This window comes from Chiloscyllium plagiosum, unplaced genomic scaffold, assembly GCF_037043375.1.
Source record: "Chiloscyllium plagiosum isolate Xiang-an unplaced genomic scaffold, Cpla_swu_hap1 HiC_scaffold_39, whole genome shotgun sequence".
NCBI lineage: Eukaryota > Metazoa > Chordata > Chondrichthyes > Orectolobiformes > Hemiscylliidae > Chiloscyllium > Chiloscyllium plagiosum.
In genome coordinates, this window is record NW_028270177.1 from 101,516,350 (window position 1) to 101,588,438 (window position 72,089).

Here is a 72,089-nt window from a genome sequence, read left to right on the forward strand (position 1 = left end):
AATTGGGAGATGATGGACGTGAAAGCCACTCCTGCTCAGAAAGTTCTAGAATCAAAACAGTTCAATGAAACTGTCACTTCCTGGTCACTGACAGAATAGTCCTCTCCCTCGTGCGAGGTTACAGGTTATGCTGAAACAGGTGATACAAAGATGTGACCACCTCATTTTTGAATCAATTTGACTTCACACTTTGCACCGGGCCTAGGTCCAGGTCGAGGAAAGAAAAAGTTTGCGATCAAAATATGTGTAACGAGAAGATATGCCAGAAGAGAATTACAACTGGAAAGGTGTGGATGATGGTTTATTCAGAAACAGCATTGTCGCAGAAGTGAAGACTGACGATATTGTGAAGGTGGTCCTGGACAGGTTTTGCGGTAGACAGAATATTGAGATATAAATCAGTTTAGGAGAAAATGGGGAAATCGTGTTTATGAACACTTTTGATTCTCCTCGGATATTTGTCAGTGAAGGATGTGAAATTCATGGAATAGAAATGGAGTTTGTAATTGAAAGCGAAGACAATAATTTGGATCTTTGCCAAGTAGACATAACAGAGAAAACGATTACATTCACAACGGGTTAGAGAATTATGAAATGTGCAGAGATAGGCTCACCAGGAACACCAACAATAGCGAGGATAGGATAGTAACCTGCCTGAATAATCATCAGTACACAGAGCCATTTGAGATATTGTTACTACACTGACGTCTCCTCCACCACAACAACTTCCAATACAAAAATGGTCTGGGCACAACTGCCCTTAACATATAGAAGAAATACGGATTTCTCTGGATTTTACTCTCACAGCTCTTACCAGTTAATTGTTTATTATTTATACAATGCAATTCTATAATCTGTTTGTAAAGATGCAAACATCTTATTGCACATTTTGCATGCCTTTTCATTTTAGATCTTTTTGTAGCCTTCGCGCAAAAGAAAATGTTCTGTTTAAAATTGACCTGTTTATTGGGATTCAAGGGTCAGACACAGTACGTATTTTTCATGAGTTAAGAAACAGAAAGGGATAGAAGACAGTGGCTGTGGAGAATGATGAGGAGAAAAGTGACATTCCCACCAGTCCCCAATGTCTTCTTGACAGACAGAATAAAATTAAATGCAGAGAAAGAAACATAATGCATTCGGGAGAAGGAATGGCAAGTGACAATGTAAACAAAACAGAATCATTTGAAATGGAATGGCTGAACAGTGATTGGTGTGTGTGTGTGTGTGTGTGTGTGTGCAGATATATAAGATTGCTCATATGTGTGCACCATATTCAGAATGAGCAAGAGACACAGTTAACAAAAATGATGCATGCGATGTATAAAATTTATAAAATATTAGTATGTTATTTAATCTTCAGCTGAGATGTTATGTTCCCCTTCTCTCAACGTACCCTCTGCTTCCTGCCCCTTTCTGGCATTCGCTGATCTGATCTCTCATTCTTATCGGGAAGTATGTTTTACATTCCTGCTTCTGGTGTTCCAAATTATTTCAGTTAATCCATTTCCTACCAGGAAACATATACATTGGCCAGGCTGGGTTCTGTCAACAGTTGGTACCTGTCATATTGATGGAGATAAAAGTTCTGGCATCAGACCCAGCATTTCAACATATTAATCTGTTGCTCATACACTGTGCAAAGGACAACGGCACACAGGAATTGTCAAACCAAATACAGAAGTGCATCTACTTCTATCAATCATGTAGACTTCTCTATTTGTTTTTACATCTGCACGTCTATATTCTCTCTCTCTCTCGCTCTCTGTCTTCCCTATCCTCCAATCGTTCTTCGTGTCCCATGTCTCAAACCTCCCTCCTTCAGTTTACATCTATTGCTCACTTTTGGATGAGATGGCTTATAATTGATAATGTAACTGAAAAGATATGAAGGTGACATGTCCAGAGTTAATTGGAAGGGGAGGTGAGCACGCAAAGATGGTTAAGCAGCAATGGCAGTAGTTTCTGGAGATAATTCAGCAGAACATCAGAAATTCATCCCAAGTAAGAAGAAAGATATTCAGTGGAAGACCAGGCAGCCATGAGTGATAACGAACTCAGGAACAGCATAAAAAAAAGGAAATGTGCACAATGTGGTGAAGATTATTGGGAATCTAGATGATTATGAAGCCTATAAATTCCAGCACGGATAATTAATACCAACAAATTGGAGGAGAGGGTGAAATCTGATATTACGCTTGTTAATCATGTAAAAGATAGTTGCAAGAGATTTATAGATATATAACAAGGAAGACAGGGAGTAAAGAACAAACAAAGGAATGTTGAAAAATGAAGCTTGAATAGTTATGGGAATCAATGGAATGGCAGGAATTTAAAATTTTGCAACGGTATTCACAGCGGAAGACACCAGCAAAATGCCAGAACTTCAAGACAGTCAGGGGTTAGACGTGAGTATCGTGACCACCAGTAAAGGGAAGGTGCTGTGGGAGGCGAAGTTGGATCAATCAGCGAGCACAGTTGGACAACACACCGTAGTTCTAAAGAGATACTGAAGGTGATTATGGAGGCATTGCTGGTGATCTTTCTGGAAACGTTGAAGTGAGGGAGACTGTTCAATGTAAGGAGAGAGGGACACAGAAGGCAGATAATTATAAATGGCCAGTCAAGTTGAAACTGTTGCATAGAAGGTCTTAATGGATCCTTAGGTTTATGAATAGATGTGTGGAGTATAAGAACAAGGAAATTGTGAAGTATATTGGACGTGGTGTGATTAAGCTACAGCATAACAATAGTTACATTTACAATGCTATTGCGAACAGCAGACTTGAAAGTACGGTTCAAACAAAGGAAATCAGTTCGAAGCAGACAGAAGCATTAGTGACAAAGAGAGCGTTTCCTAGACCTTGTAGTTAGAGTGTTGAGATAAGCTTGTCAGTAAAGAGACTAAAAAAATGTATAAAAAGCACAATAAAATCTGTTGCTGCGGAGCTCTCAACGTGCAACTAGATAGCCAATACATATGAAGCTGAAAACGCACAGCAAGTCAGACAGCATCCTAGGAACCTGAAAGTCAACGTTTCAGGCTGAAAGACTTCATCAGGATTGGGGCGGGGGAAGGGGAACCGGGAAGTATATAGAGGGAGGGGAGTGGGGCTGGGAGAAGGGTAGGTGTGATGGCGATAGGGAATGAAAGTCGGGAGATATTGTGATTGGCCAGTGGGAAGGGTGCAGCAGATATGCGAATGGAAAGATGGACAGCTTAGGTCAGGTCAGGGAAGGGGAGCATGGGATAAGGCTCTGGTTGGAAAGATCTTGAAGCCAGTGAAGTCAATATTGAGACCATTGAGCTGTAATCTCCCCAGCTGAAAGATCAGGTTGTGTTCCCTAGTTTCTGTTTGGCCTCACTCTGACAGTGGAGAAGGCCAAGGATGGACCTTTCGCTGGATGAGCTGAAATGGCGTGTATGTGCGGGAGTACTTGAAATGGATGGCAACTGGAATGTTGGGTTGATTAAAGCGTGCAGAGAGCAGATGCTTCATGAATATGTTCCTAAGTCTCACTTTGGTCTCCCTGATAGAGAGGAGACCACATCGGGACTTGGAGACGTGCTTGGTGGGGCAGGATCAGGCTCTGTATGGAGCACCAGCGGTCTGAATGCAACAACCAACCCGACTTTTCAGTTACCATCCATTTTAATTCCCCATTCAACTCGTCCGCGGATATGCCCATCCTTAGCCTGTCCACTGTCAGAGGAACACCACCTGAGATTTTACCTTTGGAGCTGATAGCTCAATGGCCTCAATATTGAAAGGAGCAACATCAAATTCCCTCCCCCCGCAGCCTTATCCCATGTCCCTTCTCCCTGACCAAACCCACACAGTCCATCTTCTCACTCACATATCTGCTCCACCCATCCCACTGACCAATCACAGTAACCTCATACATGCATGTATACACCACCATCATGCCTACCATTCACTCTTCCATATCCCCTCACTCCATTTCTGGGCTGCCCTCCACCTCACCAGCCTGACCAAAGGTCCAAGATAATAATATTGCCTTGTTGCTCCTCTGATTCTGTCTGGTCTGCTGTGTTTATCCAGCTCCAAGTTTATTAACTCTGGCCTCCCGCACCTGTAGTACTTACTCTCTCCAAGTTGTGGAACTATGTAGTCTACATATAAGAAGAAATATGTTTGGGCATTTGAAAAGATCACTGACTCATTCCTCATTTCTTAACAACCTAACACACACCTTCCAGATGAAGCAGCATTTCACTTGTACTCTTTCAATCCAGTCTCCTGTCATTGCAGCTCACAATGCAGTCTCCTTTACACTGAGGAGACCAAACAGAGACTGCATTGAGGAACACTCCCACTCTGTCTATAGGAAGAGCCCTGACTCTCATTGCTTCCCATTTCAGTAACCTACCTTGCTGTCATGCTAACATTACAATAACCAACCTTGCTCTCATGCTAACATTTCGATCCTGGGCTGCTGCAATGTTCCAATGAAGCACAACCCAAGCTCGAGTAACACCTCACTTTACACTTTGGTACGTTACAGTCTGTAGGAATTAATATTCAATTTCAAAACTTCACAGCCTGATGCCATTATGACTGTTCTCAAATCCTCATGCATTCCTTCTCCTGGTCTCCCAATGAACCATTCCTGAAGAAGGACTTATGCCCGAAACATCGATTCTCCTGTTCCCTGGATGCTGCCTGACCTGCTGCGCTTTTCCGGCAACACATTTTCAACTCAATTAAGGAACCCAAGTCCCCCCTTTTCAATCTAATTTATACTCATTTTACATTTGATTCTCGTTTACCACAACCAAAAGTGCGTTTGTCAGTGGCATTGCGCCTCCACATCGTCTGTGTCCCGTCACCCCTCCTCTACCTCTGGCAAGTGATTAAAAAAAAGTTTCCAATCCTTTTCTATTCTGAAGAAGTGTCACACTGGACTTGGAACGCTAACTTTGTTTCTCTGTCTCCGTACATGCTGCAGATCTGCTGTGTTTCTCCAGAAATGAACAAAACACATTTTCAGTAAAACAAATAACTGTGGATACCGGAAATCTGAAACCAGAACAAAAAAAAGGAATCTGTGAGCATGGAAGAACGATCATTGGAACCAATGATTAACTCTACTTTCACTCCACAGGTGCTGTCAGACCTGCTTAACCTCGGCAGGAATTTCTGTTTTTCAACACGTTTCAAAGATGTGTCTCAACATTGCTCAATCCCCCTGTCCAACCTGGAGCACCACATACCGGGGAGTGAAAGAAAACACAGGATGCACAAATTCATTGGTTCTGAAACTACGTAAGGCTGGCATCATTGACACTACAGAGCTCTTACTCTTCGTCAGGGAGAGAAACAGAGTGATACGTATTCACTTATAACACAGAAAGGGAAGGGAAAAGAAACAGCTGAATATATTAAAGCGTTTTGAGGAATGAGACAAACTGTAAGTATGACACCATGGAGAGACCCGCAGTGCAATTAAGATATAAAATTGGACGTGTACCACGTCAGAAACCAGAGTAGGTCACTGTGTACATGGCTGATAGGTGAATGAGTCTCGGTGTGAACTGGGGAACAGGCAGCAGAACTGTATTGGAGATATTGCAGCTCAAACCGTGTATTCCATGTGGTGCTGTAGACCGCAGCAACAACAGAAGCAGAATTATATTGAACTATAATCTGTAACCTTTTGATTCGGCTAATCCCTCAGTCTAACATTATCATCAAGCTGATCTACAGTTCAGTGAGGAATGTGGGGAAACATGCCAGGGTCAGGACCATGTGTGCCTAAAACTGATGAGAACCCGTTAAAGCCACCAAACTTGACTGGTTACATTCCAAACAGCAGAACTAGCAGCTGATAGAGAGGGCGCAATGATCCCAAGACGAACAGATCAGATCGAAGTTCAGCAGTCCTGCCACACACAGTCATAATTGGATGAATCAACTCACTGCAGGACAGGGCCATACACATGTCCACATCCTAAATAATGAAACAGCCCTGCACATCAGTGCAATAGACAAGGATTCGTATCTACACCATACTCATCCAGAAGTGTTGAGTTTATAATTCAACTCATCTCGCCAGGGTGCTCACAGAATCATAGATTTGATTCGATCTATGTGACATGACGAAACATCCAACACGATGTAGATACGATACAGGCAATGTACAACAAGACTTGGCACTGGGGAAACTGTTTCATTTCATTTCCAATTCTGACATCTATTTCGCAATGTGGAAAATTACTATGACAAGTCCCTTAAGGGAAAATAATTACAGTATGACCAATATCACCCATTCAATTCCATCAGGACAGTCAAATTGTTGGGAGTTCTTTTTGACAGAGCTGTCAAGCAGCACAAAAATTACCTGTTCAGTGTGGTTTCCAATAGGTCCCCGTGTGGAGATGGTGCTGTTGTGGAAATGTCACTGGATTACTAATCCAGACCGGGCTAATTCTCTGGCAACCAGTGGAAGTTAAAAATAATTAATGAAATGTCGAGATTTAAAATTTGGTGTCAGTAACAGTGACCTTGAAGCCTATATCGATTGTTAACATCATTTGCTTCCCCAATGTACTTTCAGGAAGTGAATCTCCAGTGCTTTCCTGGTCTGGCCTCAAAGTGACTCCAGACGCACAGTCTCTGAAACAACCAAGCAAGTCACTCAATTGTATCAAACTGCTCCGAGATCTTAAAGGATAACCCGAATAGAAGAGCCGGCAGCAGCCTCGTTATCAGAAAAGGGAATGGGAAACAGTCTTGTCGACCCTGCAGAGACCTCCTTCCTAACATATGAGAGCATGTGACAACATTTACAGAGCTTTCCCACAGACTGCACAGAAACATGGGCAAAGGAGTAGGTCATTCAACACAGCGAGCCTCCCACATTCTCATCATGGCTGAGAATCTCCTCATTACATTTCTCCTACAGCAAACTGAGATATATTGCAATTGATTCTGTCAATCAAATGTTTGAGATGTTTGCGAATAGCTGGGCCCCAAGAACATATTCCTGAGATACTCCACGAGCCTTCGTCTCCAATAAAATACTTCTTTTATTCCAGTGTTTCCGGTCTAAGTGCTCCTTTGCTGGAGCTTGTACACTCGACCTGCTTTCTTTTTCTTATTTTCTCCCCTACTTTTGTCTCTGTAACTTTCTGGCCTCAAGCTGGACCCAGGATTTGGACCTCAAGCTGAGTCCAGTGTGGAGGAGCGTGAGACCTTACTTCCTTCTCCAAAGCAAGCACATGACCTGGAATTGGCAGCTGCTACATCAGCAGAGGCAACGTCGATGAGATAGGGCTAAGCAGCAAAAGATGATGTCTGAGGATTAGAGACGTGTTGCTGCTTGGGTCCTGCACTGGTAGAGATGAAGCGGATAGTGGAAGGCCATCATGGTAAAAATGATGAGGTAGGTTTAGCAGTAAGAGACATGCCTCTGACATTGGAATGGTTTGGCACAGGGGGCAATGAGCCGGTGATGGTGGAGTATCTCCCAATGGCAAAGATGGTGCCTGAGGATCAGCATCTTAAATGTTGCTGGAGTCTGGTGTAGATGGTGATGTAGATGTCAACGAGGGATTGGGTTGCAGGGGTGGTCGATGGTGGGGAGCTGGCTCATAATCCATCAACTCTCTTCAAGCTGTATCCTTTGTTTATTCCATTTTCTTCAATTATTCAAAATGACACCACTTTGTGGCAACACATGGAAGCTTTTCGCTGTATGTTATTGTAGTTATCCTGTAAAATACACCTGGTCATAAAATCAAAATCAAAAAACTTTTACTCACTCTTTCTTGCCAGCTGTCCCATTCTGAAACTCTGTCCAAATATTTGCCACAATCCCATAAGATTTGATTTTGCACACTGGGCTTGAGACTTCAGCAAATATCTTTCTGAAAATTTCCCTCGTAATCTTATCCTTCTGAATCACCTCTCCCTCAGCCTTCTCTGCTCCAAAGTAAACAACCCAATCTTACCCAGCCTCTCTCCATAGCTGATATGCTCCATCCCAGGGAACATCCTGGTGAATCTCCTCTGTATCCCCTCCAATACAATTACATCCTTCCTGGAATAAGGTTTCCAGAACGACACACACTATTCCATCTTGGCCTAACCATAGACTTTATAACTCTGACAATGTAAATGTTGATGAATGAAGGCTGTGCCTACGGTTCCCGCTGCCTTCTTAACTAACCTATTAACCTCAGTCAAAAAGTGTGTTGCTGGAAAAGCACAGCAGATCAGCCAACATCCGAGAAGCGGGAAAGTTGATGTTTCGAGAATAAGCTCTTCATCAGGAATGTGACCCATCATAACTGATGAAAAGCTTATATTCGAAACGTCGACTCTCTTGCTCCTTGGATGCTGCCTGACCGACTGCCTTTCCAGAACTACACTTCGTGATTCTGATCTGATCTCACTTATTGCGTAAATTGTTAACCTGTGCAGTCACATTCAGGGATCTGTGGAGAAACACCCTCTGAGCTTCCTAGTGAGCTGCCATTCATTGTATACCCCTATTTTTGGTTCCTTCTTCCAAAGTACATCACCTCATATTTATCAGGGTTACTTTCCATCTGACCATCTGACTATTCCATCTGTATCTTCCTGTAACATAAGGCCTTCCTCCTCACTGCCAAACACACGGCCAATCTTGTGTCAAACACAAACTTAATTATTACACTCACCCATCCCCCTACACATTCACATCGAGATCATTTATGAATGCCACAAATAATAAGGGACACAGCACTGATCCCTGTGGGACACTGGTCTCCAGTCACACAAACCGCCTTTTGTCTCCACCCGCTGTCTCCTGCCAATAAGACAATGTTTGTTGTCACTCACTAAGTTACCTTGATATCATGACTCTTTCTTTTTAAAGTCAGTGTCATATATGGGGCTTTGTCAAAGGCCTTACTGAAAAACCATATAAACAACATGCTCGAAAATATACAATAACATTCATTTGTTATGACTTCTCTCTGATGATGTCATGCAGGCTATCCTTAATTAAAACTTGCCTCCCTAAATAGAGATCAATTTTCTCCTTTCCTATTTTCTCCAGTACTTACCCTAACACTGATCTAATACTGACTGGTTTACAGTTCTCCGTTCTATTTCCACCATCCTTCCCGTAATGTGGGACCGCATTATTTGTTCTCCAATCATCTGGCAATTCCAACTTCCCTGTGGCCATATTCGACTTAAAACCTTGAGTCAGGGCCTTTTGCCCATTGTCTCTAACAGCAGCCTGTGATACAACTCATCCAGATCTGGCAATCAGTCCAATTTTGTACCAGCCAAAGCCTCCAATCCCTGCTCACATCTTATATCAATCTGTTCAACAGCTTCCCAATCCATCTTCTTGAATTCTGTCCCTGTATCCTCTTTCTCCCAAGTAAAACAGATAAGGAGCTTTCAAGTAACAATCGATCAATGTTGTCCAGCTTCACACACAGAGTGCTCCCTTGGTCTGTAATGGGCCCTAGTTATTTCCTGGTTATTCTGTTCTGATTAATGTACGTGGAGAACATCTTGGGATTCTCCCTAACCTTGTCTGGCAGCACATCTCCATGCCCCTGTGTCAGTCCGTCTCTCTGTACGAACTCTCTAAGCTTCACTGCGTTCTCCTTTCATTTTGGCAATCACTGGAGAACACAAACTGAGTTTCTCCATCAGTTAATCTTGCCTCTAATAAGATAGGCATGAAAGTAACTTTAGATTCTCTTCAATTTCATAGTTCTCTGCAAGAAATTATCTTGTGTGGATATTCACCATTCCGCACGTGTCCTTGCCTTCACTTTCCCATCAAGTATCGAGAGAAGCGTTTGACCATCCTTATGTTTCTTGGCCGTTTGCATTATATTTTAAATTTCATTATCAGTTCATTGGTCCTCAAATATCTCTGAATCCATGGCTTCCAAGAATACCTGGAATTTTTCTGAGCTGCTTCCTTTGATCTAATGCAATCTTTAACTTCTTTTGTGAACTATCGTTCAGTCACCTTACCCCTTTGCTGTTTGAACTGTGTTGGACATGTGTATGTTGTACATTTTAAGGTGTTTATTTAATCAACAACCATTGCCTGTCTTCCAGTAAATCTTTTTCATGTACATCTCCAATTCACTGAAGCTAATTTGTGCCTCATAATTTCGTGATTTGCATGACTCAGGTATATAACCACAATTTTAAAAAAAAACTGTTTTGTATTCAGACGTCATATAAAATTCAAAAAATTATAATTACTATTCCTGAAACCTCCTTTTCAGCAGGGTTTTCAATTAGCTCTTCCGATCACATGACATCAATGTCAAAACAGCCTGACCTCTACCTCAGTGCTCAACATACTGTTAAAGGAAACCATCTGAAATCGATTTACCCTGCATTATTATTCACGTGGGTTAACGCGGTTTAGATGTAGTTTGAAATTGTTCATTATTGCTGTGGTACACAAAAACCTGGGTATTTAATTTCCTGTTTTATACCATACCCAACATTTGTATTGCAAATTTCACTTTGATATATAACTCCCAGCAATCTTTGCTTCTCCTTGCTGTTTCTAAGCTTCACCTTACCAGATTCTGTGGAATCTGAGTGATGTGGCCTCTGGGGAGATTAATGGTAGATTCACGTGATATATTTGGTGAAGCCTACTTGGACGTTGAGATAATCTCGTCATGCTATTCATTCTTCTCAAGTGTTGTTATGACATTTTCACCAGATCTCTCGTTATGCTGGAGGAATAGACAAGGACAATGATCTTTCAACAATGCTATGCATTCCCCCAGACAGCTAAGACTGCTCTAAACTGGGTGAGAACTTTACATCAGGCTGGTAAAGTGTTGCTGATGTTGTACACGATCATTATCAGATCACATCTGTAGTCGTGCGCACAGACTTCGTCTCCTCATTGAAGAAAGGAGATTGTTATATTGGAAGCAGCTCAGAGATGGTTTCCTCAACTAATTCCTGCAAACAAGGGGTTAACTTATAAGGAAAGGATGATCAGTTTGATCTAATACGCATTAGAGTTTACAAAATGAAATGTGATCTTTTTTTTACATAGAACACCGGATAGAGTCAGCAACAGAAGCCAATTACACAGCCAATTCCATTTCTCTTGCCTGTTACACAGGAACAGCAGAAGGATATTCAGGCCTTCGAACCTGTCACACCAGAACAGGACGAGGTTATTCAGCCGCTAGAGCCTTTACAGTTACAGGAGGAGGTCAATCAGTTCCTCGAGTTTATAATGCTGCACTCAGTGTAGGCCATGAGGCACCAGTATCCTGTTATGCAGCAACAGGATCAGTCCATTCATCCTCCTCAAGTCTCTTACACAGGAACTGGAAGAGATGGTAGACTAGAATAACAAGAGGACATTCAGCACGAGAATTAAAGAAGGTGATAAAATTAATTGGGACTTGTTATGGAAAGGTGGAGGTAATTCACCCATGTGTCTGTTGTATGGGAACAGGACGAGACAAATCACTCGTTCGAACCCATTTCAGGGATGCAGGAGGTGATTGTTCAGTATCTCGAGCCTGTTGTGAAGGAATATGAAGAGCTCTTGAGCCCCTCAAAATGTTATACAGCAACAGGAAGATTCCACAATCCTTCAGGCTTCAGACGTATTAGCAGGAGGAGGAGAAGCAGATCGTGAATCTGTAAATCAGGACATTCCGCCCATCGAGACTGTAATGTAGGAACACCATGGGGAGATTCAGCCCATTGAGCGTATAAACCAGGAACTGAGTGAATCCATTCAGACACTCGTGCCTCTTACGCAACGCTTGGAGCAGGTCTTTTAAAGCTTTGTGCCTGTTACACAGGAACATGGGAAAGGGAACGGAGAGATAACAAAATGGTTAGGAATTAGAATAACCATCTTCACTTGTCAATAAAAGGTTGTGAACATACAGTTGGGAATTACGGGAAATTGTGAGAATCCATTATTAATTAATTAACAACAGGGGATTTGCAAAGTCGAACCAGAATATAACGGAATCAACATGATATTTTAAGGATTTGTTTGCTCGAGTTCTTTAAAGATGTGACAAACAAAGTAGACAAAAGGGACCCTGGAGAAGTAAAGTACCTGGACTTTGAAAAGGCATTGATTAAACACTGCACAAAATGTTAAGCTGCAAAATAAGAGGACATGGGTTTGGGAGGAAGTTGTTCGCCTGGATAGAGGGCTGGTGAGCCAACAACATGCAGAGAGATGGAATAATTGTTTCGTAAATGGTTGGCAACTTTTGGGGTTCCATAGAGTTCAGACGACATGTCCGACAATTTACCATCCATTGTATTACTTGGATGAGAGGAGAGAAAACACTAAAGCCACATTTTCAGCTGACACTAAAACAAGTGCAAAAGTAGGTTGATCTAATGAAGATGTAGAACATTTACAAATGGACATGAACAGTTTAGATGAGTGTGCCACCTCTGGCAACTAAAATGTAACGTGGATAATATGGGAGTAACCATTTTGGTCAGAGGGATCGGACATGATATGGAAATGGAGAGCAACTTCAGAGTCTTATGTGCAGAGGCATCTGTGTGTCCTTGTGCATACCACAGAATACTCACATGCAGGTACAGCAGGGAATAAGAAAGGGAAGTGCAATCTCAGCATTTAATTGCAAAAGAATAGAGTATAAAGGGAGGGAAGAATTACTGCAATTCTGCAAGGTATTAGTGATACTGTAACTGACATTCTGTGTTCAGGTTTGCTGCCCTGACTGCAGAAGGTATGTAGTTACAATGGAGATACTGATCAATTAATTAGATTGATTCCAGAGATGATTTTCTCTTTTAAAGAGAGTTTCGGCAGTTCAGACCTATACTCTCTGGAGTTTAGAAGGATGAGAGGAAATCTTATTTTGGTCTGGAGGATGTTAAAGATGTTTGACAATGTCGGTGTGGAGAAGATATTTCCTCATGTGGGGAAAACTAGAACAAGAGATCATAGCTTTAGGATTAGGCAGAGCAGATTTAAAACAGGGGTGAGGAGAACTTACTTCTCTCAAAAGGTTGTGAATCTGTGTAAAGCACTGCCCCAGATTGCAGGGGATGTTGGGACATTGAGTAAATGAAGGGGTATGGATAGCGGGCAGGAATGTGGGACTGAGACCGCGATGATGTCAGCCATGATTGTATTCAATGGCAGAACAGACTGACGGGGTTGGTTTGCCGACTGATGCTCCTCGTTCTTATTCTGCCCTTCGACGCTGTTAGTCAGGAATGGGGAAGGACTAGGTATCAGACAGGAAGCAGGCACTTCGGATAAATCCGTCTTAATCAGTTCGAAAGAACGTAACCAGTGGTGGCACATAGTGACCAGTGCAGTGCCTTCAACTGTTTACAATAAATATCAATGATCAAGAGGATAGAACAGATGTGCTGCTACTAGGTTTGGTAAGACAAGCAAGACATTAAGTTATCAAGAGAGAGTGGAAAGTCTGCAAATTGATATGAAAGATGAAGCCAATGAACAATACATTGCCAAGTGGAATATAACGGAATGTATAACCTGCCAGCTTTTTCAGGAAGAATGGAAGGCAGCATGTTACTGAAATGCAGAGAGATTACAGAACATAGTTTTACAGTGTGTACTAGAGGGTTCACTTTGACCCGTTTAGACATGGGGAGTGTTGTGCCGTCTCCCTGGTGGTCTGCTCCTTGATTTTCCTAGTGGTCCCAATGCTCTCAGTATGCACGGGATAGTTTGATGTGGTTAGTTCGCGGAGGGGAATGATGAGGAGAAGGTGTTTTGAGCCGTGTGCCTCGGGGATAGCCTTTAACCGAGAGACTATCCTTTCTTTCCGAATGGAGACCCAAAGACGATGGGGATGGCTGACTGCTTCTGAATGAAGAGGCTGCGGCTGCTGCCAGGGCAGTGAGTATTCACCAACATGACGTACTGTGCATAGACACACTGTAATATTAATGAGGTTAGAGATCCTTCAGTTCCTCTAGCTCTCGCTACCGATATTGGGACACCACAGAGCCATGTACGTCATCGGGAATCCTGCTATCCTGGGAAAACATGGGTACACCTGGCATCTCCTTGCTGAGGGAGAAAATATTCACCTCATCCAGCATATATATCCTTCGTTACTGAATGGTGACATTGATGCTGAGATATTGGGAGATGATGGATATGTCACCCACTCCTGCCCGGAAAGTTCCAGAACATAAAAGCTGAATGAAACTGTCACTCTAACAGCCACTGGCAGCACCGTCCGCCCCCTGGTGTGCGGCTGCAGGTCGTGTTGAAGGACGTGACACCACTCTGTGACCAGCTCCTTGTTCAATCACGATCCCCTCATACGCTGCTTCTGGGTTAAGTGTAGCTGGGAAGCTGTTACTGGAAAACCGGGGCAAATACAGCAGATCCCTTACCCCACCCACACTAACTCCGTGGTTTCAGAGCTTCGCCTCTCTGCGGCCTCTGCTCGATTTGTTGTTCTTGTTACACACCCAGATCCTTTATCCAGTGCCCATGCTTTATCCAGAGTCAGGTCTCCAAATCCTCAGGTCTCCCTGAATATCTAAGGCAACTCAAAGCACAACCTCCAGCATACCATCCCAGGCCCCTCCACTAACTTTTCAATAATAGGAATCAGTCAGAGGCCCCTCAGCTACAAGTGTTATGGACAAGGCCAGACCACCACAAAATAATTTAAGAGAGTCTCGACCCTAACGTTTCCTTATTTTAAACGTAGATGTGAACTGTGTGTTCCAGATCTGTTGCGACTGGTCAACTTTCTCATTGTTAAACAAAATGCAGTCCATTCAAACGCTCTAATCAAAACACAACCAAAGAGAAGAACAAGTTGTGAAAGCTTCTCTATTGGAACAAACGATAGATATCCTGCATTATACTAATTAACTGCGCTAATACAGGTTCATCCCATAAACGTACCCCTTGGCAAAAAGGTAAATTCAAACACAAAATCTTATGTGCAGTCCCCCCTCTCCAGGAGGAAGCAACGTCAAGAGAGTTTTTAAACAGAATAGATGTTGGGGATTATGTATTGAAACTTCCATCCCTTCTGGGACACCGAGCAGCTTCTGAATGCTGCCGATAAAAACAAAAGGAGAAGACCTGGTCTGGGAGAGCTGACCGCTGCCCTTCCATTATTCCCAGCGTTTCAATAAATCATAAAGGCCTCCTCAGTTATTTACTTCAGCAATTTTCAGGCGGCATTTCGGCATCTCAGCCTTAAAGACGTTTCTTCAAAAAAACCCACAAGAGAATATATCATTTTAAAAATGATAGTATCGTCACACACACCACCTTTGACAAAATGAACCATCAATACAATGGTGGTTTCATTTTAAAAGCATTATTTTTACTGTTTTAGGATCTATAATACTTATATATGACATTGACACTAAGCATGCAAACATTGAGAACTCCATTCTATTTCAGCCAGTTTACTCCTGCCACAGAACGCCTCTGTTTTTCTTCATCCAAGTATCGATAACTTGTCAGCAAGGACAGCTACTCGTCCAGTCACCTGTATAACTTCCAAATTGAACAGACTAGAAGTTTTCTCCCTAAATTCCTCTAAAACGTTTCGGCGTTATGATCAGTATATAGATTCGTCTCAGACACGTTTTTGGCAATTTAAATTCTGAAATGTTGTATCAACCACACCAAGCTCAAAGTCTCCTTCCCAATTGTGAAATATTTCTGTTGATGGATTCACCAGACACTACAACCATATGTTACATAATGGAGCACTTCTCATCTCTCCAATAGTCCTTCTCAATGACATTTCTCCTCACGTCTCAGCATAAACGAATTACACGTTTCTTTACCTCTTAATGCTGTAACCGCTTTACCTGCTACTCGTGACCTATGCCAGTAAAACTTACTCGCACAGGTATACATTTTTAAAAGATCTCACAGACTCTTCTCAATCCTTCATGAAATCCAAACTTTGATTTGTGGATAAATTCAAAATAATCACCCATTTCAGCTTGTAATCTTGCCATTGTAACTCTCTGCTCTGCTACACGAGTTCTCACTCTTGCAGGAAGTGAATGTTTGAACTCCTTCGAAATAAGAATTTCTCTAAGAGTGTCATAGATTTTCTCTCTTTTCAATATCTTTACCCACCTTTCAAAGTTACTTTGTTTGATTCTGTCAAACTCAATGTACGTTTAACCAGGGACCTTTTTTTAGAGTCTTGAAACACTGTCTGTAGGCTTCTGGCACAAGCTCATATGCAATTCAGATGGCTTTATTCACCTTCTTATACTCTTCAGATACCTCCTCCGATAGGGATGCAAATAAACAACAGCCTGACATACACTCCACTGTCCATGGAGCACCAAATGGGACAAACCGGGAAGTGAAAAACAGCTCGACACAGACCCCACTGTCCATGGAGCATCACATGGGACACACCGGGAAGTGACCAACAGCTCAACATATATCCCACTGTCCATGGATCATCACATGGGACACACCGGGAAGTGAACAACAGCTCGACACACACCCCATTGTCCATGGAGCGCCACATGGTACATAATGGGAAGTGAACAACAACCTGATACACACCATTTCGTTGTTTCTGAGCTTCACAATGCCAGCAGTGACACACTAGTGAGCCAGAAACCAAGGCCACGGAAACGTACAGAGGGTCAGAGAGATACACATTAAAGATAGAAACAGATAGTTATGTACCGTGAACATGTTGTGGAAATATGAAGATAAAAAACAGGGCAGTGAGACTAACTGGAGGAGTGAATCCTTCGAGAGCAAAATTACAAGAGTGAGAACATTGAATAAAGGTATTTTCAGATCAGCTGAAATGGTTTGTTCCATCAATATCTGAATCTGCTTCACAAAACACTTCAAACAACATCAGCTGGAACAAGATGACAAACCAACATGGAGAGCTGTGCAGACTATGCTAGTGTATTGGTCAGTAAACTGCACTAATTGCCCAGCATGGGGAGTGTTGCAAAACTTTACTATCATATAGGAACGATACACACATCAGATTACTGTCTATAAGAGGAGGATTTCTATCTCCATTGGAATGGTATAAGGGAAGGGTGCGTGTGCATTTGCACATGCGTGCTTGTATTTGTGTCTGTGTGTTTGTGTGCGTGCGTGTGTGTGTGTGTGTGTGTCTGTGTGTGTGTGTGTGCGCACGCGCGTATGTGTGTGTGCAGGCGCACGGGCACGTGCGTGTTTGTGTGTGATGCATTTGGGGTGGTTGAATGCAAAAATCATAGCGTGAGAGACAATACACATGAAGGGAACCAGGTTAAATATGAACCATTGTAACGGATTTGCATAGTCGACACAAAGAGACTGAGGGATTGAGAATATTAAAATTTAGGCATTTGCAGTCACAATAGCGATATAGATAAGCGTGCACAGGAATTTTCAGAGGGATGGGATTGTGGTCTGAGTTCTAATCAGATTTGTTTCTGCAGGTTTCAACCTGAGAGTGTCAGCAGCAGATTGTTGTCATCATCAAATCTGTATTTCACAGCTCAAGGTTCAAGCAGCAGATGAGTCAAGCCACTGAAGTATATTCTGAAACAGTGAGTAGTTAAAGTTAATAATGGCCAGGGCATGGTGTCAGAAATCAGCTCATGGCCAAAGGGAGCATCAAGTTGTGATTCAGTCTGTTTCAAGCACCACCTGCAAATTTCCCTCCAAGCCACTCACTATCCTGGCTTGGAAATATACTGCCATTCTTTCACAGTATTTGCTGTTCTTTCACACTCCTTCTTTCACAGTCGTTGGGTCAAAATCCTGGAATTCCCTCCCTCCCGGCATTATGAGTCAACCGACAGGAAGTGGACTGCAGCAATTCAAGAAGGCAGCTTACCACCAACCTCTCAATAGTAAATAGGCATGGGCTATCAATGCTGGCCAGCCAGTGATGCCCAAGTCCAAGAAATTAATGAAAATAAAGTATATTGACCAGGAATGGGTTGGAATCCCAGGAAGGAAATAGAGTTTGTAAACATAATAGACGACAATAACCTCCAAGCTCCCAACATTTATACAAGGACAGAGTGACAATGGCTCACATCTGCAACTGAATAGGTCAACATAGAGACCCATGAGTAATACAGCCAGATGCAAGGAGGGAGACAGTAATTGAACTGGATTCAAAGTATCAACAGGAGCAATATTGGTGGGAAGAGATGTAGACTTTATGAAGCAAGAGAAATGCAATCGTAACTGGTTTACAGAAAAAAAAATATCTGGACAGTGAGACTTACCAGGGACACCAACGATAGACAGGAGAGGATAGTAACAATATTGAATGATGCAAAGTGCAAAATAGATCCGCGATGATAATGACAACCAATCATTATATGTCGAAAGATACCAAACCAAATTGGATAAACCCTTGTCTATTGTTGGACCATTCCAGTCTAATGTTCTCAGATTCGGATCTCTCCTAGCGCTGTCTGTGGAGCCACTGATCCTGTTCGTGCTGTTGATGATGCTCCCTCTCATACTGTGTGATAACACATTGAACCCAGCCCATTTATGGTTAGAAGATGGAAACACTCCACTGGAATAATTACAATCCGTGGAGACTGACATTAATCACAGTCACTGAACAAAGAGGTTCAGTTAACCTTTTCCTTACATCACATTTCATAACACAATAAAAGGGAATACTTACTCAGTCTGGATGGAATGGATGAGGGTTACTGATGGATGGACTACAAATCTTTCAATTTTTAAGTATGTTTCCTTGAATGTATAGGTATTGTAAGAGAACTGCAGTATCATACATTTCTCAGTATGTTTATAAAAGGAGACAGAGCTAAAATATCAGACTAACTGCGTAAGTTGACTGGTGGGGAAATTTCTAGATACACTAACTCAAGGGAGAAAGTGATGATTGCAGATGCTGGAGATCAGAGTCGGGAATATGGTGCTGGAAAAGACAGAGCCGAAAAATGTGTTGCTTGAAAAGCGCAGAAGGCCAGGCAGCATCAGAGGAGCAGGAGAATCGACGTTTCGGGCATAAGCCATTCTTGCTCCTCTGATGCTGCCTGACCTGCTGCGCTTTTCCAGCAACATATTTTTCAGCTCTGATCTCCAGCACCTGCCGTCCTCACTTTCTCCTGCTGGAAAATACAGCATCCAAGGAGCAGGAGGATCAACATTTCGCGTGTAAACCTTTCATTAGGAATGAGGCTTGTGGCCCAAGGTTGCTGAGAGATAAATGGGAGAGGGATGGGGTTGGGGAAGGTAGCTGAGAATGTGATAGGTCGATGAAGTTAGAGTTGGCGGTGGTATGTCGGAGAGGAGGGTGGAATGGATAAGTGGGATGGAAGATGGACGGGAAGGACACATCAACAGGGCCGTGCTGAGTTGGAAGGTTAAATAAGGTGGGGGGACGGGAAATAAGAAAACTGGTGAAATCCACATTGATCCCATGTGGTTGCAGGGTCCCTCGGCGGATGATGAAGCGTTCTTCCTTCAGGCGTCGGGTGGTTCAGGAGTGGTGGTGGAGGAAGCCCAGGTCCTTGGTGGAGTGGGAGGGAGAGTTAAAGTTTTCAGCCATGGCACGGTGTGAATGGTTGGTGCGGGTGTCCAACAGATGTTTTGTGGAGTATTCCACAAGTTGACGTCCTGTTTCCCCAATGTAAAGGAGACAATATCGGGAGCAATGGTTATAGTCGGTGACATGCGTAGAAGTGCAGGTAAAAATCCGATGGATGTGGAAGGTTCCTCTGGGGTCTTGTTTGGAGGTGAGTGGGGAGGTGAAGGTGCAGGTGTTACAACTCCTGTGTTGGCAGGGGAAGGCGCTGGGAGTGGAGGGTTAGTCGATCTGTGGCATGGACCTGACAAGGGAGTCGTGAGGGAATGTTCTTTATGGAGCACACATCGGGGTAGGGCTGGAAATGCATTTTTGGTGATGGGGTTTGTTTTTAGGTGACACAGATGGGGGAGGATAATGCATTGTATCTGGACGTTTGGTGATGTGGAAGATGAGGAACAAGGTGTTCTTTCCCTGTTGCTTTTAGAGGGGTGGGATTCAAGGGTGGAGGTGTGGGAAGTGGATAAGATGCACTGGAGGGCATCAACCAAGTGGGAGGGGAAATTGCAGTCTTTGAAGAAGGATGCCATCTGGGATATACACTGGGTTAAGAGGTGGTACTGGAAAAACACAGAAGATCAGACAGCATTCGAGATTGCTTTTTGCCATCAGTTCCCATCTATTTACAACTCCGTATCTCCCTTGTGCCATAACAAGAGGTGCTGTGGGTGTGAACATCACTGCAAAAGAGAGATGGTGGCGGAATCAGTTTAAATATCGACACAAGGGAGAGGTTTGTGGTGGAGACAGAGGGCGAGATTGAAAGACAATGTAATGGAAGGATGTGATCACAGGTTCCAGAATGCTGAAATGTTGACATTTCTATAGTATCCTGTAACATGAGTCAGTGCTTCCAGGAATGATGGGTGAACAGGATATTGATGTGATTTCAGGAGAGTTTTGGGTTAACATTTGTTCTGCAGCTTTGTAACTGGGAGTAGGGTCAGCACAGATTTCGACCCATTGGGCTGAACCTAATAATAATTTGTCACAGTGTCATTTTCGTTGAGTGTGACAGAGGGATCGTCTAAACGAGGCTGAGCTAGTTTCCTGGTGTTATCTTCTCGAACTGACCTCATTAGCTACCCACCCCACCCCATGGTATCCCTTTCATTCAATGCCAGCCCATTCTACCAACCATCATGACTGGAGGTACTCAACATCGTCCGGATGCCCATGGAAATTCCGTGATCCCTGGTACTGATGTCATTCTTAAAAGGCCAATGGACACATGGTTGAGCTTTCTCGGTTTGGAGCTGCCCTGCATAGTTTACTCCGAGCATGGCAGATAAGGGACAATTACACCACAGTTTGCAGACGAGTGCTCGGAGGTTCTGGTGGGTAGGCTAGTACAGAGGGGGACAATTCTCTTCCCAGCGGGGCCACACCACCAGACCCACCAAGCATGTCTGAGCTCATCACCCAGCTCAGTGCAGTATCTGCAGCGTGAAGAAATATCCAGTAATACAGGACAATCATGAATAACCTTCCCCACACTGTCAGGATACGGGTCACCATATTCTCTCTGCTCCCTCACACTCACTGTATACCTGTTACAGCACCTACCCCGGAACAAGGTTCATGCTCCACCGCTCTCACTACTGCATGCAGCATCTTCCCTCTCTCTGTCTCTCACCACCAGTATACACCCTACACTAATAATACTGCATATGTACAACACTGTGGACAAACTCCCACCGAAAATATCTTCATTCCGCCCCTCCCCCACCGAGAGAATATTATCAGCAGGCCCCTCACTCCCTCCCTCCCTCGCTTTCTCCTAATCCAGGAGAAACAGCCTGGAATAGGACAGAAAGGGCCAAGCAGTGTGGTGGAGTGACCGATATCCGTTCCCTCACCCCTTCGCTCTGCCATGTGGGGAGGATCCTGGTAGGAGCCGGAGAGGACCGGGACGCCTCGTGTGGAGATTCTGAAACATCCATGTCCCACCGATCGAGTAAGGAACAATGCTCAGTGAAGGACAATTCTCACTTTAAATCCACTGGCAGTTCCGTTTCCCGCGGCACAACTTAGAAGCTGTGGCCCTGTTACCATCCCCCTTTTCTGTTGAGCTGGTACAAATGGAATCCCCAAGGTCTCGGTGGGCAGGAGGGTGGGATCACAACACATTGTCACCGCCACCTCCCAGGAAGGGAGCACGGAGGCTCACTCCTCCACTCCTCCTGTAAACTGCTCAGTTACTAAAACTAATCTGTGATAGTTACTGCTCTCCCCACTTGTCCTGACATTTTCAATAATCTGTACTCAAATACACCCAGGTCCCTCTGCTCCTGCACCCCCTTTATAACGGTACAGCCAATTTTTCTTCCAAAGTGCATCACCTCACACTGTCCCGCATTGATCGTCGTATGAAATATACCTGAACTCTACACCAAGTTAGCGTTGTCCTCTTGTTGTTGTACTCTGTCCTCCACACACTTTACAATTCTTTCAGGTTTTTTTTGCCATCAACAAGCATGGAAGTTGTCATAGTGTCACACTTCAGTCAAAATAACTGAAAGAGAATGTGGTGCTGGAAAAGTACAGCAGGACAGAAAGCAATGACTGCAGATGTTGGACATCAAAGCCGAGAGTGTGGCGCTGGAAAAGCACAGCAGGCCAAGTCAGAATTCGGATTACAGATAGGGCTGATGAAGGGCTTTTGCCTGAAATGCCAATTCTCCTGGTCTTCGGATGCTGCCTGTCCTGCTGTGCTTTTCCAGCACCACACTCTCAGCTTTGATCCCCAACATCTGCAGTCCTTACTTTATCCTGCAGAACAATTGAAATACTGACAGTGTCACTAGTGTCATCAAGGTATACACTGATACCATACGAGAGTCAGAAATAACAACACACATCCCAAAGACCCAGAGGAAAAAAATGTCATGCTGTAAACAGAGTAATAGAAACAATGTTGCCCACCTTACAGAGTGGGTGATATAGTGAGAATTTGCCACAGAAAAAGTAAAATACTGATTGACTCACATATTTGTCGCATGTCAGTGTATCTCTGTGTGTGTGTATGTGTGTGTGTGTGTGTACGTCTGCATTTGCGTGCATGTATTAGTGTGTGTAACTGTGTGTTTTAGCGTTTGTGTGTATCTCTGTGTGGGACTGGTCTGATGGTCCCTGCATTGCTTAATGTGATGAAATTCTACATTCTGCTGGCTTCTCCACTCCATTGCACAGACAGTAATGGAGGGTGAAAACCGTCTAGAATTCAGTCAGCAAGAGAGGAAAGCAGGTCACAGCATCATATAAACTGACAGCAACATTAGTAGGAACACACACAGACACACACACACACACAGAGCCTCTCGCTAGAGGGGTGCGGAGAGGATTGCAGTTGTACTGAGGCTTACATAGAGAGACGTCTGGGCTCTCTCTGGAATGTAGAATTAATTTGTCTTTGGGAGTTATTAATGAGAAACAGTGTTCATGTTAAGGAGTGTTTCCACAGCAGTTGTCTTCAGTGAACGATTGATAGAAGGAGACGAGATAATTTGATTGCACGTTTTGCTACTTGCATTTTATTTGATCTACCCTCTGACAAATGATAAGTGCGAAAACATTCTCAATGACTGAATGGTGCCAGCAGGTCAATGCTAGACAGGGCCACCTTTTTCTCTAATATCTCAGGGACAGCATTGCAAGGGATCAGACAAACTCCTCCCTGTTGCCAAGGCTATTCTGTGAAGCATCGCACAGCCGCACAATGTCGGTGATTCACAGTCATTGATGCATTCTCAAACAAACGATGAGTTCTCCACAATCCTCCTGAAGTCTAAAGATATGCAGGTTAGGTAGATTTACGAATCTAAATTACCCATAATGCCCAGGAATGTGCAGCTTAGATGGATTAGCCATGTGAAACACAGGGTTACAGGGATGGAAATGATTGTGCGACATTCTGTGGCAGGTCAGTGTGAACTAGATGGACTGAATTCCACACTGAACGGATTCTGTGAAACCTGTTGGTTGCACAGTGGGGTTGGTTAACCAGCAGATGGCGATATTACATCATTTTAAACACACGAGGAAACAAGGTTCCCCCATTTCAATTAATCCACTCTCCCAAAATAAGATTGATCCCATTACAGTGTTACAGATGAGATCAGAACTCTGAAAAGACGTTAGCCTCGACCCGAACGTTTTCTTATTTTAAAGGTAATGTAAGGTGCTGTGTTCCAGATCTAATTTAATTGATCAAACTAATTGACATCACGCAAAACACAAATTATTCGAACACTATAGTAAAAGTATAATCAAAGAAAGATGAACGTGGAATAACTTAACTTTATTGGAAAACTTAGCAAAAAATAAAGAATCATTTTACTATGAAACAGTAACTGCTTCCAATGTGGGAACAGCTCATAAATACAGCCTGGGCACAAAATTCAGTAAAACGAATTGCAGGACACGCAACTCCTGCAACCCAGAAGGGAAAATTCAGAGACAGTAGCAGGCAGCAACTCGTAGTACAGTTTCCAACCCTGTTCAGATCCTGTCTATAACTGCTGAAAACTGCTGACTATTCGCCCTGCTTCTATGAGACCTTGACTGTACTCATTGAGGCTCCTTCTATTGTTCCAACTTTAAGAAAAAACTAAGGCCACACAAACTATTTGCTCTCGTTGCTCTGGAAGATTGCTCGGTACCTGTGCCTGGAGACAACTTTAAAGAGCCCAGGATAAAAATAAAACTTAAATCTACAACAGACGCTTGCACAAACACACAAACAGACACTCATATATGAACAAACATGCAAGCACACTGACACGGTATTGTCTTTCAAATAGCGTTAGGTAATCTTTTGATTAATAAGGGAATCAAGGGTAATGGGGAGACGTGAGGAGCATGTGGTTGAGAAACAAACCATCCATGATCAAGCAGTAGAGCAGATTTGGTGGAGCAAATGTCCTAATTCTGTTCTCGTTTCTTATGATTCTTTGATACCTGGAAATGTCTTTGTGAGTGTGCTGTGCATGCTGGCTTTAATAGTTATTTAACCAAAATATACTCAGTGGTAATGTGGGGCATGCTTGGAAGGCTGAATGGTTTGCCTATTCCTAACTATTGTTGTTTCCTGTTCCTTAAAATTGGTGATGGTCTTTTTGTGAAGTTAACAGATTATGAAAACAAGCGACTTCCATTTAAGACTGAGTTAAGTATCATTATTTCTGCTTGGGGATTTTCTCATTCCCAGGGAAAAGTGAAGACTGGGTTAATGAAGGTATTCAAGGCTGAGCTCAACTGAACTTTGATAGACAACAGAGTCAGTGTTTATTAGGAACAGGCAGGAAAGGGATGCTCAGACACAATCACATCAGCTAGGAGCATTCGGAATGTTGCAGCAGGCCTGAGGGGCCAATTGGCCAACTGATGATTCTAGCTTCTGTGTTGTTCCCTCAATCCACACCTTGATGTAGTTAAAGGAGAGAAAGACCACATTCAGCTCGTGAGGCAATGAGGTAGAGGGAGACCATTCTGCCCCTCTAAGGATTTAGACAGAAATATGGTGATGTTATTCAGCCCTTCAATACACACGACACGGCACAGGACGAGGCCAATAAAACTGCCTAAGGTGCTGCACAAGCACAACAGACCCCTTAATATAACAGGAAGTAGTGCATAGAGATTAATATTGGTTTGCAGGTTGGAAAATTGATGCAGATTAATCTCTGAGACACTCCACTCATTGCAGTTATTTGAATGACCCGATGGATTCAAGCTCAATGAGCTAATTTACCAAGATAACCATTCAATACACTGTCAACTGGACGTAGAGAGTCAGCAATGGGATTCAGACAGCGGTAGTTTAGTGTGCAAACCTTCAACAAAGGCTGTTTAACGTGAATTATGACAGTTAGTGTTTTGGCAGAAGGATGTAAAAGCAGTAACTGTTGAAATGTGAGAGATTGCGGAACCAGAGACACAGAAGGATTTGTGAATACTGTTGTATGAGCCATGTAAAGTTAGTCAGCATGTGCAGCAAATGATTAGGAAGTTTCGTGGAATGATGCTGCAAAGGGTATCAGGTTTAATCGTAGGAATGTTTTAATGCATCAGTACAAGGAATTGCTGAGATCACACCTGATGCAGTGTGAACTATTTTGAATCCTAAACTGACAAAAAGAAAGATTCAAACTGAGGAAGCACACCATTCTGAGGAAGGTTCACCAGACCCAAAATGCTAACTCTGATTTATCTTCACAGAAGTTGCCAGATCCGCTGAGATTTTCCAGGCGATTCAGTTTTTTTGTTCCTGTTTATAACGGGAAGTTGTGAGAAGAGTTTTATATTGATTTTCTGCTTGGACAACTGAAACTAGTGGACTGCTCCAGGGATCAGTCTATATCCGTTATCCACAGTTCTTTTGGTTTCCAGAAAAAGAAATCATTTGATTTAGAAACTTGCAAGGTACTTCACTTTATTGTTTCTGAGTTGAAGGCCTTGTATTATGAAGGGTATGCATTTTAGGTCCCTGTATAAGTGATTTTTCTAATGTACGAAACAAAATCTTGAAAACCATGTATCAGGTGAATACCTGATGGACATTTCCTCTTGTATGGGAGACTAAAACTAGGAAATCCATTTTAAGAATAAGTATTCACTTTGACACAGATATTGGAAAGTCATGAACTTTTCTTATATAAAAGGTAAAAGAATCATAGTCACAGAATCGAACAACATGGAACCACACCTTTTGTTCAACTAATACTACCAGCCTGTTTTTGGCCCATATCCCACCAAACCTTTCCTATTCTTGTACCGACCCAAACATCTTTTAAATGTAACTGTACCTGCACCCGCCACTTCCTTTGAAAGTGTATTACACACACTAATATCTCTATGTAAGAACACATTGGCCCGCATGTACTTTTGAAATCTTTTTATTCTCACTTTAAAATATTCTCGCTGGTTTTGAATTCCTCCATGATCTTCTGCGCTCCTGGGAATAAAACATATCATCAGATTCAATCTCTCTTTACACCCCAATCACTCCGTTCTTGGCAACATTCCGGTAAATATATTCTAACCCTAACAAGCTTAATAATGTCCTTCCTCTGACTGAGTGATCAGAACCGCACTCAGTACTCCAAGAGACGCTTTATCAATATCTTGTACAATCTCAATATGCAATACCGACACCTATAGTGAAACGTCTGAGCGACGAAGGCAAACGTGCTAATTAACTCCTAAAATACTTTTTCCAAGTGCGATACAAAGTTCAAAGAATTATGTACCAAAATCCCTCGATCTCTATGGCCTGAAGTACTACCTGGGAGCGTATAATTATTTGTTTTACGTCATGCACTTGTTTATTTTACCAAAATGCAGAACCACACATTTAATTTATCTAATCTCCATCTGTCACTCCTTAATCGATTGACCTAATTGAACAATATATCTTTGCAATCGCAGACAACTGTCTCACTCCCCAATATAAGAGCAATTTTGGTGTCATCTGTAAATGTAACAACCACGCCTTCGATATTATCCATCCTAACCTTTTACATCAATGACAAACAAAAGTCCATCCAGTACTGATCCCTGTGGAACACTTCTTGTCACAGGCTTCCAGGCCAAAGCAAAATCCTCTATGCTGTCTCCTTCTGTAAAGCTGAATTTACATCCAGGTTTCAGGCTTACCCGTAATCCCATGTGCTGTAACTTTATTAATTAGTCTACCGTGCAGAACCTTATCAAAGGCTTTGCTAATGTTCACTGAAACAACATCTACCATTTGCTACAATCAATTTTTCTGCTTACTTCATTTAAAACAAATTAAAATCATGTTTTTAAGACATGATTCCTCTCATATAAAACTTTTCTGACCAACACAAATCAGCCCATCCTCTCCATGCATGTAAATCTTATCTTTCAGAATCTCTTCCAACAACGTACTCATCACCAATGTCAGACACACTGTCTATAGTTTCCATGCTTATCCTTCCAGCATTTCTAAAGGCGCAGCATTAGCCACCTTGCAGTCCTCAAGTACTTCACTTGTGTGTTTAATGATTCAACTATATCTGTTGGGTTCACATACTTTCAAAGAACAAAGAGCAAAGAAAGAATACGAGGAATATTACAGCACAGGAAGCGGCCCTTCATCCCTCCAAGCCTGCGCCGATCCAGTTCTTCTATCAAAGCATATTTTCATTTTTTATAGATATTTTTATTAGAAATTTAACAAATTTACAAGTTTACAAAAGTAAACAAAACTTTCAGATATAAACATTGATATAAAATTAACTCAAATATACAATAGCCAAAATTTAACAAAAGACAAAAAAAACGAAAAAGAAGAAAAAAAACCAAAACTCAACTATCTACTAATCTAACCTACAACTAACCAGAGTGTATATTTAAGTCTCTTACATGCTCGGAATGTGTTAACATCAGATGTAATAAAACCCGTATTCATGCCGGATTCCTCCCCAGCGGGGCCCCGGACCAGCCAGTTTTGTAATCTCAATTAAATAAAAGCCCTTGTTAGGATAGCCGAAATATCTGTATTTATGTAATTCATGAAGGGCTGTTATATTTTTTTAAAATAATTCGGTCTTTCGGTGCACCATATTTGTGAGGATGTCAAGGGGAATACATTAGGGGCGGCACGGTGGCACAGTGGTTAGCACTGCTGCCTCACAGCGCCAGAGACCCGGGTTCAATTCCCGACTCAGGCGACTGACTGTGTGGAGTTTGCACATTCTCCCCGTGTCTGCGTGGGTTTCCTCCGGGTGCTCCGGTTTCCTCCCACAGTCACAAAGATGTGCGGGTCAGGTGAATTGGCCATGCTAAATTGCCCGTAGTGTTAGGTTAAAGGGGTAAATGTAGGGGTATGGGTGGGTTGCGCTTCGGCGGGTCGGTGTGGACTTGTTGGGCCGAAGGGTCTGTTTCCACACTGTAAGTAATCTAATCTAAACTAATCTAATTCCATAATTAATCTGTGCCAATTTGAAAGTCCAGGGGGGCCCTCAGCCACCCAGTTCACCAAAATATTTTTCCTTGCACAGAAAGAAAAAATAGAAAATAGTCTTTTCCCTTACGTGTCCAGGGAGGGAAAGTTCGAAACTCCCAAAAGGAGAGATACAGGGTCCACTTTAATTTCTGTTCCTAAAATTTCTGTCAGGGTACTTGCTACTTTAAACCAATATCTACAGATCTTATGACAGGTCCATAGGCGATGTACAAGAGTGCCCACCTCTATTTTGCATTTGGGACACATTGGAGATGCTCCTGCCTTAGATTTTGCCAGTCGAACCGGTGCTATATGGGCCCTATGAAGTATCTTCAGCTGGATAGCCTGGGTTCTGTTACAGATGGTAATTCTTCTAGCATTTTCCCAGATATCATTCCACGTTTCTATAGAGATTTCTAGTCCCAAATCCTGATCCCATGTTTTAAGCAGATTATCCATATCTCCCAATACTTCATCATGTAGTAAATGATAAATAGTACTGACGGACAATACCCCCACTGGTCGTAGGACACTACATTCTCTATCTGATATATAAAAACTATCTAATAACGTAGTCTTCTTCTGTATATAATCTCGAATTTCGAAGTATCGAAAGAGGTCTCCATTAGGTAATCCGAATTTCTGACGCAGCTGTTCAAAAGACATAAGGACCCCATCTTTAAATAGATCCCCTAAACATGAGATACCCCTGGATCTCCAGAGTTTAAAAGTGGCATCTGTAACCCCCGGTTGGAATCCCTATGCTCCCACTATCGGTGCATAGGGGGATGTTTTATGTGAGTTGCCCTCATTTTGCCGCATTATATTCCAAGCCTTAATTGTATTTAGTATTATAGGGATTTTACAGCAATCTGTAATGATTTTCCTCTTGTCAGAAAATAAAAGGTTAATAAGTGGGTATTTTACATGAGAGGCCTCGATGTCCAACCAGATTGATTGTGGATCAGACAAGACCCAATCAGCTATGTAACTTAATAGGGAACTTAACTGATATTTCCTAAAATCTGGGAAGTCCAATCCTCCCCTTATCTGTGGAAGCTGTAGCTTATTCAGCTTAATGAGGGGCCGCCTATGATTCCAAATAAAGGAACCCAGCCAGCCATATAGTTTACATAAAGCCGTCCTCGGCAGCATCACTGGAAGCATTCTCATTGGATATAGGAGACGGGGCAGGACATTCATTTTGATTAGTGCTATTCTACCCAACCAGGAAATTGGAAGGTCTCCCCATCGCTGGAGATCCTGCCTTACCCTTTCCAGTAAATGCACAAAATTAGCCTAATACAACTGACCAAATACTGGAGTAATAAAAATGCCTAAATATAAGAAACCCTCCAGGGACCAACGAAAGGGAAAAAGGAATCCGTCCGCTAAGTGGGGTAACATAGCAAGGCTACCCATTGGCATAGCCTCCGATTTTGAAAAATTAATTTTATAGCCTGAGAATGCGCTAACTGTATTAATAACTTGGATTAGGCGAGGTGCAGACATCGAAGGATTACTGAGGAATAGAAGAACATCATCTGCATAAGGGGTAATTTTATGTTTACCTGTATCAATCCTCGGGGCCGTTATATTAGGATCAGCTCGTATAGCTTCTGCTAGTGATTCAATTATTAGCGTAAATAACAATGGCGAGCGGGGACATCCCTGATGGCAGCCCCTCCCCACACTGAAGCTATCTGAACCTAATCCATTGGTAACCACCACAACTGCTTTGGGATCACTATACAATGTTGAGACCCATTTGGTAAACACCTGTCCAATGCCAAACCTTTCCAATGTGCAAAACAAATATGACCATTCAACCCTATCAAATGCCTTTTCCGCATCTAATGAACACCACTACTCCTGGTATCTTTCCATGATGACAGGCTTGAATCATATTCAAAACCCTTCTAATATTATTGGATGATCTACGGCCCTTAATAAACCCCGTCTGATCCTCCTTTATAATATGTGGCAGTATCCTTTCTAGTCTCAGTGCTAACGTTTTAGAAAGGATTTTAAAAGTTACATTTAGCAAGGATATTGGTCTATATGATGTACAATCTTCTGGATCCTTTTCTTTTTTAAGGATAAGAGAGATATTTGCCTCTTTCAGCGAAGGCGGGAGACAGCCCTGATTATATGCATAGTTATACATGTCCATAAGTGGACCAGCCAATATTTCTTTAAATTCTTTATAGAATTCAGCTTGAAAACGATCTGGGCCCGGTGCCTTACCACTCTGAAGTTGCCTAATTGCATCAAGTATTTCCTGGACTGTAGGAGGAGCATTTAGGACCGATACTTGTTCCGGAGTTAGGCCTGGAAAGGTCAAATTTTTTAAAAATGACTGCATCCTCCTCGTCCTATATTCACAATCCTGCGATTTATATAACTCAGAAAAAAATTCTCTAAAGATCGCATTAATCTTTTTATGATCATAAGTCAAAATACCCGTACTTTCCTTGATAAACATAATAGTCTGAGGGGCCTTTATTTTCTTTGCAAGAAATGCTAGGTATCTACCCGGTTTGTCGACATATTCATACAACCTTAGGTTTGCAAATAATATTTCCCTCTTAGCAGTTTGAGGAAGCGTAGTGTTTAGAGCTGTCCTAAGAACCGTAATCCTTTGCAATTTAATAATAGAAGGTCTATCAGTGTATGCTGTTTCAGCTGCTTTTAAGCGAGCTTCAAGCAGACGCTGTTGTTTTCCCTTCAATTTCTTCTGGGTCGCTGAATAGGAGATGATCAAACCTCGTGTGTAAGCTTTGATGGTCTCCCACATCATTGGTGGGTTGCTAGCTGTACCTGAATTAATTTCTAAAAAAGTTTTAAATTCTTGAGAGAAGTACTTTACAAATTTACTATCTTTCATTAGGAAGGTGTCCATACGCCAATGCAGAGGGGATGTCCCATTGTTCCTCGCCTTAGTTTCCAACTATACAGCAGCATGTTCGGAAATTGCTATACTACCTATTTTACAGGATGATATGGAATTTAAAAAAATCGAGGGGGCAAAAAACATATCAATTCTGGTATGACATTTCTGTGGATTGGAGTTGAATGAAAAATCTCTGCCCTGTGGATGAAGACATCTCCATACATCTACTAATCCTAATTCTTTGTTCAGATCCACCAATTGTCTAGATCTGGGAGATACTCCTGCAGTACTCTTGGGAATCCTATCTATTTCCGGATCCATAAAACAATTAAAGTCTCTCTCTATAATTATATGACGGGCACCAAAAGCCATCAATTTTGAAAAGGCTTCCATTATAAATTTAAAGGGGTGTGCCGGAGGGCAGTTCAAATTTAAAATCCCATATTCCTCTCCATTTATGAGGGCTTTAATCAAAATATATCGTCCAGATTCGTCTTTTATCTGCTTTAGGATTTTGAAAGGGAAATTCTTTCGGACAAGAATAACAACTCCCCTGCTTTTTGAGCTAAAAGAAGAAAAAAAGGCCTGATCAAATCCACCCTGTCGTAATTTCAAGTGTTCTTTATCCGACAGATGTGTCTCCTGTAGGAGAGCTATATCAACTCTTTCCTTCTTAAGATTTGATAATATTTTCTTCCTTTTCACTGGCGAATTGGCCATGCTAAATTGCCCGTAGTGTTAGGTAAGGGGTAAATGTAGGGGTATGGGTGGGTTACGCTTCGGCGGGTCGGTGTGGACTTGTTGGGCCGAAGGGCCTGTTTCCACACTGTAAGTAATCTAATCTAAAAAAGATACTCCCCTTGACATTCCAGGTGCACCACTTAACCGACTGATCAACCAGAATCATCTGGGCCAATCCGATATCCCTCGGGAGGGGAACCCTATCCAGAACATCCCGAGCGTAGAGCATATCAAATTTTCAAAAGTAAAGCCTCTCTAATACACCCACAACAATACAATAAAAAAACTATTTCTAAATAAAAACAATATAAAACGTATCTAAGTGGAGATTTTCCCCCTTGTTCCCAGGGGGTGCCACTTCCTCTCCAAAAGTCCATCATATCCTCTCCCAACCAGTGTTCCACACTTGGCCCAGGCGCTCCTCAATAAAATGAGGAGAATTCAAATATAATACAAAGCTAGAGTTAACAGTGAGCACCCTACCCCCACCCATACCAACACCTGGATATATTTGGTAATGTTAATACCATATATAAGCATATAACTATAAAATTACCACCTCAACAAATAATAATTAAATATGATAATACAAAATAACAAGGGAAAACAACCCTGCTCCTAGAGGCAGATGTAAAATTGAATAAGGTAACCACATCCCCCCACCAACATTAACCAAATCCCCCAGCTTATATATATATATATATATATATATATATATACACACACACATATACATACATCCCTCATATATACATAAAATAATAAAAGAAAACAACCCCAAGGGGGGAGAACATCAAATCCCTCTCCCCACCCTCCATATTAATATTATACAGTAAATTAAGAGAAAGAAAAAAAAAGGGGGGGATATAAACCAAAGCGGGGTAAAGGCAAACGAACATCCATTATGTCTTACAGTTTATCTAAGAGAGTCCAAGAATTCCTTAGCCTTTTCTGGCGATCCCAAGTTATATACGGATCCTTCATGGTTAAAGCGTAAGTTCACTGGGTAGCGTGAGGAGTACTGAATATTTAAGTCCCTTAAACGCTTCTTCGCCTTGTCGAATGCCTTCCTCTTTCGAATCAGAGCCGGGGAAAAGTCCTGGAATAACATGATCTTGGATCCTTTATAGATCATGGCTTGGGGGTCTTTTTTGAGATTTCTAGAGACTTCTAAGAGCATCTGCGTCTCCCTATAGCTCTGCAGCCGGAACAGGACTGGGCGTGGGCGCTGGTTCGAGCCGGGCCCACGTATTGCGACCCAGTAGGCCCATTCCACCCTTACCTGGCCTGATCCAGCTTCCAGATTTAATAGCTGTGGCAGCCACTGCTCCAGGAATACTGTAAGTTGGCCTTCCTCTTCCCGTTCGGGAAGACCCAGCAAACGAATATTTTTTCAACGACCTCGATTATCGAGGTCATCAATGTAATTCTCTAAGGTCCGGACTCGCTGTTCGAGAGTCCGGACCTGATCCACGTCCGATTGCGCTGTAGTTTCTGAGGTCGCGGCCTTTAACTCCGCCCCTCCGACTCGGCGCTCGATCTCCTTAATGTCTCAGTCGTGCTTCTTCAGCGCGGCCGAGAGTGAGTTCCATCGACTTCGGGACTCCTCGATGAAAGTGTCGATCTTCGCATCCAGTTTGGAGATAATCTCCACAAGGCTTGTCACCGTAGGTAAGTCCCCCGGGGCGGCTGTGGACGCTTCAGCTGCAGCTGGAGAGGGTGGGGGAGGGGGTCCTGCTTGATGAGAGCTGCGGGCTCCCTTTAGTCATTTTAACAAAAGATTAGATTGTATAAGTTTAATATTAAACAACTAATTAAATTAAACAACTATTATAAATGATTTGGTGAGTGTGGTGAGGTTGGGTGACCCACTTTACCCAAGTCTTGGGAGGAGCACTGTAGACTCAGACTTGCTGGGTCGCCGCCATCTTGGATCCCCCCATGCTGACTATTTCGAATCAGATCTTGAATTTCCAAATGTTGTTTCATCCTGTTTCTTATTATCGTCTCCAACAACTTGCCTATCACTGATGTTACGCTCACTAAATAAGAGCTCCCTGGCTTGACTTTGCTACCTTTCTTAAACAATGAAACCACTCCAGTGGCAAACGATGAAGCAAGGATCTGTTCAACGGCCCCTGCAATTTCTTCCCTAGTCTCCCATAACATCCGAGGATGGACATGTTCTTGCCCAGGGGGGTTATTCACCTTATTGTGCTTTAAGGTAGCAAATACCTCCACTCTGGCAATATGTATGCGGATCAAAACATTCCCACTGGTTTTCCTTATTACCTTCGTATCCATAATTTGCTCCTGAGTAAACATGGAGGAGAAATATTCATTAAACAATTCCCCCCACCTCCTGGTGATTCCAACAAAGACAGCCATGCTCATCAGTAATGGGACCTGTTCTATCCTGAGTCACGCTTCTACACTTTATATGGCGAGAGAACCTCTTGGGATTATCTTTCAGCTTTTGTGAGAGGCCCATGTCATGCCCTTTTTTGGGCTTCTGATTCCGCTCTTAAGGGTGCTTCTACACTTTGTGTAGTCATCTAAGGATTGACTGAAGGCTGATATCTTAAACCCAATGTATGCCTTCTTTATTGTCCTTACCAGAGACTCAATATCCCTCGCCATCCAAGGATCAGGTTCCCCTTCAACACCGTCTATCTAATGAAAATAATCCTAATTTGTTCAATCTCTCTTCATGGCTGGCACCTTCCATACCAGGCAACATCCTGGTGAACCTCATCTGCTCCCTCTCCAAAGCATCCACATTATTTTGCTAGTGTGGCGACCATACTGTATGCAGTATTCCAAATGTGGCTGAACGAATGCCTTATACAACTGTAACATGACCCGCAAACTCTTATATTCAATACGCAGTCCAATGAAGGAAACCATGCCGTACACCTTATTGAGCACTCTACTGGTCTGCCTTGTCACCTTCAGGGAACAATGGACCTGAACACCAAGATAGCTCTGTGCATCAATTTTCCCCAATACTTGTCTATTTACTGTATAGTTCGTTCTTGGATTGGATCGTCCAAAATGCGTCACCTCACATTTGTCCAGATTGAATTCCTCTGTCATGTCTCTACCCATCTCCCCAATCTATCTATATTCCGCGGTATTCTCGGACAGTCCCCTTCACTGTCTGCTACTCCACCAATCTTAGTGTCACCTGCAAATTTGCTAAAGAAACAAGTTGCATCTTCCTCCAAATCATTTATGTATACCACAAAAAACAATGGTCCCAGCAAGGGCCCTGTTGGACACTACTGGTCACAGATCTCCATTTTGAGAAGCTCCCTTGCATTAATACTCTCTGTCTCCAGTAGCTTCCCTACCACTGACGTCAGGCTCACAGGTCTGGAATTACCTGGAGTATTCCTTAAACAAGGAGACACCATTAGCAATTCTCCATTCCCCTTGTTCAAGGAAGCTGCAAAAATATCTGTTAAAGCCTCAGTTATTTCCTCTGTCGCTTCCCTCAGTAACCTGGGGTAGATCCCATCCAGACCTGGGGACTTGTCCTTCTTGATGTCTTTTGGAAATCACAACACTTCCTCACTACTTACGCAGACTTGACCAAGAGTAATCAAAGATCTATACCTAACCTCAACATCCACCATGCCCCTCTCCTTGGTGAATACCGATGCAAAGTACTCATTAAGAATCTCACCCGTTTTCTCTGCCTCCAAGCATATCTTTCCTGCTTTGTCCTTAAGCGTGTCCACCCTTTCTCTAGCTACCCTCTTGCTCGTTATATATGATCAAAAAGCTTTGAGGTTTTCCTTAATCCTGCTCGATAAGGATACCTCATGACCCCTTTTAGCCCTCTTAATTCCTCATTTCAGATTGGTCCTACATTCGCAATATTCTTCCAAGGCTTCCTCTATCTTCTTTCATCTTTACATTATGTACATATCCTTTTTACTCTTAGCTAGTCTCACTTTATCAGTTGTAACCCAGGTTTGCTAACCTTGCCATTTTTACCCATCATTTTCACAGGAACATACCTCTCCTGGACTCGAATTAACCTCTCTACAAAAGTCTCCCGCACATCTAATGTGGATTTCACTTGAAACAGCTGTTCCCAATCTACGTTTCCCAGCTCCTGCCGAATTTTGCTATAGCTAGCCTTCCCCCAGTTTAACACTTTTCCTTTAGGACCACTCTCGTCGCTAACCGTCATGTTTCAGCGTAATCATCCCTCCTTGTCAGAGGGTCAGTACTGAGGGGCTGCTGCATTGCCAGAGGGTGAGCACTGAGGGATCACCGCACTGCCGGACAGTCAGTAGTGAGGGAGCACCACACTGTCAGAGGTTCAGTCCAGAGGGAATGCCGCACTGTCTGAGGCTCTGTAGTCTGAGAGCACTGCACCATCAGAGGGTCAGTACTGAACGAGCACTACACTGTCATAGGGTAGGAACTGAGGGAGCATGTACTATCAAAAGGTCAGTACTGAGGGAGCGCGACACAGTGAGAGTCTCAGTTCCGAGTGAGTGCTATTTCAGAGGATCGGGACAGAGAGAGTGCTGCATTGTCAGAGAGTCAGTACTGAGGGAGTGCTGCACTGTCAGAGAGTCAGAAGCGAGCGGGTGCTGAACTATCAGCGGGTCAGTACTGAGGGCGTTCCGCACAGTCAGATGGTCAGTATTGAGAGAGTGCTGCACTGTCAGAGGATCAGTACCGAGCGGGTGCTGAACTGTCAGCGGGTCAGTACTGAGGGAGTGCTGCACTGTCAGAGAGTCAGTACCGAGCGGGTGCTGAACTGTCAGCGGGTCAGTACTGAGGGAGTGCTGCACTGTCAGAGAGTCAGTACCGAGCGGGTGCTGAACTGTCAGCGGGTCAGTACTGAGGGAGTGCTGCACTGTCAGAGGGTTAGTACAGAGAGAGTGCTAGACTGTCAGATAGACAGTACTGAAGCACTGCTGGACTGTCAGATGTGCAGGACCGAGGCAGAGGGTCAGTACTGAGTGAGTGATACACTGTCAATGGGTCAGTGCTGAGGGAGTGCTACACTGTCAATGAGTCAGTACTGAGGCAGTGCTGTACTGTCAGAGTGTCATTTGTGATGGAGTGCTGTACTGTCGGAGGTTTTGTCCTGATATTGGGCCACAATGTCTGAGGGTCAGTATAGGGCCACTTCCACTCTGCCAGAGAGTCAGTACTGAGGGAGCGCATCACTATCAGAGGATCAGTGTGGAGGGAGTGCAGCGTTGTCAGAGGTTCAGTGTGGAGGGAGTGCAGCATTGTCAGAGGGGCAGTGTGGAGGGAGTACAGCATTGTCAGAGGATTAGTGTGGAGGGAGTGCAGCATTGTCAGAGGATCAGTGTGGAGGGTGTACAGCATTGTCAGAGGGTCGGCGTGGTGGGAGTGCAGCATTGTCAGGGGGTCAGTGTGGAGGGAGTGCAACATTGGCAGAGGGTCAGTTTGGAGGGAGTGCAGCATTGTCAGAGGGTCAGTGTGGAGGGAGTGCAGCATTGTCAGAGGATCAGTATGGAGGGATTGCAGCATTGTCAGAGAGTCAGTGTGAAGGGAGTGCAGCATTGTCAGAGGGTCAGTATGGAGGGAGTGTAGCATTGTCAGAGGGTCAGTGTGGAGGGAGTGCAGCATTGTCAGAGGGTCAGTATGGAGGGAGTGCAGCATTTTCAGAAGGTCAGTGTGGAGGGAGTGCAGCATTGTCAGAGGGTCAGTGTGGAGGGAGTGCAGCATTGCCAGAGGATCAGTGTGGAGGGAGTGCAGCATTGTCAGAGGGTCAGTGTGAAGGGAGTGCAGCATTGTCAGAGTATCAGTGTGGAGGGAGTGCTGCATTGTCAGAACGTCAGGATGGAGGGATTGCTGTGCAGGGAGAGGGTCAGTAGTGATGAAGTGCGCACTCTCTGAGGGTCAGTACTAATGGATCGCCATGCTGTCAGTGTCGCACTGTGAGAGAGTTACTGCTGAGGGAGCGCTGCACTGTGAAAGGGTTAGAACTGAGGGAGCAACGCACTCTGAGGGGATGAGTACTTAGGGATCACCACGCTGTGAGGGGTCAGTACTGAGGGAGTGCCATGCTATCTGACGGACAGTCAGTACTGAGTGATTGCTGCATTGCCAGGGGGTCAGTACTGAGAGAGTGATGCACACTCAAAGGGTCATTACTGTGGGAGAGCTACACGGTCAGTGTGTCAGTTCTGAGGGAGTGTTGTTTCATAGGATCAGTACTGAGGGAGTGCTGCACTGCCAAAGGGTCAGTACTGAGGCATTGCTGGACTATCAGAAGTGCAGGAATGAGGCAGTGCCGCACTGTCAGATTGTCAGTACTGAGGGAGTTCTGCTCTGCCGGAGGGTTGGTACTGAGAAAATGCCACGTTATCGGAGGTCAGTACCGATGGAGTGCTGCACTGTAAGAGCATCTGTATTGAGGGAGTGCCACATTGTCGGAGGGTTAGTACTGAGGGGATGCCACACTGTATGAGTGTCAGTACTGAGGGAATGCTGCACTGTGAAAATGTCAGTACAAAGAGAGTGCTGCAGAGTCAGAGTTTCAGTACTGAGGGAAAGCTGTTGTGTCAGAGCGTCATTTCTGAGGGTGTGCTGCAGCGTCAAAGGAGCAGTGCTGAGGGAGAGCTGCATTATCAGAGGGTCAGTACTGAGGGAGCCCTTCGGAACAGGCCCTTCGGCCCATTGTGCCAAACATTTGTTCTAGCTTAAGCACCTATCCATGTACCTATCCAATTGCCACTTAAAGGTCACCAAAGATTCTGACTCTACCACTCCCACAGGCAGCGCATTCCATGCCCCCACCACTCTCTGGGTAAAGAACTTACCCCTGACATCTCCCCTATACCTTCCACCCTTCACCTTAAATTTATGTCCCCTTGTAACACTCTGTTGTACCCGGGGAAAAAGTTTCTGATTGTCTACTCTATCTATTCCCTTGATCATCTTAATAACCTCTATCAAGTCACCCCTCATCCTTCTCCGTTCCAACTAGAAAAGGCCTAGCACTCTCAACCTATCCTTGTACGACCTATTCTCCATTCCAGGCAACATCCTGGTAAATCTTCTCTGCACCCTCTCCAAAGCTTCCGCATATTTCCTAAAGTGAGGCGACCAGCACTGCATACAGTACTCCGAATGTGGCCTAACCAAAGTCCTGTACAGCTGCAACATCACTTCACGACTCTTGAATTCAATCCCTCTGCTATTGAACGCTAATACACACCATAGGCCTTCTTACAAGCTCTATCCACCTGAGTGGCAACTTTCAAAGATCTATGAACATAGACCCCAAGATCCCTCTGCTCCTCCACCTTACTAAGAACCCTACCGTTAACCCTGTATTCCGCATTCTTATTTGTCTTTCCAAAATGGACAACCTCACACTTGGCAGGGTAGAACTCCATCTGCCACTCCTCAGCCCAGCTCTGCATAATATCTAAGTCCCTTTGCAGCCGACAGGGCTGAGGCTTATTCCTCAGCTTCAGACTGCCCCACACTCAGCACAGTCATGTGTTCCTTATTTCTGAGCTTCCCAATGCTAATCCACATCCAGAATGACATCCCACACTCCTCCAAATCGTATTGCAGGCTATTTGTCTGGGAGCGAGGAGTGCTAAGTGAGGAAATAAAAATCTGAAGGGACTTTACAGTGACATTAAGGGTGAATTGATAATGAGACAAAGAGTAGGTTGTGGAACACAGTGAGAATGTGGGCATGGACCCAGAGGCTACAGTGAATGGATGCATTTTGTCAATGCTCATTGGGACAGGGTTGGTATGAAATCGTGGAGATGCTCTATGATACAATTAAATGAATTAGCATATATAGAGAGAGAGGTGGTTCTGAGTGGTCTGGCCTTCTTACAACCCAATAAATCTCCAAAGACAGTGTAAATGTATCTCAGTTTACCGAATGAGGTGATGGAGGAAGTATCAGGTACACTTGCAAACATTTTCAAATCCCCTCTGGCCACAGGAAAGGTGCCGTCGGACTGACCATGTGGTACTGTTATTCAAGAAGGAGCATGGGATATACCAGGCAGCTACAGGCCAGTCATGCTAATATCGTGGGTGGGGCGTCTGTTGGAAGCAATTTTGGGAGATAGAATTAATCAGCATTTACAGAGACTGGAGTTCATGAAGAACAGTCAGAATGGTGGTGTTAAGGGGAGGGCAGGTCTGACCAATGGGATTGCACTTTTTAAGGAGGTGACCAGTTGTGTAAATAAGGGCAATGCTTTCCTGCCGCCTGCTTGGAGGTCAGTAAGGCTTTTATCAGGATCCATATTGGAAACTAATAGTGAACATAAAAACTCAAGATCCAAGGAATTTGGCGCAGAATGCTGAGTGGCAGGAAGCAGAGAGTGATGGCCCAGTTAGAAATCTCTGTCTGTTCATGTCTCACTGCTGGGGTCTTGCTGATGTGGTTGATAGAAAAGATTTAGATTTGAATGGTGGAGGGTTAATCATTGGGTTCATGAATGATATGGGGATTGGTGAGGTGATAAATACTGAGGAGGATAGCCTTAGGTTACAGAAGGATGGAGATGGCCTTGTCAGATGGACCGATCAGTGACAACGGGTGAGGTGCCTGAAGACTGGAGGGTGATTAATGATGTGCCATTATTGAAGTAAGGCTGCAAGGAACAGCCATTGAACTATGGAGCTGTGAGCCTGATGGCAGTGGTCGGTAAGCTGTTGGTGGGCATTCTGAGAGACAACTTACATGCATTTGGAAAAGCAAGAATTGATGAGGGATGGTCAGCTTGGCTTTGTTTGTGGAAATGATGTACCCATTTGATAGAGCTTTTGAAGGGATGACCAAGGAAACAGATGAGAAGGTTTCACATGGGAGATGGCTTTATATAAGGTTAGAGGAGATGGCATCCAAGGAGAGAGGACAGCACGGTGCCTCAGTGGTTTGATTCTAACTCCCGGTGACTGTCTGTGTGGAGTTTACACATTCTCTCTATATCTGTGCTGGTTCCCTCCGAGTGCTCCAGTTCCCTCCCACCGCCCAAAGCTGCCATGGGAAATGCAGCATAACAGGGATAGAGTAGAGGATGTGAGTCTGGGTGCGATGCTGTTCAGACAGTCAGTGTGGAGCCAATGGACGGAATGGCTTGCTTCTACACTGTAGGAATTCTAAAATTAATCCAGAGAGACAAGTGATGTTCTGGGGACCTGGGCTCCAATCTTGGACAGGGGTGGATGTGGGTCCTTACAGTCTGAAGGGGTTTGAACACAGTCTGAGGGGGGAGCTGGGCTGAGCCCTGAAGTGTTGAGGATGTGAATGTTTTGTGGAGCTACTGTCTGAGGGGCTTTGGGGGTTAAACACAACAAAGTGATGAATTCTTCTGTATTGAGGGAGCACTTTCTGAGTTATTGAGGGAGCACTTTCTGAGGTATTGAGGGAGCATTTTCTGAGGTATTGAGGGAAAACTTTCTGAGGTATTGAGGGAGAACGATATGAGGAATTGAGGAAGCATTATCAGTGGTACTGAGGGAGAACTATCTGAGGTACTGAGGGAGCACTTTCTTAGGTATTGAGGGAGCACTTTCTGAGTATTGAGGGAGCACCTTCTGAGGTACTGAGGGAGCACTTTATGAGGTATTGAGGGAGCACTTACTGAGGTACTGAGTGAGAACTATCTGAGGTTCTGAGCGAGTACGATGTGAGGTACTGAGGGAGAACTATCTGAGGTACTGTGGGACCACTTTCTGAAGTATTGAGGGAGCACTTTCTGAGGTACTGAGGGAGAACTATCTGAGGTACTGAGGGAGCACTTTCTGAGGTATTGAGGGAGCACTTTCTGACGTACTGAGGAAGCACTATCTGAGGTACTGAGGGAGTACTATCTGATGTATGTGGGAGCACTATCTGAGGAATTGAGAAAGCACTTTCAGAGGTATTGAGGGAGAACTATCTGAGGTATTGAGGGAGCACTATCTGAGGTATTGAGGGAGCACTATCTGAGGCATTGTGGGAGAACTATCTGAGGTGTTGAGCGAGCACGTTCTGAGGTATTGAGGGAGCACTATCTGAGGTATTGAGGGAGCACTTTCTGAGGTACTGAGGGATCAGTTTCTGAGGTATTGAGGAAGCACACTCTGAGTTACTGAGGGAGACCTATCTGAGGTATTGATGGAGCACGTTCTGAGGTATTGAGGGAGCACTTTCTGAGGTATTGATGGAGCAATTTCTGAGGTATTGAGGGAGCACTATCTGAGGTACTGAGGGAGCACTTTCTGAGGTATTGAGGAAGTACTTTCTGAGGTATTAAGGAAGCACACTCTGAGTTACTGAGGGAGAACTATCTGAGGTATTGATGGAGCACGTTCTGAGGTATTGAGGGAGCACTATCTGAGGTAATGAGGGAGCACTTTCTGAGGTATTGAGGAAGTACTTTCTGAGGTATTGAGGAAGCACACTCTGAGTTACTGAGGGAGAACTATCTGAGGTATTGATGGAGCACGTTCTGAGGTATTGAGGGAGCACTATCTGAGGTAATGAGGGAGCACTTTCTGAGGTATTGAGGAAGCACATTCTGAGGTATTGAGGAAACACAATCTGATGTATTGAGGAAGCACTTTATGAGGGATTGAGGGAGACTTTCTGAGGTATTGAGGAAGCACTTTCTGAGGTATTGAGGGAGCACTTTCTGAGGTACTGAGGGAGAAGTGTCCGAGGTACTGAGGGTGATCTAACTGAGGTATTGAGGGAGAAGTATCTGAGGTATTGAGGAAGCACTTTCTGTGGTACTGAGGGAAAATTATCTGAGGTACTGAGGTAGCACTATCTGCAGTATTGAGGGAGCACTATCTGAGGCATTGAGGGAGCACTATCTGAGGTACTGAGGGAGCACTTTCTGAGGTACTGATGGAGAACTATCTGAGGTACAGAGGGAGAGCTTTCGGAGGTACTGAGGAAGCACTATCTGACGTCCTGAGCGAGTACTATCTGAGGTACTGAGGGAGAACTATCTGAGGTACTGAGGGACCACTTTCTGAAGTATTGAGGGAGCACTTTCTGAGGTATTGAGGAAGCACTTTCTGAGGTACTGAGGGAGAACTATCTGTGGTACTCAGGGTGCAAGTTCTGAGGTATTGAGGGAGCACTATCTGAGGTACTGAGGGATAACTATCTGAGGTATTGATGGAGCACTTTCTGAGGTATTGAGGGAGCACTATCTGAGGTACTGAGGGAGCACTTTCTGAGGTACAGAGGAAGCACTGTCTGAGGCATTGAGGGAGCACTATCTGAAATATTGAGGATAAACTTCTGAGGTATTGAGGGAGCACTTTCTGAGGTATAGAGGGAGCACTATCTGAGGTACTGAGGGAGCACTTCTGAGGTAATGAGGTAGCACTTTCTGAGGTACTGAGTGAGAACTATCTGGGGTACTGAGGGAGAACTATCTGAGGTACTGAGGGAGCACTTTCAGAGTTATTGAGGCAGAACTATCTGAGGTATTGATGGAGCACGATCTGAGGTATTGAGGGAGAAATATCTGATGTATTGACGGAGCAATTTCAGAAGTATTGATGGAGCACTATCTGAGTTATTGACGGAGAACTATCTGGGGTAATTAGGGAGCACTTTCAGAGGTATTGAGGGAGCACTATCTGAGGTATTGATAGAGCACTATCTGAGGTATTGAGGGAGCGCTTTCAGAGGTATTGAGGGAGAACTATCTGAGGTATTGAGGGAGCACTTCCTGAGGTATTGATGGAGGACTTTCAGAGGTATTGAGGGAGAACTATCTGAGGTATTGAGGGAGCACTTTCTGAGGTATTGAGGGAGCACTTTCAGAGGTATTGAGGCAGAACTATCTGAGGTACTGAGGGAGCACTTTCTGAGGTATTGAGGGAGCACTTTCAGAGGTACTGAGGAAGCACTATCTGAGGTACTGAGGGAGCACTATCTGAGAAACTGAGGGAGAACTATCTGAGGTACTGAGGGACAATTTTTTCTGAAGTATTGAGGGAGCACTTTCTGATGTACTGAGGGAGTACTATCTGAGGAACAGAGAGAACTTTCTGAGATACTGAGTGAGCACTTTCTGAGGTATTGAGGGAGCACTACCTGAGGTACTGAGGGAGAAATATCTGAGGTACTGAGGGATAACGTTCTGAGGTAATGAGGAAGCACGTTCTGAGGTACTGAGGGAGAATTATCTGAGGTACCGAGGGAGCACTTTTTGAGGTATTGAGGGAGCACTATCTGAGGCATTGAGGGAGCACTATCTGAGGCACTGATGGAGCACATTCTGAGGTAGTGAGGAAGCACTTTCTGAGGTATTGAGGGATCACTTTCTGAGGTATTGATGAAGCACTTTCTGATGTATTGATGAAGAACTCTCTGAGGTCTTGAGGGGGAACGATCTGAGGTATTGATGGAGCACATTCTGAGGTATTGAGGGAGCACTTTCTGAGGTATCGAGGGAGCACTATCTGAGGCATTGAGCACTATCTGAGGCACTGTGAGAGCACTTTCAGAGGTATTGAGGGAGCACTTTCTGACGTACTGAGGAAACACTATCTGAGGTACTGAGGGAGTACTATCTGAGGTACTGTGGGATAACTATCTGAGGTATTGAGAAAACACTTTCAGAGGTATTGAGGGATTACTATCTGAGGTATGGAGGGAGCACTATCTGAGGTATTGAGGGAGCAACGTCTGAGGTATTGAGGGAGCATTATCTGAGGTATTGAGGGAGCACTTTCTGAGGTATTGAGGGAGCACTTTCAGAGGTACTGAGGAAGCACTATCTGAGGTACTGAGGGAGCACTATCTGAGAAACTGAGGGAGAACTATCTGAGGTACTGAGGGACAATTTTTTCTGAAGTATTGAGGGAGCACTTTCTGATGTACTGAGGGAGTACTATCTGAGGAACAGAGAGAACTTTCTGAGATACTGAGTGAGCACTTTCTGAGGTATTGAGGGAGCACTACCTGAGGTACTGAGGGAGAAATATCTGAGGTACTGAGGGATAACGTTCTGAGGTAATGAGGAAGCACGTTCTGAGGTACTGAGGGAGAATTATCTGAGGTACCGAGGGAGCACTTTTTGAGGTATTGAGGGAGCACTATCTGAGGCATTGAGGGAGCACTATCTGAGGCACTGATGGAGCACATTCTGAGGTAGTGAGGAAGCACTTTCTGAGGTATTGAGGGATCACTTTCTGAGGTATTGATGAAGCACTTTCTGATGTATTGATGAAGAACTCTCTGAGGTCTTGAGGGGGAACGATCTGAGGTATTGATGGAGCACATTCTGAGGTATTGAGGGAGCACTTTCTGAGGTATCGAGGGAGCACTATCTGAGGCATTGAGCACTATCTGAGGCACTGTGAGAGCACTTTCAGCGGTATTGAGGGAGCAATTTCTGACGTACTGAGGAAACACTATCTGAGGTACTGAGGGAGTACTATCTGAAGTACTGTGGGATAACTATCTGAGGTATTGAGAAAACACTTTCAGAGGTATTGAGGGATTACTATCTGAGGTATGGAGGGAGCACTATCTGAGGTATTGAGGGAGCAACGTCTGAGGTATTGAGGGAGCATTATCTGAGGTATTGAGGGAGCACTTTCTGAGGTACTGAGGGATTACTTTCTGAGGTATTGTGGTAGCACTTTGTGAGGTATTGAGGAAGCACTTTCTGAGGTATTGAGGGAGCACTATCTGAGGTACTGAGGGAGCACTTTCTGAGGTGTTGAGGAAGCACTTTCTGAGGTACTGAGGGAGCACTTTCTGAGGTATTGAGGGAGCACTATCTGAGGTACTGAGGGAGCACGTTCTGAGGTGTTGAGGAAGCACACTCTGAGGTACTGAGGGAGAACTATCTGAGGTATTGATGGAGCACATTCTGAAGTATTGAGGGAGCACTATCTGAGGTAATGAGGGAGCGCTTTCTGAGGTATGGAGGAAGCACATTCTGAGGTAGTGAGGGAACACAATCTGATGTATTGAGGAAGCACTTTATGAAGTATTGAGGGTGCACTTTCTGAGGTATTGAGGGAGCACTTTCAGAGGTATTGAGGGAGAACTATCTGAGGTATTGAGGGAGTACTTTGTGAGGTATTGAGGGAGCACTTTATGAGGTACTGATGACGCACTATCTGAGGTACTGAGGGAGAACTATCTGACGTACTGAGGGAGCACTTTCTGAGGTACTGAGGGTGCACTTTCTGAGGTATTGAGGGAGCACATTCAGAGGTATTGATGGAGAACTATCTGATGTATTTAGGGAGCACTTTCAGAGGTATTGAGAGAGAACTATCTGAGGTATTGAGTGAGCACTTTCTGAGGTATTGAGGGAGCACTTTCTGAGGTACTGAGGAAGCACTATCTGAGGTACTGAGGGAGCACTATCTGAGGTACTGAGAGAGAACTATCTGAGATACTGAGAGTATATTTTACTGAGGTATTGAGGCAGCACTTTCTGAGGTACTGAGGGAGAACTATCTGAGGTCCTGAGGGAGCACTTTTTGATGTATTGAGGGAGCACTATCTGAGGCATTGAGGGAGCACTATCTGAGGCACTGATGGAGCACATTCTGAGGTATTGAGGAAGCAATTTCTGAGGTATTGAGGGAACACTCTGTGAGGTATTGAAGAAGCACTTTCTGAGTATTGAGGGAGTACTTTCTGAGGTATTAAGGGAGCACATTCTGAGGTATTGATGAAGCACTTTCTGAGGTATTGAGGGAGAACGATCTGAGGTATTGATGGAGCACATTCTGAGGTATTGAGCGTGCACTTTCTGAGGTACTGAGGGAGAATTATCTGAGGTACTGAGGGAGAACAATCTGAGGTACTGAGGGAGCTCTTTCTGAGGTATTGAGGGAGCACTATCTGAGGCATTGAGCACTATCTGAGGCACGGAGGGAGCACTTTCAGAGATATTGAGGGAGCACTTTCTGACGTAATGAGGAAGCACCATCTGAGGTACTGAGGGAGTACTATCTGAGGTACTGTGGGAGCACTATCTGAGGTATTGAGAAAGCACTTTCAGAGGTATTGAGGGAGAACTATCTGAGGTATTGAGGGAGCACTATCTAAGGTATTGAGGGAGCACTATCTGAGGCATTGTGGGAGAACTATCTGAGGTATTGAGGGAGCACTTTCTGAGGTATTGAGGGAGCATTATCTGAGGTATTGAGGGCGCACTTTCTGAGGTACTGAGGGATTACTTTCTGAGGTATTGAGGTAGCAGTTTCTGAGGTATTGAGGAAGCACTTTCTGAGGTATTGATGGAGCAATTTCTGAGGTATTGAGGGAGCACTATCTGAGGTGCTGAGGGAGCACTTTCTGAGGTACTGAGGGTGCACTTTCTGAGGTATTGAGGGAGCACTTTCAGAGGTATTGATGGAGAACTATCTGATGTATTTAGGGAGCACTTTCAGAGGTATTGAGGGAGAACTATCTGAGGTATTGAGTGAGCACTTTCTGAGGTATTGAGGGAGCACTTTCTGAGGTACTGAGGAAGCACTATCTGAGGTACTGAGGGAGCACTATCTGAGGTACTGAGGGAGAACTATCTGAGATACTGAGGGTATATTTTACTGAGCTATTGAGGGAGCACTTTCTGAGGTACTGAGGGAGAACTATCTGAGGTCCTGAGGGAGCACTTTTTGATGTATTGAGGGAGCACTATCTGAGGCATTGAGGGAGCACTATCTGAGGCACTGATGGAGCACATTCTGAGGTATTGAGGAAGCAATTTCTGAGGTATTGAGGGAACACTCTGTGAGGTATTGAAGAAGCACTTTCTGAGTATTGAGGGAGTACTTTCTGAGGTATTAAGGGAGCACATTCTGAGGTATTGATGAAGCACTTTCTGAGGTATTGAGGGAGAACGATCTGAGGTATTGATGGAGCACATTCTGAGGTATTGAGCGTGCACTTTCTGAGGTACTGAGGGAGAATTATCTGAGGTACTGAGGGAGAACAATCTGAGGTACTGAGGGAGCTCTTTCTGAGGTATTGAGGGAGCACTATCTGAGGCATTGAGCACTATCTGAGGCACGGAGGGAGCACTTTCAGAGATATTGAGGGAGCACTTTCTGATGTAATGAGGAAGCACCATCTGAGGTACTGAGGGAGTACTATCTGAGGTACTGTGGGAGCACTATCTGAGGTATTGAGAAAGCACTTTCAGAGGTATTGAGGGAGAACTATCTGAGGTATTGAGGGAGCACTATCTAAGGTATTGAGGGAGCACTATCTGAGGCATTGTGGGAGAACTATCTGAGGTATTGAGGGAGCACTTCCTGAGGTATTGAGGGAGCATTATCTGAGGTATTGAGGGCGCACTTTCTGAGGTACTGAGGGATTACTTTCTGAGGTATTGAGGTAGCAGTTTCTGAGGTATTGAGGAAGTACTTTCTGAGGTATTGATGGAGCAATTTCTGAGGTATTGAGGGAGCACTATCTGAGGTGCTGAGGGAGCACTTTCTGAGGTGTTGAGGGAGCACTATCTGAGGTACTGAGGGAGCAAGTTCTGAGGTATTGAGGAAGCACACTCTGAGGTACTGAGGGAGAACTATCTGAGGGATTGATTGAGCACTATCTGAGGTAATGAGGGAACGCCATCTGATGTATTGAGGAAGCACGTTTTGAGGAATTGAGGGAGCACTTTCAGAGGTATTGAGGGTGCACTTTCTGAGGTATTGAGGAAGCGCTTTCTGAGGTATTGAGAGAGCACTTTCTGAGGTACTGAGGGAGAAGTGTCCGAGGTACTGAGGTAGCACTATCTGCAGTATTGAGGGAGCACTATCTGAGGTACTGAGGGAGCACTATCTGAGGTACTGAGGGAGCACTTTCTGAGGTACTGATGGAGAACTATCTGAGGTACAGAGGGATAACTATCTGATGTATTGATGGAGCATTTTCTGAGTTATTGAGGGAGCACTATCTGAGGTACTGAGGGAGCACTTTCTGAGGTACAGAGGAAGCACTTTCTGAGGTAATGAGGAAGCACTTTCTGAGGTATTGAGGAAGCACTTTCTGAGGTATTGAGGAAGCACTTTCTGAGGTATTGAGGGAGAACTATCTGTGGTACTGAGTGTGCAAGTTCTGAGGTATTGAGGGAGCACTATCTGAGGTACTGAGGGATAACTATCTGAGGTATTGATGGAGCATTTTCTGAGTTATTGAGGGAGCACTATCTGAGGTACTGAGGGAGCACTTTCTGAGGTACAGAGGAAGCACTTTCTGAGTTAATGAGGAAGCACTTTCTGAGGTATTGAGGAAGCACTTACTGAGGTATTGAGGAAGCACACTCTGAGTTACTGAGGGAGAACTATCTGGGTATTGATGGAACACGTTCTGAGGTATTGAGGGAGCACTTTCTGAGGTATTGATGGAACAATTTCTGAGGTATTGAGGGAGCACTATCTGAGGTACTGAGGGTGCACTTTCTGAGGTATTGAGGAAGTACTTTCTGAGGTATTGAGGAAGCACACTCTGAGTTACTGAGGGAGAACTATCTGAGGTATTGATGGAGCACTTTCTGAGGTATTGATGGAACAATGTCTGAGGTATTGAGGGAGCACTATCTGAGGTACTGAGGGTGCACTTTCTGAGGTATTGAGGAAGTAATTTCTGAGGTATTGAGGAAGCACACTCTGAGTTACTGAGGGAGAACTATCTGAGGTATTGATGGAGCACTTTCTGAGGTAATGAGGGAGCACTTTCTGAGGTACTGAGGGAGAAGTGTCCGAGGTACTGAGGGTGATCTAACTGAGGTATTGAAGGAGAAGTATCTGAGGTATTGAGGAAGCACTTTCTGTGGTACTGAGGGAAAATTATCTGAGGTACTGAGGGAGCACTATCTGCAGTATTGAGGGAGCACTATCTGAGGTACTGAGGGAGCACTATCTGAGGTACTGAGGGAGCACTTTCTGAGGTACTGATGGAGAACTATCTGAGGTACAGAGGGAGAGCTTTCGGAGGTACTGAGGAAGCACTATCTGACGTCCTGAGCGAGTACTATCTGAGGTACTGAGGGAGAACTATCTGAGGTACTGAGGGACCACTTTCTGAAGTATTGAGGGAGCACTTTCTGAGGTATTGAGGAAGCACTTTCTGAGGTACTGAGGGAGAACTATCTGTGGTACTGAGGGTGCAAGATCTGAGGTATTGAGGGAGCACTATCTGAGGTACTGAGGGATAACTATCTGAGGTATTGATGGAGCACTTTCTGAGGTATTGAGGGAGCACTATCAGAGGTACTGAGGGAGCAGTTTCTGAGGTATTGAGGGAGCACTTTCTGACGTACTGAGGAAGCACTATCTGAGGTCCTGAGCGAGTACTATCTGAGGTACTGAGGGAGAACTATCTGAGGTACTGAGGGACCACTTTCTGAAGTATTGAGGGAGCACTTTCTGAGGTATTGAGGATGCACTGTCTGAGGTACTGAGGGAGAACTATCTGAGGAACTGAGGGTGCATGTTCTGATGTATTGAGGGAGCACTATCTGAGGTACAGAGGGAGAACTAACTGAGGTATTGATGGAGCACTTTCTGAGGTATTGAGGGGGCACTATCTGAGGTACTGAGGGAGCACCTTCTGAGGTACAGAGGCATCACTTTCTGAGCTATTGAGGAAGCACTTTCTGAGGTATTGACGAAGCACTTTCTGAGGTATTGAGGGAGCACTTTCTGAGGTACTGAGGGAGCACTTTCTGAGGTATTGAGGAAGCACTTTCTGAGGTATTGAGCGAGCACTTTCTGAGGTACTGAGGGAAAACTATCTGAGGTACTGAGGTAGCACTATCTGCAGTATTGAGGGAGCACTATCTGAGGCATTGAGGGAGCACTATCTGAGGTACTGAGGGAAAACTAACTGAGGTATTGATGGAGCACTTTCTGAGGTATTGAGGGGGCACTATCTGAGGTACTGAGGGAGCACCTTCTGAGGTACAGAGGCAGCACTTTCTGAGGTATTGAGGAAGCATTTTCTGAGGTATTGACGAAGCACTTTCTCAGGTATTGAGGGAGCACTTTCTGAGGTACTGAGGGAGCACTTTCTGAGGTATTGAGGAAGCACATTCTGAGGTATTGAGCGAGCACTTTCTGAGGTACTGAGGGAGCATTTTCTGAGGTATTGAGGAAGCACTCTCTGAGGTACTGAGGGAGAACTATCTGTGGTCTTGATGGAACACTTTCTGAGGTATTGAGGAAGCACTTTCTGAGCTACTGAGGGGTCACTTTCTGAGGTAGTGAGGGAGCACTATCTGAGGTACTGAGGGAGAACTATCTGAGGTACTGAGGGAGAACTATCTGAGGTACTGAGGGAGCACTTTCTGAGGTATTAAGTTAGCACTATCTGAGGCATTAAGGGAGCAATATCTGAGGTACTGAGGGAGCACTTTCTGAGGTATTTAGGGAGCATGTTCTGAGGTACTGAGTGAGAACTATCTGATGTACTGAGGAAGAACTATCTGAGGTACTGAGGGAGCAGTTTCTGATGTATTGAGGGAGCACTTTCAGACATACTGAGGAAGCACTAGCTGAGGTTCTGAGTGAGTACTATCTGAGGTACTGAGGGAGCACTTGCTGAGGTATTGAGGGAGCACGTTTTGAGGTACTGCGGGAGCACAATCTGAGGTATTGAGGGAGAACTATCAGAGGTGTTGTGGGAGCACTATCTGAGGCATTGAGGGAGAATTATCTGAGGTATTGAGGGAGCACTTTCTGAGGTATTGAGGGAGAACTATCTGGGTATTGAGGGAGCACTTTCTGATGTATTGAGGGAGCACTCTCTGAGGTATTGATGGAGCACTTTCTGAGGTATGGAGGTAGCACTTTCTGAGGTACTGAGGGGACACTTTCTTAAGTATTGAGGGAGCCCTTTCTGATGTATTGAGGAAGCACTTTCTGAGGTACTGAGGGAGAACTATCTGTGGTACTGAGTGTGCAAGTTCTGAGGTTTTGAGGGCGCACTATCTGAGGTACTGAGGGATAACTATCTGATGTATTGATGGAGCATTTTCTGAGTTATTGAGGGAGCACTATCTGAGGTACTGAGGGAGCACTTTCTGAGGTACAGAGGAAGCACTTTCTGAGGTAATGAGGAAGCACTTTCTGAGGTATTGAGGAAGCACTTTCTGAGGTATTGAGGAAGCACTTTCTGAGGTATTGAGGGAGAACTATCTGTGGTACTGAGTGTGCAAGTTCTGAGGTATTGAGGGAGCACTATCTGAGGTACTGAGGGATAACTATCTGAGGTATTGATGGAGCATTTTCTGAGTTATTGAGGGAGCACTATCTGAGGTACTGAGGGAGCACTTTCTGAGGTACAGAGGAAGCACTTTCTGAGTTAATGAGGAAGCACTTTCTGAGGTATTGAGGAAGCACTTACTGAGGTATTGAGGAAGCACACTCTGAGTTACTGAGGGAGAACTATCTGGGTATTGATGGAACACGTTCTGAGGTATTGAGGGAGCACTTTCTGAGGTATTGATGGAACAATTTCTGAGGTATTGAGGGAGCACTATCTGAGGTACTGAGGGTGCACTTTCTGAGGTATTGAGGAAGTACTTTCTGAGGTATTGAGGAAGCACACTCTGAGTTACTGAGGGAGAACTATCTGAGGTATTGATGGAGCACTTTCTGAGGTATTGATGGAACAATGTCTGAGGTATTGAGGGAGCACTATCTGAGGTACTGAGGGTGCACTTTCTGAGGTATTGAGGAAGTAATTTCTGAGGTATTGAGGAAGCACACTCTGAGTTACTGAGGGAGAACTATCTGAGGTATTGATGGAGCACTTTCTGAGGTAATGAGGGAGCACTTTCTGAGGTACTGAGGGAGAAGTGTCCGAGGTACTGAGGGTGATCTAACTGAGGTATTGAAGGAGAAGTATCTGAGGTATTGAGGAGGCACTTTCTGTGGTACTGAGGGAAAATTATCTGAGGTACTGAGGGAGCACTATCTGCAGTATTGAGGGAGCACTATCTGAGGTACTGAGGGAGCACTATCTGAGGTACTGAGGGAGCACTTTCTGAGGTACTGATGGAGAACTATCTGAGGTACAGAGGGAGAGCTTTCGGAGGTACTGAGGAAGCACTATCTGACGTCCTGAGCGAGTACTATCTGAGGTACTGAGGGAGAACTATCTGAGGTACTGAGGGACCACTTTCTGAAGTATTGAGGGAGCACTTTCTGAGGTATTGAGGAAGCACTTTCTGAGGTACTGAGGGAGAACTATCTGTGGTACTGAGGGTGCAAGATCTGAGGTATTGAGGGAGCACTATCTGAGGTACTGAGGGATAACTATCTGAGGTATTGATGGAGCACTTTCTGAGGTATTGAGGGAGCACTATCAGAGGTACTGAGGGAGCAGTTTCTGAGGTATTGAGGGAGCACTTTCTGACGTACTGAGGAAGCACTATCTGAGGTCCTGAGCGAGTACTATCTGAGGTACTGAGGGAGAACTATCTGAGGTACTGAGGGACCACTTTCTGAAGTATTGAGGGAGCACTTTCTGAGGTATTGAGGATGCACTGTCTGAGGTACTGAGGGAGAACTATCTGAGGAACTGAGGGTGCATGTTCTGATGTATTGAGGGAGCACTATCTGAGGTACAGAGGGAGAACTAACTGAGGTATTGATGGAGCACTTTCTGAGGTATTGAGGGGGCACTATCTGAGGTACTGAGGGAGCAACTTCTGAGGTACAGAGGCATCACTTTCTGAGCTATTGAGGAAGCACTTTCTGAGGTATTGACGAAGCACTTTCTGAGGTATTGAGGGAGCACTTTCTGAGGTACTGAGGGAGCACTTTCTGAGGTATTGAGGAAGCACTTTCTGAGGTATTGAGCGAGCACTTTCTGAGGTACTGAGGGAAAACTATCTGAGGTACTGAGGTAGCACTATCTGCAGTATTGAGGGAGCACTATCTGAGGCATTGAGGGAGCACTATCTGAGGTACTGAGGGAAAACTAACTGAGGTATTGATGGAGCACTTTCTGAGGTATTGAGGGGGCACTATCTGAGGTACTGAGGGAGCACCTTCTGAGGTACAGAGGCAGCACTTTCTGAGGTATTGAGGAAGCACTTTCTGAGGTATTGACGAAGCACTTTCTCAGGTATTGAGGGAGCACTTTCTGAGGTACTGAGGGAGCACTTTCTGAGGTATTGAGGAAGCACATTCTGAGGTATTGAGCGAGCACTTTCTGAGGTACTGAGGGAGCATTTTCTGAGGTATTGAGGAAGCACTCTCTGAGGTACTGAGGGAGAACTATCTGTGGTCTTGATGGAACACTTTCTGAGGTATTGAGGAAGCACTTTCTGAGCTACTGAGGGGTCACTTTCTGAGGTAGTGAGGGAGCACTATCTGAGGTACTGAGGGAGAACTATCTGAGGTACTGAGGGAGAACTATCTGAGGTACTGAGGGAGCACTTTCTGAGGTATTAAGTTAGCACTATCTGAGGCATTAAGGGAGCAATATCTGAGGTACTGAGGGAGCACTTTCTGAGGTATTTAGGGAGCATGTTCTGAGGTACTGAGTGAGAACTATCTGATGTACTGAGGAAGAACTATCTGAGGTACTGAGGGAGCAGTTTCTGATGTATTGAGGGAGCACTTTCAGACATACTGAGGAAGCACTAGCTGAGGTTCTGAGTGAGTACTATCTGAGGTACTGAGGGAGCACTTGCTGAGGTATTGAGGGAGCACGTTTTGAGGTACTGCGGGAGCACAATCTGAGGTATTGAGGGAGAACTATCAGAGGTGTTGTGGGAGCACTATCTGAGGCATTGAGGGAGAATTATCTGAGGTATTGAGGGAGCACTTTCTGAGGTATTGAGGGAGAACTATCTGGGTATTGAGGGAGCACTTTCTGATGTATTGAGGGAGTGCTATCTGAGGTATTGAGGAGCACTATCTGTGGTATTGAGGGACAACTATCTGAGGTATTGAGCGAGCACTTTCAGAGGTTTTGTGGGAGAACTATCTGAGGTATTGAAGGAGAACTATCTTAGGGATTGAGGGAGCACTCTCCTTGGTATTGATGGAGCACTTTCTGAGGTATGGAGGGAAAACTATCTGAGGTACTGAGGGGACACTTTCTTAAGTATTGAGGGAGCCCTTTCTGATGTATTGAGGAAGCACTTTCTGAGGTACTGAGGGAGAACTATCTGTGGTACTGAGTGTGCAAGCTCTGAGGTATTGAGGGCGCACTATCTGAGGTACTGAGGGATAACTATCTGATGTATTGATGGAGCATTTTCTGAGTTATTGAGGGAGCACTATCTGAGGTACTGAGGGAGCACTTTCTGAGGTACAGAGGAAGCACTTTCTGAGGTAATGAGGAAGCACTTTCTGAGGTATTGAGGAAGCACTTTCTGAGGTATTGAGGAAGCACTTTCTGAGGTATTGAGGGAGAACTATCTGTGGTACTGAGTGTGCAAGTTCTGAGGTATTGAGGGAGCACTATCTGAGGTACTGAGGGATAACTATCTGAGGTATTGATGGAGCGTTTTCTGAGTTATTGAGGGAGCACTATCTGAGGTACTGAGGGAGCACTTTCTGAGGTACAGAGGAAGCACTTTCTGAGTTAATGAGGAAGCACTGTAAGTAATCTAATCTAATCTAATCTAATCTAATCACTTTCTGAGGTATTGAGGAAGCACTTTCTGAGGTATTGAGGAAGCACTTTCTGAGGTATTGAGGGAGCACTTTCTGAGGTATAGAGGGAGTACTATCTGAGGTACTGAGGGAGCACTTTCTGAGGTAATGAGGAAGCACTTTCTGAGGTATTGAGGAAGCACTTTCTGAGGTATTGAGGGAGCACTTTCTGAGGTACTGAGGGAGCACATTCTGAGTTATTGCGGAAGCACTTTCTGAGGTATTGAGGGAGCACTTTCTGAGGTACTGAGGAAGCACTTTCTGAGGTATTCAGGAAGCACTCTCTGAGGTACTGAGGGAGAACTATCTGGGGTATTGATGGAGCACTTTCTGAGGTATTGAGGGAGCACTATCTGAGGTACTGAGGGAGCACTTTCTGAGGTATTAAGGGAGAACAATCTGAGGCATTGAGGGAGCAATATCTGCGGTACTGAAGGAGCACTTTCTGAGGTACTGCGTGAGAACTATCTGAGGTACTGAGGGAGAACTATCTGAGGTACTGAGGGAGCAGTTTCTGAGGTATTGAGGGAGCACTTTCTGACGTACTGAGGAAGCACTATCTGAAGTTCTGAGGGAGAACTATCAGAGGTACTGAGGGAGCAGTTTCTGAGGTATTGAGGGAGCACTTTCTGAGGTACTGAGGAAGCACTATCTGAGGTCCTGAGGGAGTACTATCTGAGGTACTGAGGGAGAACTATCTGAGGTACTGAGGGACAACTATCTGAGGTATTGAGGGAGCACTATCTGAAGTACTGAGGGAGCAATTTCTGAGGTACAGAGGAAGCACTTTCTGAGGTATTGAGGAAGCACTTTCAGAGGTATTTAGGAATCACTTCTGAGGTATTGAGGGAGCACTTTCTGAGGTACTGAGGGAGCACTTTCTGAGGTATTGAGGAAGCACTTTCTGAGGTATTGGGGGAGCACTTTCTGAGGGACTGAAGGATCATTTTCTGAGGTATTGAGGAAGCACATTCTGAGGTACTGAGGGAGAACTATCTGTGGTATTGAAGGAGAACTATCTTAGGGATTGAGGGAGCACTCTCTGAGGTATTGATGGAGCACTTTCTGAGGTATGGAGGTAGCACTTTCTGAGGTACTGAGGGGACACTTTCTGAAGTATTGAGGGAGCACTATCTGACGTACTGAGGAAGCACTATCGGAGGTAATGATGGAGAACTATCTGAGGTATTGATGGAACACTTTGTGAGGTATTGAGGTCGCACTTTCTGAGGTACTGATGGAACACTCTCTGAGGTATTGAGGGAGCACTTTCGAAATATTGAGGGAGAACTACCTGAGGTATTGAGGGAGCACTTTCTGAGGTACTGAGGAAGACCTATCTGAGGTATTGAGGGAGCACCTTCTGAGGTTCTGAGGAAGCACTATCTGAGGTACTGAGGGAGCACTTTCTGAGGTACTGAGGGAGAACTATCTGAGGTACTGAGGGACCACTTTCTGAAGTATTGAGGGAGATCTATCTGAGGTATTCAGGGACAACTATCTGAGGTATTGAGGAAGCACTTTCTGAGGTATTGAGGGAGCACTTTCTGAGGTATTGAGGGAGCACTATCTGAGGTACTGAGGGAGCACTTTCTGCGGTATTGAGAAAACACTTTCTGAGGTATTGAGGAAGCACTTTCTGAGGTATTGAGGGAGCACCTTCTGAGGTATAGAGGAAGCACTTTCTGAGGTATTGAGGAAGCATTTTCTGAGGTACTGAGGGAGCACTTTCTGAGGTATTGAGGGAGCACTATCTGAGGTACTGAGGGAGCACTTTCTGAGGTATTGAGGAAGCACTTTCTGAGGTATTGAGGGAGCACTTTCTGAGGTATTGAGGCTGCACTTTCTGAGGTATTGAGGGAACACAATCTGTTGTATTGAGGAAGCACTTAATGAGGTATTGTGGTTGCATTATCTGAGGTATTGAGGGAGAACAATCTGAGGTACTGAGGGAGAACTATCTGTTGTATTGATGGAGCACTTTCTGAGGTATTGAGGAAGCACTTTCTGAGGTACTGAGGGAGAACTTTCTGAGGTATTGAGGGAGCACTATCTCCGGTACTGAGTGAACTAGTTCTGAGGTGTTGAGGATGCACTCTTTGATGTACTGAGGGAGATCTATCTGAGGTACTGAGGGAGAACTATCTGAAGTACTGAGGGAGCACTTTCTGAGGTATTAAGGGAGCACTATCGTAGGCATTGAGGGAGCAATATCTGAGGTACTGAGGGAGTACTTTCTGAGGTATTTAGCGAGCACTTTCTGAGGTACTGAGGGAGAAGTATCCGAGGTACTGAGGGAGATCTATCTGAGGTATTGAGGGAGAAGTATCTGAGGTATTGAGGAAGCACTTTCTGTGGTACTGAGGGAAAACTATCTGAGGTACTGAGGTAGCACTATCTGCGGTATTGTGGGAGCACTATCTGAGGCATTGAGGGAGCACTATCTGAGGCATTGAGGGAGCACTTTCTGAGGTACTGATGGAGAACTATCTGAGGTACAGAGGGAGAACTTTCGGAGGTGCTGAGGAAGCACTATCTGAGGTCCTGAGCGAGTACTATCTGAGGTACTAAGGGAGCACTTTCTGAGGTATTGAGGGAGCACCTTCTGAGGTACTGAGGGAGAATTATCTGAGGTATTGTGGGAGCACTATCTGAGGCTGGAGGGAGAACTATCTGAGGTATTGAGGGAGCACTTTCAGAGGTATTGATGGAGAACTATCTGAGGTATTGAGGCAGCACTTTATTAGGTATTGAGGAAGCACTTTCTGAATTATTGAGGGAGCACTTTCTGAGGTATAGAGGGAGCACTATCTGAGGTGCTGAGAAAGCACTTTCTGAGGTATTGAGGAAGCACTTTCTGAGTTATTGAGGAAGCAAGTTCTGAGGTATTGAGGAAGAACTTTCTGAGGCATTAAGTTAGCAATATCTGATGTACTGAGGGAGCACTTTCTGAGGTATTTAGGTAGCATTTTCTGATGTCCTGAGTGAGAACTATCTGAGGTACTGAGGGAGAACTATCTGAGGTCCTGAGGGAGCAGTTTCTGAGGTATTGAGGGAGCACTTTCTGACGTACTGAGGAAGCACTAGCTGAGGTTCTGAGTGAGTACGATCTGAGGTACTGAGGGAGCACTTTCTGAGGTATTGAGTGAGCACTTTCTGAGGTACAGCGGGAGCACTATCAGAGGTATTGAGGGAGAACTATCTGAGGTATTGTGGGAGCACGATCTGAGGCATTGAGGGAGAACTATCTGAGGTATTGAGGGAGCACTTTTGGAGGTATTGAGGGAGAACTACCTGAGGTATTGAGGGAGCACTATCTGAGTTATTGACGGAGAACTATCTGAGGTATTGAGGAGCACTATCTGAGATATTGAGGGAGGACTATATGAGGTATTGAGCGAGCACGTTCAGAGGTTTTGAGGGAGAACTGTCTGAGGTATTGAAGGAGAACTATCTTAGGTATTAAGGGAGCACTCTCTGAGGTATTGATGGAACACTTTCTGAGGTATTGAGGTAGCACTTTCTGAGGTACTGAGGGGACACTTTCTGAGGTATTGATGGAGCACTTTCTGAGGTATTAAGGTAGCACTTTCTGAGGTACTGATTGAACGCTCTCTGAGGTATTGAGGGAGCGCTTTCGAGGTATTGAGGAAGCACTTTCTGAGGTATTGAGGGAACACTTTCTGAGGTACTGAGGAAGCACTATCTGAGGTCCTGAGGGAGTATTATCTGAGGTACTGAGGGAGCACTATCTGAAGTACTGAGGGAGCAATTTCTGAGGTACAGAGGAAGCACTTTCTGAGGTATTGAGGAAGCACTTTCAGAGGTATTGAGGAATCACTTCTGAGGTATTGAGGGAGCACTTTCTGAGGTACTGAGGGAGCACTTTCTGAGGTATTGAGGAAGCACTTTCTGAGGTATTGGGGAGAACTATCTGTGGTATTGATGGAGCACTTTCTGAGGTATCGAGGAAGCACTTTCTGAGGTACTGAGGGAGCACTTTCTGAGGTATTTCGGGAGAACTATCTGAGGTACTGAGGGAGAACTATCTGAGGTACTGAGGGAGAACTATCTGAGGTACTGAGGGAGCACTTTCTGAGGTATGAAGGGAGCACTATCTGAGGCATTAAGGGAGCAATATCTGAGGTACTGAGGGAGCACTTTCTGAGGTATTTAGGGAGCACTTTCTGAGGTACTGAGGGAGAAGTATCCGAGGTACTGAGGGAGATCTATCTGAGGTATTGAGGGAGAAGTATCTGAGGTATTGAGGAAGCACTTTCTGTGGTACTGAGGGAAAACTATCTGAGGTACTGAGGTAGCACTATCTGCGGTATTGAGGGAGCACTATCTGAGGCATTGAGGGAGCACTATCTGAGGCATTGAGGGAGCACTTTCTGAGGTACTGATGGAGAACTATCTGAGGTACAGAGGGAGAACTTTCGGAGGTGCTGAGGAAGCACTATCTGAGGTCCTGAGCAAGTACTATCTGAGGTACTGAGGGAGATCTATCTGAGGTACTGAGGGACCACTTTCTGAAGTATTGAGGGAGCACTTTCTGAGGTATTGAGGAAGCACTTTCTGAGGTACTGAAGGAGAACTATCTGTGGTACTGAGGGTGCAAGTTCTGAGGTATTGAGTGAGCACTATCTGAGGTACTGAGGGATAACTATCTGAGGTATTGATGGAGCACTTTCTGAGGTATTGAGGGAGCACTATCTGAGGTACTGAGGGAGCAGTTTCTGAGGTATTGAGGGAGCACTTTCTGACGTACTGAGGAAGCACTATCTGAGGTACTGAGGGAGCACCTTCTGAGGTACAGAGGCAGCACTTTCTGAGGTATTGAGGAAGCCCTTTCTGAGGTATTGACGAAGCACTTTCTCAGGTATTGAGGGAGCACTTTCTGAGGTACTGAGGGAGCACTTTCTGAGGTATTGAGGAAGCACATTCTGAGGTATTGAGCGAGCACTTTCTGAGGTACTGAGGGAGCATTTTCTGAGGTATTGAGGAAGCACTCTCTGAGGTACTGAGGGAGAACTATCTGTGGTATTGATGGAACACTTTCTGAGGTATTGAGGAAGCACTTTCTGAGCTACTGAGGGGTCACTTTCTGAGGTAGTGAGGGAGCACTATCTGAGGTACTGAGGGAGAACTATCTGAGGTACTGAGGGAGAACTATCTGAGGTACTGAGGGAGCACTTTCTGAGGTATTAAGTTAGCACTATCTGAGGCATTAAGGGAGCAATATCTGAGGTACTGAGGGAGCACTTTCTGAGGTATTTAGGGAGCATGTTCTGAGGTACTGAGTGAGAACTATCTGATGTACTGAGGAAGAACTATCTGAGGTACTGAGGGAGCAGTTTCTGATGTATTGAGGGAGCACTTTCAGACATACTGAGGAAGCACTAGCTGAGGTTCTGAGTGAGTACTATCTGAGGTACTGAGGGAGCACTTGCTGAGGTATTGAGGGAGCACGGTTTGAGGTACTGCGGGAGCACAATCTGAGGTATTGAGGGAGAACTATCAGAGGTGTTGTGGGAGCACTATCTGAGGCATTGAGGGAGAATTATCTGAGGTATTGAGGGAGCACTTTCTGAGGTATTGAGGGAGAACTATCTGGGTATTGAGGGAGCACTTTCTGATGTATTGAGGGAGTACTATCTGAGGTATTGAGGAGCACTATCTGTGGTATTGAGGGACAACTATCTGAGGTATTGAGCGAGCACTTTCAGAGGTTTTGTGGGAGAACTATCTGAGGTATTGAAGGAGAACTATCTTAGGGATTGAGGGAGCACTCTCTGAGGTATTGATGGAGCACTTTCTGAGGTATGGAGGTAGCACTTTCTGAGGTACTGAGGGGACACTTTCTTAAGTATTGAGGGAGCCCTTTCTGATGTATTGAGGAAGCACTTTCTGAGGTACTGAGGGAGAGCTATCTGTGGTACTGAGTGTGCAAGTTCTGAGGTATTGAGGGCGCACTATCTGAGGTACTGAGGGATAACTATCTGATGTATTGATGGAGCATTTTCTGAGTTATTGAGGGAGCACTATCTGAGGTACTGAGGGAGCACTTTCTGAGGTACAGAGGAAGCACTTTCTGAGGTAATGAGGAAGCACTTTCTGAGGTATTGAGGAAGCACTTTCTGAGGTATTGAGGAAGCACTTTCTGAGGTATTGAGGGAGAACTATCTGTGGTACTGAGTGTGCAAGTTCTGAGGTATTGAGGGAGCACTATCTGAGGTACTGAGGGATAACTATCTGAGGTATTGATGGAGCGTTTTCTGAGTTATTGAGGGAGCACTATCTGAGGTACTGAGGGAGCACTTTCTGAGGTACAGAGGAAGCACTTTCTGAGTTAATGAGGAAGCACTTTCTGAGGTATTGAGGAAGCACTTTCTGAGGTATTGAGGAAGCACTTTCTGAGGTATTGAGGGAGCACTTTCTGAGGTATAGAGGGAGTACTATCTGAGGTACTGAGGGAGCACTTTCTGAGGTAATGAGGAAGCACTTTCTGAGGTATTGAGGAAGCACTTTCAGAGGTATTGAGGGAGCACTTTCTGAGGTACTGAGGGAGCACATTCTGAGTTATTGCGGAAGCACTTTCTGAGGTATTGAGGGAGCACTTTCTGAGGTACTGAGGAAGCACTTTCTGAGGTATTGAGGAAGCACTCTCTGAGGTACTGAGGGAGAACTATCTGGGGTATTGATGGAGCACTTTCTGAGGTATTGAGGGAGCACTATCTGAGGTACTGAGGGAGCACTTTCTGAGGTATTAAGGGAGAACAATCTGAGGCATTGAGGGAGCAATATCTGAGGTACTGAGGGAGCACTTTCTGAGGTACTGCGTGAGAACTATCTGAGGTACTGAGGGAGAACTATCTGAGGTACTGAGGGAGCAGTTTCTGAGGTATTGAGGGAGCACTTTCTGACGTACTGAGGAAGCACTATCTGAAGTTCTGAGGGAGAACTATCAGAGGTACTGAGGGAGCAGTTTCTGAGGTATTGAGGGAGCACTTTCTGAGGTACTGAGGAAGCACTATCTGAGGTCCTGAGGGAGTACTATCTGAGGTACTGAGGGAGAACTATCTGAGGTACTGAGGGACAACTATCTGAGGTATTGAGGGAGCACTATCTGAAGTACTGAGGGAGCAATTTCTGAGGTACAGAGGAAGCACTTTCTGAGGTATTGAGGAAGCACTTTCAGAGGTATTGAGGAATCACTTCTGAGGTATTGAGGGAGCACTTTCTGAGGTACTGAGGGAGCACTTTCTGAGGTATTGAGGAAGCACTTTCTGAGGTATTGGGGGAGCACTTTCTGAGGGACTGAGGGATCATTTTCTGAGGTATTGAGGAAGCACATTCTGAGGTACTGAGGGAGAACTATCTGTGGTATTGATGGAGCACTTTTTGACGTATTGTGGAAGCACTTTCTGAGGTACTGAGTGAGCACTTTCTGAGGTATTTCGGGAGCACTATCTGAGGTACTGTGGGAGAACTATCTGAGGTACTGAGGGAGCACTTTCTGAGGTATGAAGGGAGCACTATCTGAGGCATTAAGGGAGCAATATCTGAGGTACTGAGGGAGCACTTTCTGAGGTATTTAGGGAGCACTTTCTGAGGTACTGAGGGAGAAGTATCCGAGGTACTGAGGGAGATCTATCTGAGGTATTGAGGGAGAAGTATCTGAGGTATTGAGGAAGCACTTTCTGTGGTACTGAGGGAAAACTATCTGAGGTACTGAGGTAGCACTATCTGCGGTATTGAGGGAGCACTATCTGAGGCATTGAGGGAGCACTGTCTGAGGCATTGAGGGAGCACTTTCTGAGGTACTGATGGAGAACTATCTGAGGTACAGAGGGAGAACTTTCGGAGGTGCTGAGGAAGCACTATCTGAGGTCCTGAGCAAGTACTATCTGAGGTACTGAGGGAGATCTATCTGAGGTACTGAGGGACCACTTTCTGAAGTATTGAGGGAGCACTTTCTGAGGTATTGAGGAAGCACTTTCTGAGGTACTGAAGGAGAACTATCTGTGGTACTGAGGGTGCAAGTTCTGAGATATTGAGGGAGCACTATCTGAGGTACTGAGGGATAACTATCTGAGGTATTGATGGAGCACTTTCTGAGGTATTGAGGGAGCACTATCTGAGGTACTGAGGGAGCACTTTCTGAGGTACAGAGGAAGCACTTTCTGAGGCATTGAGGGAGCTCTATCTGAGGTATTGAGGATAGACTTTCTGAGGTATTGAATGAGCACTTTCAGTGGTATAGAGAGAGCACTATCTGAGGTACTGAGGGAGCACTTTCTGAGGTAATGAGGAAGCACTTTCTGAGGTATTGAGGAAGCACTTTCTGAGGTATTGAGGGAGCACTTTCTGAGGTACTGAGGGAGAACCTCCTGAGGTATTGAGGAAGCACTTTCTGAGGTATTGATGGAGCACTTTCTGAGGTACTGAGGAAGCACTTTCTGAGGTATTGAGGGAGCACTTTCTGATGTACTGAGGGAGCACTTTCTGAGGTATTGAGGAAGCACTCTGAGGTACTGAGGAATAACTATCTGAGGTATTGATGGAGCATTTTCTGAGTTATTGAGGGAGCACTATCTGAGGTACTGCAGGAGCACTTTCTGAGGTACAGAGGAAGCACTTTCTAAGGCATTGAGGGAGCACTTTCTGAGGTATTGAGCGAGCACTTTCTGATGTACTGAGGGAGCACTTTCTGAGGTATTGAGGAAGCACTTTCTGAGGTACTGAGGGAGAACTATCTGTGGTATTGTTGGAGCACTTCCTGAGGTATTGAGGGTGCACTATCTGAGGTACTGAGGGAGCACTTTCTGAGGTATTATGGGAGCACAATCTGAGGCATTGAGGGAGCAATATCTGAGGTACTGAGGGAGCACTTTCTGATGTACTGAGTGAGAACTATCTGAGGTACTGAGGGAGAACTATCTGAGGTACTGAGGGAGCAGTTTCTGAGGTATTGAGGGAGCACTTTCTGACGTACTGAGGAAGCACTATCTGAGGTTCTGAGGGAGAACTATCAGAGGTACTGACGGAGCAGTTTATGAGGTATTTAGGGAGCACTTTCTGACGTACTGAGGAAGCACTATCTGACATCCTGAGCGAGTACTATCTGAGGTACTGAGAGAGAACTATCTGAGGTACTGAGGGACCACTTTCTGAAGTATTGAGGGAGCACTTTATGAGGTATTGAGGAAGCACTGTCTGAGGTACTGAGGGAGACCTATCTGAGGAACTGAGGGAGCAAGTTCTGAGGTATTGAGGGAGCACTATCTGAGGTACTGAGGGAGAACTATCTGAGGTATTGATGGAGCACTTTCTGAGGTATTGAGGGGGCACTATCTGAGGTACTGAGGGAGCACCTTCTGAGGTACTGAGGAAGCACTTTCTGAGGTATTGAGGAAGCACTTTCTGAGGTATTGACGAAGCACTTTCTGAGGTATTGAGGGAGCACTTTCTGAGGTACTGAGGGAGCACTTTCTGAGGTATTGAGGAAGCACATTCTGAGGTATTGAGGGAGCACTTTCTGAGGTACTGAGGGAGCATTTTCTGAGGTATTGAGGAAGCACTCTCTGAGGTACTGAGGGAGAACTATCTGTGGTATTGATGGAGCACTTTCTGAGGTATTGAGGAAGCACTTTCTGAGGTACTGAGGGGTCACTTTCTGAGGTAGTGAGGGAGCACTATCTGAGGTACTGAGGGAGAACTATCTGAGGTACTGAGGGAGAACTATCTGAGGTACTGAGGGAGCACTTTCTGAGGTATTAAGGTAGCACTATCTGAGGCATTAACGGAGCAATATCTGAGGTACTGAGGGAGCACTTTCTGAGGTATTTAGGGAGCATTTTCTGAGGTACTGAGTGAGAACTATCTGATGTACTGAGGGAGAACTATCTGAGGTACTGAGGGAGCAGTTTCTGATGTATTGAGGGAGCACTTTCAGACATACTGAGGAAGCACTAGCTCAGGTTCTGAGTGAGTACTATCTGAGGTACTGAGGGAGCACTTTCTGAGGTATTGAGGGAGAACTATCAGAGGTGTTGTGGGAGCACTATCTGAGGCATTGAGGGAGAATTATCTGAGGTATTGAGGGAGCACTTTCTGAGGTATTGAGGTAGAACTATCTGGGTATTGAGGGAGCACTTTCTGATGTATTGAGGGAGTGCTATCTGAGGTATTGAGAAGCACTATCTGTGGTATTGAGGGACAACTATCTGAGGTATTGAGCGAGCACTTTCAGAGGTTTTGTGGGAGAACTATCTGAGGTATTGAAGGAGAACTATCTTAGGGATTGAGGGAGCACTCTCTGAGGTATTGATGGAGCACTTTCTGAGGTATGGAGGTAGCACTTTCTGAGGTACTGAGGGGACACTTTCTGAAGTATTGAGGGAGCACTATCTGACGTACTGAGGAAGCACTATCGGAGGTAATGATGGAGAACTATCTGAGGTATTGATGGAACACTTTGTGAGGTATTGAGGTCGCACTTTCTGAGGTACTGATGGAACACTCTCTGAGGTATTGAGGGAGCACTTTCGAAATATTGAGGGAGAACTACCTGAGGTATTGAGGGAGCACTTTCTGAGGTACTGAGGAAGACCTATCTGAGGTATTGAGGGAGCACCTTCTGAGGTTCTGAGGAAGCACTATCTGAGGTACTGAGGGAGCACTTTCTGAGGTACTGAGGGAGAACTATCTGAGGTACTGAGGGACCACTTTCTGAAGTATTGAGGGAGATCTATCTGAGGTATTCAGGGACAACTATCTGAGGTATTGAGGAAGCACTTTCTGAGGTATTGAGGGAGCACTTTCTGAGGTATTGAGAAAACACTTTCTGAGGTATTGAGGAAGCACTTTCTGAGGTATTGAGGGAGCACCTTCTGAGGTATAGAGGAAGCACTTTCTGAGGTATTGAGGAAGCATTGTCTGAGGTACTGAGGGAGGACTTTCTGAGGTATTGAGGGAGCACTATCTGAGGTACTGAGGGAGAACTATCTGAGGTATTGATGGAGCACTTTCTGAGGTATTGAGGGAGCACTATCTGAGGTACTGAGGGAGCACTTTCTGAGGTATTGAGGAAGCACTTTCTGAGGTATTGAGGGAGCACTTTCTGAGGTATTGAGGCTGCACTTTCTGAGGTATTGAGGGAACACAATCTGAGGTACTGAGGGATAACTATCTGAGGTATTGATGGAGCATTTTCTGAGTTATTGAGGGAGCACTATCTGAGGTACTGAGGGAGCACTTTCTGAGGTACAGAGGAAGCACTTTCTGAGTTAATGAGGAAGCACCTTCTGAGGTATTGAGGAAGCACTTTCTGAGGTATTGAGGAAGCACTTTCTGAGGTATTGAGGGAGAACTATCTGTGGTACTGAGTGTGCAAGTTCTGAGGTATTGAGGGAGCACTATCTGAGGTACTGAGGGATAACTATCTGAGGTATTGATGGAGCATTTTCTGAGTTATTGAGGGAGCACTATCTGAGGTACTGAGGGAGCACTTTCTGAGGTACAGAGGAAGCACTTTCTGAGTTAATGAGGAAGCACTTTCTGAGGTATTGAGGAAGCACTTTCTGAGGTATTGAGGAAGCACTTTCTGAGGTATTGAGGGAGCACTTTCTGAGGTATAGAGGGAGTACTATCTGAGGTACTGAGGGAGCACTTCCTGAGGTAATGAGGAAGCACTTTCTGAGGTATTGAGGAAGCACTTTCAGAGGTATTGAGGGAGCACTTTCTGAGGTACTGAGGGAGCACATTCTGAGTTATTGCGGAAGCACTTTCTGAGGTATTGAGGGAGCACTTTCTGAGGTACTGAGGAAGCACTTTCTGAGGTATTGAGGAAGCACTCTCTGAGGTACTGAGGGAGAACTATCTGGGGTATTGATGGAGCACTTTCTGAGGTATTGAGGGAGCACTATCTGAGGTACTGAGGGAGCACTTTCTGAGGTATTAAGGGAGAACAATCTGAGGCATTGAGGGAGCAACATCTGAGGTACTGAGGGAGCACTTTCTGAGGTACTGCGTGAGAACTATCTGAGGTACTGAGGGAGAACTATCTGAGGTACTGAGGGAGCAGTTTCTGAGGTATTGAGGGAGCACTTTCTGACGTACTGAGGAAGCACTATCTGAAGTTCTGAGGGAGAACTATCAGAGGTACTGAGGGAGCAGTTTCTGAGGTATTGAGGGAGCACTTTCTGAGGTACTGAGGAAGCACTATCTGAGGTCCTGAGGGAGTACTATCTGAGGTACTGAGGGAGAACTATCTGAGGTACTGAGGGACAACTATCTGAGGTATTGAGGGAGCACTATCTGAAGTACTGAGGGAGCAATTTCTGAGGTACAGAGGAAGCACTTTTTGAGGTATTGAGGAAGCACTTTCAGAGGTATTGAGGAATCACTTCTGAGGTATTGAGGGAGCACTTTCGGAGGTACTGAGGGAGCACTTTCTGAGGTATTGAGGAAGCACTTTCTGAGGTATTGGGGGAGCACTTTCTGAGGGACTGAGGGATCATTTTCTGAGGTATTGAGGAAGCACATTCTGAGGTACTGAGGGTGAACTATCTGTGGTATTGATGGAGCACTTTTTGAGGTATTGAGGAAGCACTTTCTGAGGTACTGAGGGAGCACTTTCTGAGGTATTTCGGCAGCACTATCTGAGGTACTGTGGGAGAACTATCTGAGGTACTGAGGGAGAACTATCTGAGGTACTGAGGGAGCACTTTCTGAGGTATGAAGGGAGCACTATCTGAGGCATTAAGGGAGCAATATCTGAGGAACTGAGGGAGCACTTTCTGAGGTATTTAGGGAGCACTTTCTGAGGTACTGAGGGAGAAGTATCCGAGGTACTGAGGTAGCACTTTCTGTGGTACTGAGGGAAAACTATCTGAGGTACTGAGGTAGCACTATCTGCGGTATTGAGGGAGCACTATCTGAGGCATTGAGGGAGCACTGTCTGAGGCATTGAGGGAGCACTTTCTGAGGTACTGATGGAGAACTATCTGAGGTACAGAGGGAGAACTTTCGGAGGTGCTGAGGAAGCACTATCTGAGGTCCTGAGCAAGTACTATCTGAGGTACTGAGGGAGATCTATCTGAGGTACTGAGGGACCACTTTCTGAAGTATTGAGGGAGCACTTTCTGAGGTATTGAGGAAGCACTTTCTGAGGTACTGAAGGAGAACTATCTGTGGTACTGAGGGTGCAAGTTCTGAGGTATTGAGGGAGCACTATCTGAGGTACTGAGGGAGCACTTTCTGAGGTACAGAGGAAGCACTTTCTGAGGCATTGAGGGAGCTCTATCTGAGGTATTGAGGATAGACTTTCTGAGGTATTGAATGAGCACTTTCAGTGGTATAGAGAGAGCACTATCTGAGGTACTGAGGGAGCACTTTCTGAGGTAATGAGGAAGTACTTTCTGAGGTATTGAGGAAGCACTTTCTGAGGTATTGAGGGAGCACTTTCTGAGGTACTGAGGGAGAACCTCCTGAGGTATTGAGGAAGCACTTTCTGAGGTATTGAGGGAGCACTTTCTGAGGTACTGAGGAATCACTTTCTGAGGTATTGAGGGAGCACTTTCTGATGTACTGAGGGAGCACTTTCTGAGGTATTGAGGAAGCACTTTGAGGTACTGAGGAATAACTATCTGAGGTATTGATGGTGCATTTTCTGAGTTATTGAGGGAGCACTATCTGAGGTACTGCAGGAGCACTTTCTGAGGTACAGAGGAAGCACTTTCTAAGGCATTGAGGGAGCACTTTCTGAGGTATTGAGGGAGCACTTTCTGATGTACTGAGGGAACACTTTCTGAGGTATTGACGAAGCACTTTCTGAGGTACTGAGGGAGAACTATCTGTGGTATTGTTGGAGCACTTCCTGAGGTATTGAGGGTGCACTATCTGAGGTACTGAGGGAGCACTTTCTGAGGTATTAAGGGAGCACTATCTGAGGCATTGAGGGAGCAATATCTGAGGTACTGAGGGAGCACTTTCTGATGTACTGAGTGAGAACTATCTGAGGTACTGAGGGAGAACTATCTGAGGTACTGAGGGAGCAGTTTCTGAGGTATTGAGGGAGCACTTTCTGACGTACTGAGGAAGCACTATCTGAGGTTCTGAGGGAGAACTATCAGAGGTACTGACGGAGCAGTTTATGAGGTATTTAGGGAGCACTTTCTGACGTACTGAGGAAGCACTATCTGAGGTCCTGAGCGAGTACTATCTGAGGTACTGAGAGAGAACTATCTGAGGTACTGAGGGACCACTTTCTGAAGTATTGAGGGAGCACTTTATGAGGTATTGAGGAAGCACTGTCTGAGGTACTGAGGGAGAACTATCTGAGGAACTGAGGGAGCAAGTTCTGAGGTATTGAGTTAGCACTATCTGAGGTACTGAGGGAGAACTATCTGAGGTATTGATGGAGCACTTTCTGAGGTATTGAGGGGGCACTATCTGAGGTACTGAGGGAGCACCTTCTGAGGTACTGAGGAAGCACTTTCTGAGGTATTGAGGAAGCACTTTCTGAGGTATTGACGAAGCACTTTCTGAGGTATTGAGGGAGCACTTTCTGAGGTACTGAGGGAGCACATTCTGAGGTATTGAGGAAGCACATTCTGAGGTATTGAGGGAGCACTTTCTGAGGTACTGAGGGAGCATTTTCTGAGGTATTGAGGAAGCACTCTCTGAGGTACTGAGGGAGAACTATCTGTGGTATTGATGGAGCACTTTCTGAGGTATTGAGGAAGCATTTTCTGAGGTACTGAGGGGTCACTTTCTGAGGTAGTGAGGGAGCACTATCTGAGGTACTGAGGGAGAACTGTCTGAGGTACTGAGGGAGAACTATCTGAGGTACTGAGGGAGCACTTTCTGAGGTATTAAGGTAGCACTATCTGAGGCATTAACGGAGCAATATCTGAGGTACTGAGGGAGCACTTTCTGAGGTATTTAGGGAGCATTTTCTGAGGTACTGAGTGAGAACTATCTGATGTACTGAGGGAGAACTATCTGAGGTACTGAGGGAGCAGTTTCTGATGTATTGAGGGAGCACTTTCAGACATACTGAGGAAGCACTAGCTGAGGTTCTGAGTGAGTACTATCTGAGGTACTGAGGGAGCACTTTCTGAGGTATTGAGGGAGAACTATCAGAGGTGTTGAGGGAGCACTATCTGAGGCATTGAGGGAGAATTATCTGAGGTATTGAGGGAGCACTTTCTGAGGTATTGAGGTAGAACTATCTGGGTATTGAGGGAGCACTTTCTGATGTATTGAGGGAGTGCTATCTGAGGTATTGAGAAGCACTATCTGTGGTATTGAGGGACAACTATCTGAGGTATTGAGCGAGCACTTTCAGAGGTTTTGTGGGAGAACTATCTGAGGTATTGAAGGAGAACTATCTTAGGGATTGAGGGAGCACTCTCTGAGGTATTGATGGAGCACTTTCTGAGGTATGGAGGTAGCACTTTCTGAGGTACTGAGGGGACACTTTCTGAAGTATTGAGGGAGCACTATCTGACGTACTGAGGAAGCACTATCGGAGGTAATGATGGAGAACTATCTGAGGTATTGATGGAACACTTTGTGAGGTATTGAGGTCGCACTTTCTGAGGTACTGATGGAACACTCTCTGAGGTATTGAGGGAGCACTTTCGAAATATTGAGGGAGAACTACCTGAGGTATTGAGGGAGCACTATCTGAGGTACTGAGGAAGACCTATCTGAGGTATTGAGGGAGCACCTTCTGAGGTTCTGAGGAAGCACTATCTGAGGTACTGAGGGAGCACTTTCTGAGGTACTGAGGGAGAACTATCTGAGGTACTGAGGGACCACTTTCTGAAGTATTGAGGGAGATCTATCTGAGGTATTCAGGGACAACTATCTGAGGTATTGAGGAAGCACTTTCTGAGGTATTGAGGGAGCACTTTCTGAGGTATTGAGGGAGCACTATCTGAGGTACTGAGGGAGCACTTTCTGCGGTATTGAGAAAACACTTTCTGAGGTATTGAGGAAGCACTTTCTGAGGTATTGAGGGAGCACCTTCTGAGGTATAGAGGAAGCACTTTCTGAGGTATTGAGGAAGCATTTTCTGAGGTACTGAGGGAGGACTTTCTGAGGTATTGAGGGAGCACTATCTGAGGTACTGAGGGAGAACTATCTGAGGTATTGATGGAGCACTTTCTGAGGTATTGAGGGAGCACTATCTGAGGTACTGAGGGAGCACTTTCTGAGGTATTGAGGAA